Raw genomic sequence first — 72089 nt, forward strand, 5'->3', positions numbered from 1 at the left:
ATTTCAAGTTCCCATTAAATAAAAACAAACAAACAAAAACAAAATAAAACAAACCCACCCTGATTTAAAGTTTTCAGTGGAAATCACAAAACAGAAGTAATAGTATTAGACTGAGATTTACTTGAACTTTATTTTTATTTTTTGTAAAAAAGAATGAAATGTTATCCTTCAAAAAAGCCACTTCCTGCACATCCACAGAGATGTCCAGTTAGGGAGAGGCAAACATTGTGAATAAATAATTTTTTAAAAATAAATAAATGGAGATTGCCTATCTCCTAGAACTGGAAGGGACCTTGCAAGGTCACTGAGTCCAGTCCCCTGCTTTCACAGCAGGACCAAGTACCATCCCTGACAAATTTTTGCCCCAAATGGCCTCCACAAGGACCAAACTCACAACCCTGGGTTTAGCAGGCCAATGCTCAAACCACTGAGATATCCCTCCCCTGAATATGAATCAAAATATGGAAGTTTGATTCATATTGACACATGGAATTCCCCCCCCCCCCAAAAAAAAAAAAGTTGGGAAAAAATAAATTATTTAGAAAAATAAAAATCCAATTGACACATAGAAACTGAAATAAAAAGGCAGACAATGGGGAAGAGAAACAAAAATAAAATGAAGCACTTTATAGATAGCATCTCCTACTAGCCTTAGTTTTTAGGACAAAGTGACCTACTCTATCACTAGTACACAACAGACTTCTCTTGAGCTGAGAAACAATTAAGCCTCACTGAATCACCTATTCCAAAAATATAAGCTTATATTATCATTCTCAAACCTGAATTATGATACATTTTATAAACCTTCTCAAACTCCAAAAATATTTCAAGAAGTTGACAAAACCTACAGTTCCATGACATTCAGTTTGTCAAGTATTTTTACCCTTAGGGCAATATCTCTATTGCTATTTTGCAAACACAATATAGCACTACAGTTTTCTTGCTATTTGTGCATTTTCAGCACTTTTACATCAGCTCTCTCTCCCTCTCTTTGCTACTTATCATTTTTTTTCATTAGAGATACTCAGTCTTTCACATAATACAGATGTATTCATTAAAAATGTCCAGTCTGCTCTCTTCTAATTACTATTAGTGCTCAATCATTCCAGCATTATTTCTCAAATTGCATGGGTGTATGCTGACATCTGAAAAAGTGTCTCATTGAATACTGCTCATTAAGACACATATAACAGTGATAACTTGCTTTTCAATACCTCTTTACATCAGAGGATTTCCATTCATTTTATACACATTAATGAATCTAGCCTTATAACATCCAATCTAATGCAAATAGTAGCTGTGTTAAGAAAATGAGTCCCACAGAAATTTACAAGCCACCCAGGGCACATATACACAGCAAGGCTAAAGCCGAAATAAGCTATGCAACTTGAGCTATGTTAATTGTGTAATTTAAGTCAAAATAGCTTATTTCGATTTTTGGCGCTGTCTACACAGCAGGAAGTCTGAGTTAGAGCACTCTTCCTCCAACTCCCCTTATTCTCATAAAATGAGGGTTACAGGAGTCAGAGTAAGAAGTCCTCTAGCTTGACATTCGTTAAACATTACGTCAAAATAAATGCTAAGTAGACGCGGATTATGTTATTTTGGAATAATGTTAGTTATTCCGAAATAACACCACTATGTAGACATAGCACCAGGAAATGATTAGAACTCCTTTCTCCTGACTAATAATCTTGAGTTTAAAACATAAGACATTTTTTCTCACTTGGAATGCAATACTTGAAACTATTAAGTAAAAGCCAATAATAGTACCAGAATACCATGTTTATATTTTATTAATGAATACTACAATAATTAAATTCAAAGTCTTATTTACTGGTCTCAATGATCTATTAGTGTCCAAAAGCTTTGACCATAAATTCTCAAAAAAAAAATGGAAATATTAAAATATGACAAAAATTTTAAAAGACAGACCCTGGAATTGATCACCTGCCTCCTCCTATTGTGGCATGTTCATAAAATCAGAATCTGGCAAACTTCTAGCTCAGTGATGGGCAACCAAGAATAGTGGCCCTCCTTCCACTCAAAAGGCCACATGACCAGTGGTGGGCAGCTGAGAGTCATGACCTACTGGAATTCCATCTATGGCCCATGAACCCCCTCTCTGGTCTCTTTCCCCACACACCTCTCATGCATGGGGGCACCGGAGCCCTGCATTTACCTGCTCCTCTCCCCATCCTCCCAGTGTATCATAAATCTACTGATTTGTGTTCTGTTTCCAGTGCTTCCTCTCCCACCCAGAGCTTGAACAACTGTTAGCAGCTGATTCCTGGCATTCAAATTCTGGGCGGGAGTGGGAGGAGCAGGGATGGAATGTGAATCAGCTAATTTGTGGTACTCGGAAACTTCTGGGAGGGAGGGAGAGAAGTGGTAAGTATGAGGCTCAAATGTCCTCCCCTAACCCCATGAGTGATAGGTGGGGAGAGAGGAGGTCAGTTGGCCATACGTGGAACTGCAGTGTGCCTCATGTGGCCCATGGGTCTCAGGTTGGCTATCACTGCTCTAGCTGAACTACTGCTATTAGTATCTGTGTGTTTGTTCTGGTTGTGTTAGAATTCAGATGTTAGAATTTTGGAGCAAAACTGGAGTCAGAGCTTCTTTATCAGTAAAAGAGTTAGATATGCTAATGACTGAGCAATTTGATGTATTTTCAATAGCATTTACTGAACAATTTAAAGAAAGGGACAGATCCTGAAATGATATAAACCAGCATTTGTTCTACTTAGAGAGGGCCAAGATGTCAGAAAATGCTGCTTCAGTCACTGAATTTGAGGCTGCAGAGATATTTGTTTTAAAAACGTGAAGTAAATATACATGTATTAAAAAAACAAATATATTCAAGAAAACAAGAGTGTATGTACACAACCCATAAACTAAAGATCTTTTATCAAGGACTGCAATTGATTTATAGGTTAACTACAGTAATTAGGCAAATCTTCTAAGGAGCACAAATAATACTGCTAGTCCACAGTGATTCTGTAAGTACTGAACCTCTCTCTCATCTATGTATTGAGGACCCATTAAGATAGACTCTCATCTGATGTAAATTATAGATTCAACAAAATTATTGGTCACATGTGCTGAAAATCTGTCTCTCTTTCAAATCTATCCAGATTTCCAATCAGAAAAGCTGTTCTTACCTAAAATATAATGTGAATTGCTAATTGGCCTCATCTTGCAGACCCTTACCTGTGTGGCTAAGCCCCTCTGGCAACCTGTGTAACTTCCAGTATGTCACTTAGTCTCTCCATAACTCAACTACCCACTTGCAATATCAAATTATTGTACTTCCCCTCTCTCCCGGGGCTGTTGTGAACCTAAACACATTATAGATCATTAAGTAGTTTATTAATGATGATAATATACACACCTAAAAGAAACAGGAGGGGTACGTCTAAACTATATGGCTCCGTCGACGGATTGATGTGGATTAGTTTACTTGGAAAAGGGAAATGAAGCGGCGATTTCAATAATCGCCGCTTCATTTAAATCACAATGGCCGCCGCGCTGTGTCAATCAGTTGATTGTTGGCACAGCATGGCAGTCTAGACGGGGATCTGCCGACCCCAGAACCCATCGTCGGCAGATCCTGTAAGCCTCCTTTCATGAGGCATTTATTCATTTTCCTTTGCTGTCCTGCCTAATCTACATGGCTTCATTGACGGAGCCATGTAGTTTAGACACACCCGAGATGTTTACAGAACAAAGACTTTATTTTCTATGGCTACTTTGCTCCTTTTGCACCTCTCCCTCCTTATAAAGCTGTAGAGGAAGGTAGACAGGTTAATGCTTACACAAGTAAGCCTATTTTTATAACAAAAATATTTCAGTCTAATAGGGCAATCTTGTAACGTGTAGCCATTGGCCCTGTAATGGGTTTCATTCACCGTTGGAATATTTCCTTTGAGTTTGGAACAGCTCTAACCCTGTTTGGCATCTCCTTCCATCAGTTGCTCATACCATGATCTCTCTCTATCTCTCTTAAACTCAGGGTACATTCTTTTCCTGACTTGCCCTCCAGAAAGATCACTATTTAATCTCTCCTTTTGAGAGTGCCGAAGTCCCCCAGCTGTCATTGTGTGATTCATGTAATCTTCTGGGTCACATCCAGATTCAAAGATGGTTTGGGAAGAGAAGAAGTTGTATTTCATTACCTTGTGGTACCATAGGAATGTAGGAGGGACCTTGAAACGCTTACTTCCAGGCCTGACAGAGGCTGACAAAAGACTGTTTTAGGTACTGTGTTTAAGAACAGCTGCAATTCTAGTCAAGTACTGTAATTAATGCACATGTGGGAGGAGATCAAATACAGGAAAGGCAGACTTAGAAGAGAACAGTGAGTAAAAATATCCAGTTACTCAAGTTATAGCCCATGTTGTAGATTTAGGCTAAGCCTTGACAAATGATTGTCAGTATTTAACTTTCCAGAACTTTATTACATATTACCCAGTAATGTTTTGTCATTATCTAACAAAAAATATAAATGCCTCATTTTTAACACACTTCTACATTTCTCAATTTTTTTTTTTAAAAAAAAAAGTATACTATGGGGCTGTGTCTATACTGCACCCCTTTTCCGGAAAAGGGATGCAGATTAGACACATCAGAATAGCAAAATCCGTGGGGGATTTAAATATCCCCCGCGGTATTTGCATTTACATGGCTGCTGCTTTTTTCCGGCTTGGGGATAAGCTGGAGAAAAGTGCCAGTCTAGACGTGATTCTCTGGAAAATAAGCCTTTTTCCTTGACAGTAGGAATAAGAGATCCTCCGGAAAAGGGCTTATTTTCCGGAGAATCACGTCTAGACTGGCGCTTTTCTCCGTCTTATCCCCAAGCCGGAAAAAAGCGGCAGCCATGTAAATGCAAATACCGCGGGGGATATTTAAATCCCCCGCAGATTTTGCTATTCCGATGTGTCTAATCTGCATCCCTTTTCCGGAAGGCACTGCTCCTTCTTGCGCAAGAAAAATCCTCTTGCGCAATGCCGCTACGCCGATTATTTTCAGGAATTATGGCATTGCTCAAGAGGGTTTTTCTTGTCCAAGAAGGGGCAGTGTAGACAGCTCCTTCTGGCGCAAGAGTCTCTTCTGCAAAAAAGGCGGCTTATTAGATATGCAAATGAGGCTTGGTGATATTCCATGCTTAGCCTCATTTGCATATTTCTAACGCAAGAAGCTGCAAGTGTAGACATAGCCTATGTGTACTATATCCCAAACACAGTAGTTATGATTCCTGTTACATGCATCTGTATTAATCATGAGTAACTCTAATGTAATCTACATAGTTATACTGATAAAAAAGTAGTGAGAGAACATTATCAGATCTAAGTCTATTCTTCTTTGACTGGAATATGTTTTAACCTGTGAATAAGATGAGGACATCATAGAAAATTTACAGCACATAACATTTTTATGATGAATGTGCCCCTAGGAAACTCTTCCCATTTGTTCCTTTAATGTGAGGCAAGAACATATACAGAACATTCAAATGTGTTTGGACGCTTATATTGTCTTAAAAAGGATCTTCAAGAAAATAAAGCAAGACCTTTGAAGTATATGAGTTCAAATATCTGACATCTGAAAGGTAGGATAAAAAATGAAGTACAAGAAAATAAGATTTAAATATTAGCCAGTGTTCAATAATGACAAATGGATAAAAGGCACAAAGACAAATGGACAGAGCAATTGTTCAGAATGAAATCGCGTAATGCATGACAGTACCAAAGTAGCACACTGTGAGGCAATATATATAAAATCCACAGAGAGAGAGCGCACGCCTGAGCAAACGTTGTTGTAGGTTCATTGTTTGCTAGAAAAAAAATGTTTTGTTCAAATGTGAGATTTGATCCTCAATTAAAATATGTTTTCCTGGTATCATAGTAAAAATGAACATGAGCTGTGAATTCTAGCACAAATTCAGGCTGTCACTTCAGAAAATTGTACAGAAGGAAAATGTTAGCAACTGCTTTTGCGGAAAAACTTGCCAGCTGTCTACACTGGCCGCTTGAATTTCCGCAAGAACACTGATGATCTCATGTAAGAAATCAGTGCTTCATGCAGAAATACTATGCTGCTTCTACTCGGGCAAAAGTCCTTCTGCACAAAAGCTTTTGTGCAAAAGGGCCAGTGTAAACAGCTCAGATTTGTTTTGCGCAAAAAAGCCCTGATCGCAAAAATGGCGATTGGGGCTTTTTTGCGCAAAAGCGCGTCTAGATTGGCCACGGATGCTTTTGCGCAAAAGCATCCGTGCCAATCTAGACACGGTTCTCCGCAAATGCTTTTAACGGAAAACTTTTCCGTTAAAAGCATTTGCGGAAAATCATGCCAGTCTAGACAGAGCCCTCGTGTTTGTGTAAAAGACTATTTTCTACTTACTGGGCCAAGCACCTAGTTTTTCTTTCAGAGCCTACCTTAACCCTACTCAACAACAGTGTACCTACACCTGCTCATTCAAGAATATTTGTCCTATGTTTTGAATTTGTTTATGTATATAATATATTACAACTTGTTTGGTGAACAAACCTGGGGCCACGTACTGCTCTGAAGTTCATTCAGCTACATTATTAGTGTAGTGGCAGAATTTGCACAAGTGTAACCAGAAATTGGCTCCCTCTTATCTTTTGAAATGTTTTGGGCATGCTGACAGTGCTCTCTCCCTAATAGTCAGTAATAAAAATAAGTTGGAAACAATTTTTGAAATAGTAGCTGGAACCATTTCTGATGACAACTAGAGTCTTTCAAGAACTGAAATGGAAGGCAAATGCTTTAGTGAACAGATAGGTAGAGATATTTAGACTATACTTTGGAATGGATCTGATTTTATGTTTCTGTTTTCTTGTCTATTTCACAATTATATAGCTGTCATATTCCAAAACCTTGAAAGGCCTTTAGAACTCTTCCCAGCCTATCTACCACCTCTCTTTCCATTTTCTACATACATTTCTGCTTTAGAAAAATATTTTTTAATAATTAACAATAGGCAGCTTAGTCCTGAGTTATGCATTCTTGCTGGTATTACAACATCAGAGCAACGTCACTTTAGTGATGAACTGCTATGATAAATCATTAGAGTGATACTGTTGTGATGATGTATTGTGTTACACAAATACATCAGTATAGTCACACTTATGCTTTATTAGTATAATACATCATCCAAATGATATGACTTTGATGATGTACTACTACTCAATAATATAATGTTGGCAGAAAACCACATTACTCACTATTATACTCTGCAACTTATATTTTATATAGTTTAAAATTGTGCTACCCTTCCCCAGCTCTCTTCTCCATCCTCTCCCCCTTCACCTCCCAAAAAGAAAAAACAGCTGCATGGATATCTGTAACCCTTAGTAGTAGAAAACAGAAATTACAAATCTGGAATACTAATGTATAGTGATTAAACTAGTTATATTCAAAAAACAACTTTATTGTCATAACCAGCTTGGAAAAGTCCAGAGATTCCTTGGGACATTAGCTTACCTGCTCTCAACAGGCTAGATTCTACCAGGGCTATATCAATCTCATGCAAAGAATTTGTCTTAGAAACTCCCCCTCCCCCCCCGAAAAAACCCAAGAAAGAAACCCTGAAAAGTACTTGCACCAAAAATACATTTCCCCACAGAATAAGTATAGGAGCTTCCTTAGCAAAAGATATGTTCTTCACTTGTTCCTGGGGTGCAATCTGGAGTTCAGATCTGAGGGCTCTAAGGATTTAAACAATAGGCTGGTGGGAGGACATACTGTTATTTTTTTCCCTTTATTCTGTCAGACAGAGAGAGAGAGATTGATAGATATTTTCTTTGTAATTCCTAGAATCAGTAGAAGAGAATAATTTAAATGTTAAATTTAGTAAAACTTGAAATGGTTATTGCTTCACCATGCATTTACAGACCAATCCCATTAGTTACAGAACTATTTGGCATTTAGAACTGTTTGGTGACTAACAAGCCAACAGATGATAATACATATTTCTCTCCATCACCTCTCTAGATCCTATGGCAGATCCATGGAATCTGTACTGGGGAACCACCAGAAAGAAGGATGAGGAAGAAGTCAGTGAAGTGCTTTAACCCTTCTCCTATGGAATTTATGGTCATTCCAGTGTCTGTAGCATGGTGATGGCAAGGACTGGATCATGGGGAAGAATGTATGGGGTGAAGGGAGGCACACATCATTCACTCTAGCTCTGTGGAGTTTTTCCATAGATGGTGCCTGGAAGGCATTTCTTCCTGGCCAGGAAAAAGTTGTGCCCAGACAGAGTTGTTAGTAGCATGGCTTCAGTGAAGCAAATGAGATCACTAGGAAACAGAGCTGGTGCAGAATCACAGTTATGCTGCTTGGCTGGTTCTGTGTACCCATTCTAGGTTTTATTTTACTTAAAAATGAATTTTATAATGTGGTATTTCACTACTGTTGATTCGGCTCTGGTGTCTACAGTTTTAAACTGAAAGTTACCTCTGCTACTTACAAACTCTAAAGAAAGAATACATAAAGACCAAGGATAGTAACCACACAAACATTCACAAATACAAGGCCTAGTATCTTTTATATGTTTGAATAAAGTTACAACTAGAGTTATGATTATCTATGCATATAGAAATTTTATACAGACAAGTTACAAATATGCTCACATTCTTAACTATAGTATGAGGGTTTGATGATCTCTTATGCCTTCATCATTCGGAGAGATATGATCCTGCTTGAATCTTCCATAGAGATCTCAATATTCTCTTTCTGGGCATCCTATTTAATAATGTGAGTCCATCAATACCAATATTCTGTGCATGTTCATAAAAGTCTCAACTCTCTTTACTCTTCAGGTGGAAAATTAAGAGACTACAATTTTCTATAAAATACTTATGCTCCCTTTATTTTCATTAGTATTGACACAACTTGCATCCTGCGGTTAAGACATGTCAGACATATGCACCTTTCTAGTACTTTTTAAATTTAATATTAATCTTCTACGTGATTTTTCACAATCTGACCAGTTGGTATCTTTTTTCCCATAATCTGAAGACTTTGTGTTATTTTCTGATCACTTATTTGATCATTTCTTGTCTCCAAGGACTAAAATAGCTAAGCTGAAATCTTGCAGGTCTCAACCTATAGGTTGCTCCATTTTAGCGTGTCTTACTTATGTCTAATACTTTGTTCCTCTAAATACTGATCAATTTTATATTTTTAGAATACAACAAATAAACTCTAATTAATATGCAATGGATACATATCAAACAACATACTGATTAATCAAAACATCACATAATAAATGGATAATAAACTAAAATCATTGCCTATACGATCATTCTGTGGAGAGTTATCAGTCTTGAGTTTGGGACTCTCAATCTATTTAGGAGTTAATGGGAGAAGTGACATGAATGATCATGGAAGAGCTCCACAAGACCCTGATGTGATCCCCACTCTTGTCATCAGTTTGCTGGCAAGTTGCAGATATGAGAATGGAACATAATATATTGAAATTGCCAACAGGCCTCCTTTGAACTTTCCAAAGATCTCTGAAGAGACACTATGGTTACGTCTAGACTGGCATGATTTTCCGCAAATGCTTTTAATGGAAAAGTTTTCCGTTAAAAGCATTTGCGGAAAAGAGCGTCTAGATTGGCACAGACGCTTTTGCACAAAAGCACTTTTTGCGGAAAATCGTCCGTGCTAATCTAGATGCGCTTTTGCACAAAAAAAGCCCCGATCACCATTTTCGCAATCGGGGCTTTTTTGCGCAAAACAAATCTGAGCTGTCTACACTGGCCCTTTTGTGCAAAAGCCTTTGAGCAAAAAGACTTTTGCCCGAGTGGGAGCAGCATAGTATTTCCGCAAGAAGCACTGATTTCTTACATGAGATCGTCAGTGTTCTTGCGGAAATTCAAGTGGTCAGTGTAGACAGCTGGCATATTTTTCCACAAAAGCAAGTGCTTTTGCGGAAAAACTTGCCAGTCTAGATACAGCCATGGAGTTCCCATAAATTAGTGCAGTTCTGCATTGTCCCCAATACAGGGATGTGTCTATAAAAAAAATAAGCTCCACGCATATGAGAATATTTACCCACCATCATAATGCAACTTCACCTGAAGAGGAATGTGCTAATTGTTTAACAGCATGCAACAAAAATACTAACTAATGCTTTAGGACATGCAATTAAAACCAGTGAGCTATCAGTTTATTTATTTACTGCAGAAGCATTGCTCTCGTCTAAGACATAATGAAATGCAGACATATTAAACTACAATACTATTTTATGGCATGTATTCAAGATTCCGCAAAACTACTTACACAATTCTTATTTGTTATGGTTCCTGAAGACAAAAGAGGAGTCATGAAAGGAGAGGAGAAACATGTTAGGATTGCAATATAAACAATGTTATATCCATGATATATTGTATTCAAAGTTTGTGTGGGCTTCACTTCGATTGGCCAAAAGAAGGACAATGTAGCATTTGAATGACAAACATCAAATGATGCATGTGTTTTGAAAAGGTGCAAGCCTCAGAAAGTGAAAGTGATTATTTAACATGAAAAAGGAGGCTACATTTAGGCATAATGGCATGAGTTGAAACAAGGGAAAATTCAGGCTTAATAGCAAAAAAATCATCCTGACAGTACGAAGGAATAGACTGTAGAATCCCCTCCAACAAACAAAATACCCTAGATAGATATAAAAATTACACAGACATACAAAAGTATTGTTCCTTTTAAGATCACCTGAACATAAAGGTGAGAGCCAAAAGACCAAAATCATAAGGAAAATGCTCTTTTGCTGTGCCTCAGTGAAAATGGTTCTGCTGATCCCGGCTGCACAAAATCTAGTCCTAGCCTACCTAATGGTAGAAGAGTTAAGAAGGATAAAGAAACTAAAAAGAAATAATCTCCCTCTGCCAACTCTCCTTCTACTAGTCTATTAATCTTCTTCACTACCTATTTTTATTAAAGGTACACAGAAGTGTAGGCAGTCCAAGCTATTTTCTCATATAAGCAGCAAAAGGAACATGTCAGCTATATACTAGATACTGCAATGCAGCAGAGTCAGGGCAGCCAAGATTATGGGTTACAGTATGTGCATAGTGCTATTATAGACATTTTTTAATTAGACAATTCCACTTGGTCCACCTTTCCTCAAATATTTCAGTTTGTTAATCTAACACAGGGAGTACATTTATTTATTTATTTTAATGCTTTAATTCTCCTCACCCTCATTTTTATGCCACCCATGCAATTAAGTGCATTTATTAGCAGTATTTACAAGGATCCTAAACTGTTGTTCTTCTTTGTTTAATTTAAGTACCATAGAAATAAATATTGAAGAGTTTTCCTTGAAATAATATTTTTTTTCTGATTTTCTAACACATGCATTTTTTTTTGAATTTCCGATAATCCCAAATGTTACAGATTTGTTTCCCCAAAATATGACATTCCCTCCTACATTTTGCTGTGCATTTGTTGTCTATGTTGCAAGTCTGGCATGCGAAACTATCAACTCATAATTCTCCACTGGTATTCTCTCTATGAGATTGAACTTGTAATGCTCATAGTGGTTAGCACTGCAACCCTCATATTCTCTGGAGAGATTCATTGATTTACTTTCTTTTCCCAGTCTAGTCTCATGTTATCTATATTGTTTCTTAGTCTCTTTCACAAGGGCAGTGAAAATCTGTGGTTTAGTTTACTTGCATAAAGATATATATAGTCAATCAATTTTTAATCCAAAGACAATCATTAGTCCAATATATAAATCCTCGAATATACAGAGATCCTGGCACAACATTTACCTACATTATTGAATCATGGACTTGACACTAATATTTTTTAATCAAAAACAATGTATCCTTTATTAACAAATGCAATTTATAAGCATTTTTCCTCGCAAGTCAGTTTTTTTAGATCCGCCAGTGCTGTAACAGTTAATTATGTTTTAATGGTACATTAAAACATCTATATAGCAGCATGAATAACATCTAAGGCTGTTCAATGAGATTTTTTGTCCTTAAATAGTCTATAGCCTAATTATACAATAAAAATTTACATAAATTTGCATTCAGCTACTATTTCAGAACATTGTTATACTTTATTGTTAGGAATTGAGATGAACCTGTATAACACCTTATACTCATTTAGACTTTCTCTATTTAGTCAGACTCCCCAAAAAATATTTACACCTACTCTGTAGATGCTGATTGAATCTAGGTTTGTCTAATTTACACACTGCAGAGCCCAGAGGAGGTGAAAAGCAGTATTTTAAAATCTCTCATTTTTAAACTTCCATTTGGTGGGTATGCAAGACCTCCTTGTACTATTACACATTAGGATAATTAATGTAATAATATCTGAATGTGATGAGTGTAATTGAGACTAAGGGGGGTTGCATTAGAAATATAATTCTGGATTTGACCCCTACTCTAAATTAACAGAAGGTGGGACTTCAACATCAAAATATTAATGTATTTCTCCTCAGCTATTTAACTCATATGTTGAAACCTCCTTTGTTACACCAACATGTTTGTGTCTATTTTATTTTAAAGGAATGTGAGGTAGAAACTATATTTAGGAAAGGACATTTTCTTCAATGAAATTCACATCAAAGTTCTTTAAAGTTAATATTGACAAGGAAATTACCACAGTTGCAGCAGGATGAACATTTGACCTTGCAATATGTGGGTTGTGGGCTATCATATGGGATTATTCTTTAAAACATAAGAATGGCCATACTGAGTCAGACCATTGGTCCATCTAGCCAAGTATCCTGTCCGCCAACAGTGGTTAATACCAGATGCCCCTGAGGGAGGCAACACAACAGGTAATCCTCACATGATCCGTCCCGTCACCTTGTACAGACAGAGGCTAGGGATGCCATTCCTACCCATCTTGGCTATTAGCCATTGATGGACCTCATCTCTATGAATTTAACAGGGTTCAAACAAGAGCTTGATAAAGTCCTAGCCTTCACCAATCTTCTTTGCAAGGAGTTCCAGGGGTTGACTGTTCATTGAGTGAAGAAAAACTTCCTTTTGTTTGTTTTAAACCTTCTGTCTATTATTTTATTTGGTGACCCATAGTTCTTATATTGTGGGAATAAATAAATAATTTTCCTTATTCACTTTTTCTACAACAGTCTCTATCGCATCTCCCCCTCCCTCTTCGTCTCTTCTTTTCTAAGTTGAAAAGTCCAAGTCTTTTTAATCTCTCTTCATATGGGACCTGTTCCAAACCCCTAATAATTTTTGTTGACCTTTTCTGAACCTTTTCCAATGCCAATATATCTTTTTTGAGATGAGGTGACCACATCAGTACACAGTACTCAAGATGTTGGTGTGACATGGTTTTATAGAGAGGCAATAAAATATTCTCAGTAGTAGCTTGCCAAGGAGTCCAAAATGACAAACTTATAGGAAAATGAGAGCTCAACAAACACTGCTCCCATAATCAATTTTTCTTTCACATCCATCTTCTACATGTTATGTCAAATCCAAAGCTGTCCAATATATGACCAACACAGGTGAAAGCCACACTGTTTATTAATAAGTACTACTACCTCGTGCACTGATGGTTAATGTGATGTAGTATGGTTTATACTCTAGTTTGCAGAAACAGAAAATATGACTGTTTTTTTCATATCTTATCAGAGATAAATACACATTATCTATGTTTATAGCATTTGCATACATACTTTAAAAGCTGTTTTTCCAACATCAAAGGCTGAAAATGATCTGGGTTGATAACATTTGTCTCTTGAAGTAATTCAAATGCTGCTGAACAAAGAATCAATTTGACCGATTCTTTCACACTCCTGTGATTGTTCATCTATTGATGGATTTCAACTAGTTATAGCAACTCAATCACTTAATACAAACAACAAGTAACATGTCCACCAATGTGTGTGGGAGGAGAGGGGCAATGGGATCTCGTGATGCAGAAAGGGTCCAGGGTTCCCAGTCATTGCTGCCACCTTTGTAGCATCAGTGGCCAGAACCCTGGGCCCTTTAATTCACTGCCAGAGCCCCACACAGCATGCTTCAGAGCCCCAGGAAAGACGTTCCATGTGACACTGAAGGGCAAGGTGGGGGGAGGCTAGCCCAAGTCCTACTCTTTCTGTCTAAGGCCTCACCCCTTCCAGAAGTTCAGAGCCAACCGCCCCACCTTGCCCAGGAGCCCAGCAATTCTGTTAACCCCTGAATGGTCATGTAATTAAAAACCATATCATATTACATATTGGTTCCCATACAATCAAATTTTTGCTTTGCTTTACTTTTGAGCTCTTGGCTTTGCAACCTACATATAATTATTTTTAAAAAGGGAGCAGGATAGGATGGAGTTTTCATGTTTACTTTCTATGTTAAATAGCACAGATCCATCAAAATAAGTTTCTCTTTTCCCACTATTCTACACAATACTTAATTTCCATTCCCAAAGTTTATCCGTGGAAGTTGATTGCATAAAAGTAGAAAAAGAGTATCCCTCTCTCGCTCTCCAAACATATTTCTAGATCAGCTGCACTAAATATCTGATCGCTAACTAAGTATACTGTGTGTAATATTATTGCCACTCTGAACAGCAGGGAATCTGAAGGGATATTAAAATTATCCTGAGTGAATCAAAGTGTCCCAGTCCCAAAAGCTTGATAAATTTCTATATTTGAAGAAATGCAGCAATATTTGCTGCTTACCTGTGATAAAAAATTGTATATGTAATCAGTCCCAGAAAATCATGCAGTTTCTTGGTTTCAAAAGGTTTGATTCCTAAACACTAAAAATCAAAATGACTGTGAGTTAGGTTGATATTTGATAACACTGTCGGTTATCCCATTTCATTTCCTAGAACCAGGCCAGCTAAACTCCATCTGGCCATCTCTGGATTGACATTGTGCTCATCCATTATAATTATAATTGAACTTAAGAACAGATTACTCAAATCACAAGCCACATGTTGAGGTATGCACCTTGTATATAGCTTACCCAGGGCCTTGGATCTTTTTCCACTTCAGCTAGCTGGTATAGCATAATAAGTATAATTGCCAAAACAGCAGGAAAAGAAGCTTTTCTCATGCTATTACCAGCTTTTCTCACAACACGGCAGGATCACATATGCCATTGTTTTTATTTCTATACAGTATGTTACATTGTCCAATGTCTTATATTATAATGCAATACCCCATGTAAAAATCAATGGAGCAATTAATGCAATAATAAGACTCAGAAATCAGATGTCAGGAAATGCAGGCATAAGGCTGAAAGTTCTGCCCTCTTGTAGAACAAGTTCGCTCTTTACTATTTTAAATGATTTATCACTTAATGTGAAACATAGCCTAGTGCACAAGAAATTACTTATGTAACCATACATGCAATATATATTGTTGAATACAATTTTTAATCTTGACTTCATTTTAAAGTCTCATTTGGAGCTCCAGAACAATTCTGAAGAATAGTTATTCATCCTTTACAAAATGGCTAAGGATGACCTTATTGCCATTGAAAGCAGGGAAAAGCTCTGTTTTTAAGATTTTAGACCTGATTCTGCTCCCACTGAAACCAATGGGGAAATTATAATTGATTTCAGTGGGAGTAGAAACAGGATGTCTGTCCTGACTAGCATCTATGCAAAAAGTCATAAAAGATATATTTGATATACCACATCACCATAGCTTACTACTACAATAGTGTGTAGATACCAATGCATCCTTTGTGAATCACAGTAACACACAAAGAGCACGACAACAATTGTCTATAGCAGAACAAACTGCTAAATAAATAAATAATAAACACACAAAAAATCAAATAGTAATTTGAAGTGTTGGACCCTGACTGTTTGCTTATTTCATATGTAAATTTTTCTGAATCTAAGTAGAAATATTGTCAGATTTTAAAGACATCCACCTACTCTTCTGAAGCAAAAACATAATGATCCTGGACATATGAAAAAGGGTGATAATTAAACAAAAGGGAAAACACTGTTTAATAACAGGGGGAAAAATCAGATTGATGTCCTAAAGTGCTAGAAGCCCTTTCCCTTAGATCATTTAATACAAGCGATTACTGGTGAATATATTATAAGGAATGTTCCAATAGAGTATTACAGACATTAAGGTGGATGGGAAGAAAGAGGGAGAGAAACCCTTACAATTCTAGATCATGTAGGATGCATCAGAATCTGGACGTTATCTAATGTACCTAAACTAGGTATGACTGTGATTCAATAATCTACACAGCACTGGGAATTTTAAGGGGAAAAAACGAGAGGTTAACACATTCTTTTAAATTGGTGAAAATTCATTTAAATCTATTCTAAAACATTAGATTCCAGAAAAATCTGATACTGGCAAACTATAAGAATTTTCTTTTCTAGTACAGGTCAGAACATATACAAGACTTACAGTAATGACTGACCCACACATGAAATGGAACAGAGGGAAGAGCTTTGTCCAGGCTTTCAGAGGAAGGGTAGCAGTACTTTACTGGGGTAGGAAGGATTGAGGGAGATAGAAAGATGTTCGAAGATGCTGTAGAAGGATTCATCATGGTGTTTGCAGCACTGACTCATCCCCTGGGAATGTAACTGCTGAAGCCTTTACAAAAGAGACAGGTTTGGGTATTAAAAGCCCCTTTTCCAGGAAGCAAGCAAAACAGTGCCAACCCTCCCTTCTTTGTAAGTGACAAATATCAGAGTGGTTAGGACCTGCTCTGGGCATTGCACTAGTCACTTTTTTTCTAGGGGTGTTAAAAGAAATTTTTTCCTTACCACAAGATTGATTTAGATAGAGTGGGTTTTTATTTTTCACCTTTCCCACAGCATGTTTCAGAGAGTGCTTATTATGGGAGACCACCCAGGGTTACACTAGTATGGATTTATTGTTTGAGGAATTAATACTCCTCTATTAATTATATTGTTAAACTCAAGAGGATAGAGCTGCCACTAAAGGTTTAAATTAAAGGGAATCAGCTCTCTCTCTCTCATACACACACACACACACACACATACACACCTTCATTCATTCACTCACACATATTCAGTCCTGCCCTCAGGCACTCACACAGGCATATGGGTTGCAGAAGGAACCAAGGCATGTTGATTTTAGAGGATTTGTCTGCTGATCATGGCTAGGGAGTTGATCAGGAAAGAAACTGGCTGCAGAAAGAGGAGCTTCTCAGAGAGAAAAAGTTTCTGTCATGCACTCTCTCCTTTTATTGCCTTTGTACAACCCCCATGATTCATCTACATTTACAAAAGCAGCTTCTCCTCTCTTGGAATTCACACCTCCAGATCAGCTACTAGAAGTGGGCCTCGTCCTCCCTGATTGGATCCACCTAGTCTTCTCTAGCCTGATTCTGGCCTGCATATTTATACCTGCCTCTGGAAATTTCCACTACATGCATCTGATGAAGTGGGTCTTTGCCCATGAAAGCTTATGCTCCAACACTTTGGTTAGTCTATAAGGTGCCACAGTACTCCTCGCTGCTTGTGTAAAATCAAATAATAGCTCGGGCGGTGGCTTTTATGCAACAGTTAGGTTTTATGTTGCAACTCATTTTATAAGTGTGGGGTGAATACTCTATAGGGAAGACACCCAGGCTATGTCTACACTCGTGGCTTCTTGCTCCAGAAATATGCAAATGAGGCTAAGCATGGAATATTGCCCACCCTCATTTGCATACCTATTGAGCCGCCACTTTTACAGAAGAGGCTCTTATGCCAGAAGGAGCTGTCTACATTGCCCCTTCTTGTGCAAGAAAACCCCTCTTGAGCAATGCCGTTATTCCAGTTATTTTCAGGAATAAAAGCATTGCACAAGAGGGGTTTTCTTGTGCAAGAACGGGCAGTATAGACAGCTCCTTATGGTGCAAGAACCTCTTCTGCAAAAATGGAGGCTCATTAGGTATGCAAATGAGGCTCTGCGATATTCCACACTTAGCCTCATTTGCAAATTTCTGGCGCAAGAAGCGGCGAATGTAGACATAGCCCCAGTGACCAGATAAATTGCCGGTTAAAGGACTTAAAAAAGGAGGTGCTAGCTAAAGGAATGGATTAGGAGGAGGAATTAATGGCTCCTATGTTTGTTACAGCACAGAGCCAATCCCCCTTTTTTATTACCTACATTAAACCACCAATAAAGGGCAGAGGGACTGGTCTGTTCCCCCTAAGCAAGACCTTGATTGCCTTGAGAGTCCTCTGGTTTACAAAAGTGACGAGGAGTCCTGTGGCACTTTATAGACTAACAAATTTATAGGAACATAAGCTTTCATAGGCAAAGACTCACTTCATCAGATGCAGCAGGACCCCTCGTCATTTTTGCAGATTCAGATTAACATGGCTACCCCTCTGATACTCTGGTTTACAGTCCCATAAGTCCCCAGGGCTGAGAGTCACTGACTTCTTCAAATGTTTAACTTCAGGAATCCCCACCACCAGGAGACTTATTTATTTGATTATTTATTCTTGCGCAACCTTCCTCACAAAGGAATCACATCTTAAAAACCTGCCCCGTGGGTGTATAGTTACTATTTTTAGAAGGGGCTAACAGGGTGGATACCCAAAATCATCCCCTATCCATGAAATCATCAATCATTCACTCTGGTTTATGCCTGCTGCTAGGTTATGATGACATGCCAGCTTATGTTCATGCTGGAACTTTATATTGCCCGTACAGTCTGCAGTCTTTGCCAGGTTTTCTAATAAAGTTTGTTCCAATTCACTTCTGTTTCATTCTTTCAGTATAGTTATACCAATTTGGCACCATCCCAGAAGACAATACATGAAGAGAGCAAACAATTATCTAATTTATAGGTTGTACTTCCTTTACCAGGAATCTGTGGTCTGGCAACATCCATGGACCACCTATGTTCCTGGACAACAGAGCCCAGGTATAGGGAGGTCAGGCCATGGGCAAGAGCAGCAGAGTGGGTGTGGAGAGTCATCCAGGAGTCAAGGGGCAGAGCACGGAAGGGCAGGTGGCACAGCAGCTATAGTCATGGAACAATGGCCCTGGCCACGGAGCTTGGGGACTGCAGAGCCAACCATGGGCTCAGGGATGGCAACAGCAGCCACGGAGCTCTGGCCCCGGTCACAGAGCTCCAGCAGTGGGGGCCTCAGAGGTCCAGCACTGGCAGCAGCCATGGCTTGGCAGACAGCATCAGGGTTAGGTTGGAGCCCTAGCTTGGGGCAGAAGGACAGCATATGCCATACTGGGAAGGACCTCCTCTAGTCTGGCAAATTCCCTCGTTCAGGATCACTCAGGTCCCAGGGTGCCGGACAAAGGAGGTCCAGCCTGTATTTATCTGAGATCTGTTTTGATTACATTCATCATAGTAATGCTTAAATGTCATATATACCTATGATTTTTGTCCTATTTGCATGGAAGTACTTGATACATACATATTTTTCATTATTTTAACTTCCGTTAAGATAAAAAGAAACAGCTCCAAATAGACCGCTTTGTACTCTGCAAACTATATTTCATATGCAAATATTTTAATCCTAACCCTCATCTCTTTAAATCAAACTTTAATCTATATCAAATTAGATTTCAAGCTTAATTTGCTTTTAATGTTTCACTGTTAAAACAAAGGAATGAGTTCAAAGGGGGAAAATATAGATATTTTGTGGCTTTGAATTTTAATGAGTAAATGACTTCCATAGTTAATGCAATTGAAAACCAGGTAAATAATAATGATTTGTTTTTATGTAAGTCTAGTACCCAGTTTCAATAATTATATATACAAATATTTCCTAACACCGAGCTGAGTTAGTATCTGCAACTATGATAATTCTCTATTAATTTTGAAAACTGTTGAACAATCACTTTGGGTGCATCTACACATCAGGGCTTAACTTGAAGTAAGCTATGCAAATATAGCTATGTCAGTTACGTAGCTTATTTTGAAAAAGATTATTTCGAGATTGGGAGCATCAACACAGCACTTATTTCGAAATAGATCACTCTTCCTCTGACTTCCCTTACTCCTCATACAATGAGGGTTACAGGAGTCAGAGAAAGAAGTCCTCCAGCTTGACAGTATTTTGACATTATTTTGATATAACTGCCTGCTGTGTAGATGTGGAGTAAGTTATTTCAAAATAATGTTGCTGTACAGATGTAGGCTTAGTGCTCTTACTTATCTATTAATGTAGAAATTTGTCAAAATTCCAATTACATTGTAAAATTCAAGGAAGGAAAGTGTGTGTGTGTGTGTGTGTGTGTGTGTGTGTGTGTGTGTGTGTGTGTGTGTGTGTGTGTGTGCAAGTCCCTTTCCTTCTTTGTATTTAACCACTCTAATGGGGTGTGATCTGCAATGAGGAAGAAAATATTGCCAGTAATTAGTAGTCTATGGGCTTTTATGGCCCATTTAACTAACTGTCAGAGGTCTTTTTTTTCCTCCTCCAACCACCCAGTAGGCCTTTTCCATAGGGAACAGATTTTAACTTAGAAAAAGGACTGAGTTTCCTCAAAGTTCACTTACTGTGAATGTGCCAAACCCCATGAATATATTGGAGGATTTCATCTGTGAAACAAACTCTTCTGAAAAATTTGTATTGAAAAGAAAAGGAACCTGTGGTTGCCAATTTTGGTTGAATGTATTCCTGGAGATTTAATTACATTACATAATCTTTAATTAAAGATTAATCTTTAATTCCTGGTGACTCTAGAGAGACCTGGAATGTTGGCAACCATGCAGGAACCTGACAGAACCAGTTTTTCAAAAGTGTTAGAGGCTTTGTCCCAATCCTTGTCTCAATGGACCTTCTTCACATACTCATCTTTTATAAGGTCACCAAAGGGTCTGGAATGGTCTGAAAAAAGGGAACAAATCTCCTAAAGTAACAAACTAGTGCAAGGAAGTGACTAATCTGCCTTTTTGTCTAAGGAATGAACATACTGACAATACCCAGACTTTACTGACCAATAGCTGATGTTGGCCTGCTTCCATGGTACAAGAAAGTTAAGTTATTTCCTGATTCCCCCGCTTGCATTTTATGTGATTGGTTGTCAGGAAATTGTAGGACAGTTCATACCTATCATAAATGACCCACCAGTCTTTGTTATATATAACACTCATTTTAAATATTATGAACATTCTGAGGGTGAGATCTGAGCTCTCTATTAACTCTTGAAATTTTACTTTTGTTCCATGTAGAATCATACAATCATAGAACACTAGAACCGGAAGGGTCCTTGAAAGGTCATCGAGTCCAGTCCTCTGACTTCACGGCAGGACCAAGTACTGTCTAGATCATCTCTGATAGATGTCTATCCAGCCTGCTCTTAAATATCTCCAGTGATGGAGATTATACAACCTCCCTAGGCAATTTATTCCAGTGTTTAATCACCCTGACAGTTATCAAGTTTTTCCTAATGTCCAACCTAAACCTCCCTTGCTGCAGTTTAAGCCCATTGCTTCTTGTCCTATCATCAGATGCCAAGGAAAACATTTTTTCTCCCTCCTCTTTGTAACACCCTTTTAGATACCTGAAAATTGCTATCGTGTCTCCTCTCAGTCGTCTCTTTTCTATACTTAACAAGCCTAATTCTTTTACTCTTCCATGTCTCATAGAACATGTTCTAGACCTTTAATCTCTTTTTGTTGTTCTTTTCTGGACTTTCTCCAATTACTCCATGTCTTTCTTGAAATGTGGTGCCCAGAATTAGACACAATACTCCAACTGATGGCCTAATTAGCACAGAGTAGAGCAGAAGAATGACTTTTCATGTCTTGCCTCACAACACTCCTCTTAATGCATCCCAGAATCCTGTTTGCTTTTTTTGCAAGTATCATACTGTTGACTCATGTTTAACTTGTGGTCCACTATACCCCTTTAATCCCTTTCAGCAGTATTCTTTTCTAGACAATCACTTCTCATTCTATACGTATAAAACTGATCGTTCTTTCCCAAGTAGAGCACTTTGTATTTATACTTATTAAACTTCATCCTATTTACCTCAGACCATTTCTGTAGTTTGTCCAGATCATTTTGAATTTTGACCCTATCCTTCCATCTCGGAATCATCTGCAAACTTAATAATCGTACTCTCTATGCCATCATCTAAATCGCTGATGAAGATATTGAATAGAACCGGTCCCAAAACACACCCCTGCGGAACTGAAAGGACATTACCTTGAATCAAAACAGCTAGAAATATATTGAGGATTTTGCTCTTTATTGAAATGGCAAAAGCAGGGCAGCCAGAAGAGGAACAAATGGATCTTTTTTATGATGTAAAGTATTGATATATCAGGCCATACCTAAATATTCCAATAGCTTACCATATCAAGTACTCATAAAACGTCAAAACTTCATTACTTTTTGGAAGTCTGTGCAGAAATATGTTGAGCCATTTTGTTTGGGAAAGTGAATGATGGGAATTCACCCTCTCTTTGGTACTCCTGTCCTACCCCTACATTCAGCATAGCCTGTGACTTCTTCTAGACAATCTCCTATGTCTTCTGAGGTAAGGGTTGATTCAATGAGGTATGTTATAAGTAAAGGTGCAGAAGAAAATATACTCTATAAGGAGAGGCATGAATGAGATGTAAAATCTGAGCTTTTTGCTCTGATTGGAATTTGGTGTCCACCTTCACTTGTTCTGGCTCTTGGTGAATGGATGTTTAAGGCACCAGTTTTGACTTAGATAGGTAAGGAGTTATTGATATCCCTTTTGTGGTTTTCCAAAGACTTCAGACAGTCACATAATAAAGCCTAATTTATTTCCACTTCCCAGGCAGGTGGACTAAGACCATTGTGCAAGACCAATCTGAGGAATCACTTAAAAAGCTCCTGGCCACATAGTTAGGAACTTTGATTCCATGCTGGAAAGCAATACCAGTACTTGATCCCCTGTTGCAAAGTTTGCAGGTTATCCTGATACCTGTTAGTATGTTTACTCTTGTGCTTACTGGCTCACCACCAGATTTTCTTAAGCAAACTCCCCCGCATCTTGAGGCTCTCCCTGATATGTCAGTCATACTGGACTAAGCTAGATGTCTTTGAGTCTTCCTCTTCACAGTCTTCAAGTAGGAGGTCTAATGTTCCTCAGTCCTGGGGTCTGTACAAAATTTGAAGGGAGAAAAAACAGTGGAGGTTTGTGGTATTTCTCTTACAGGGAATAAAAGAGGAAGAAGTAACAGGATCCAGTGCTTGGGGTCAGTGGCACAATTAATTTTGGAATTATCTTCAGGGTTCCAATCAGTCTCTGGATGTTAGACAGATGTCCTCAGCAACTTAATCTTCAGTAGATGGGATAGTTCCTGTATTATCTGGAATGTAAAGTTTGTCTCGTGATTTGTGAATACTTGTTGGGAAATCCCTACTTGACAAAAGAGTTTTCAAGAGCTCTGGAGCAACTTTGCAGTGTACAGAGGGGTGAGAAGCATGGTCTCAGGAATGTACTGATATCCTGCCATTAATTTTTATGCTAGCCTACAATATTCATATCAATTTGTTAAAAGGGAGTGGGATCGTAAAGTCCTTTGAGATTGTTAATTGGCACTCAGGACAAGAGTCACAGTATTTCTTCATCCTGGTAGAAATGAGACAACACTGAGGAAAGGATCTTCTCTTAAACTAAATTTCCAGCACAAGGGATATAATGTGCTAAGCACAGGTGTGCCTCAGTATAAGTAATGAGTCTTTATGTCTCTTGTATATCACTCTGGACAAAGTATAGGAATTTTCCCCAGGAAAAAAAAAAGATCCTAACATCTCATCATCCAGAGCATTAATTTTATTGTAGGACTTACAGAGCATAGCATTTATCCTTTGTTCACAGACAAAATGTGTTTCACAAGTTAGAGATTCTAAATCTATCAACAGCTCATGTCTGTGATTGGGTGGGTGATTTGTGGGTTTCAAACTCTCTTTAAGAGGGTCCTCTGGATCTCTTTATCTAGCTAATCCTGTCATTCCCAGAGCCTGTGTTCAAATCTCTATAGAAGAATCAAACATACCCTTAGCCTTAACTCCATAAGCACAACTTAGCTGTTGCCTGCAATATGCAGGAACCCAGACTAGATGATCATGATGATCCCTTCTGACCTTAAAGTTTATGAGACATGGGCCAGCCATGCCTGTTTAATTGCAATGTAGACATACACTTTAGGCCAGAATTTTAGATGGTGTTAATTGGCATTGCTCCATTGATTTCATATTATAACAGCTAAGAATTTGGCCCTCAAATTTTTAAAAAAGTGATGTGGTTATATAGAACTTTAAAGTTAGTAGTGTCTAAAATGTTAATAAAATGCAAAAGATAGGACTTTTTGATAAAAAGAAGAAATACACATACATAATGTTGCTTAACATTTCCCCAGAATGTAAACCTTTCACTTGCAATGTTCCAGCATGCCTTCGTTTTTAGTAAAATATCAATAGACTGAAACAAATGGAGTGTAGAACAATTTACACAGTAAGTACTTTTTAAAATATTTAATCACATTTACTAGGCAAAGAAAAGTTCTTGAAATATAAGAAATTCTTTGGAAAACCTTTGCTAAACTGATGAAACCTGAATTAAAGATGCATAGCAAACTGCTGCTAAGTTGCTGGCAATGGACTGAAGAATCCTATTTTAAAGATAATAGAAGTGAGTCACAATTGGAGTTTAATATTAACTATGCCAAATAATATGTTACAGAAATTGAAGCCTATGATCACCCCTGTTACCCTTTTCTATTTGTAATGCTCTTAGACACTCACAAAATTATTTTTCCCTTCAAAAATTTCAGAATCAGCTCCAGTGAAAATGTTTTCATTGGGAGGATAAAATGAACAGGAGAGGAACTAATTAAAAACATTCTTTGAAAGGTGTGATTTGGGAATTCATAGATACATATTGATTTTGAAATAATGAGTTGTAGTATAATTTACCATATTTTATACAAGGATCATTAACATGATTTGTCACTTAAGTGTCATTGCATACACTTCCAGCTATTAGATTTAAGTTCTTGCAATACTCTTCAAAACCACTCTTCAAAACCACTATCATTCATCTAATTATTATCAGTCCTGCCACCTTCCATTTCATACACCCAATTAAAGGTAGAGATACATAGTACATTTTCAGATTCTGAATGGAAAAGAGGTTTTACAATGTGGCTTTGTCTACACGGCAGGGTTTTTGCACAAGAAGCTTTTTGTGGAAGAGATATTTCTCAAAAACTTCTTGCACCATAGTGCATCCATACCTCAAAAGCGCATCACAAAAGTGATGTGCTTTTGTGCAAGAGAGCATCCATACTACATGGATACTCTTGCACAAGAAAGCTCTGAATGCCATTAACAGAATAACCATCAGAGTACCTGTGCTTTTTTTGATAGGCTCTTTTTGCACAAGAAACCCCTTCGGAGCTTCTACACATGCTTTTTTGCACAAGAGCTATTGTGCAAAAAGGAATTATTCCTTGTGGGGAGAAGAATAACTTTATCAGTCAATGCCCTCTGTCCTATTGATTTACTGTTTTTTGTGTGTGTGTGTGTGTGTGTGTGCAAAAATGCGCTTGAGGTATGAATGCTCTGCTGGTTTTTGCACAAAAACAACTGTTTTTGTGCAAAAAACATGTAGAGTAGACATGGCCTATGAGTGTAAATCCATTGGCTGGGGACATTGCCATTGTCAATTTACCCATAGAGCAATTTGTTCAGTGTGGGCAAGCAACGTATTGACCAAATAAGGCTTTGCTGAAGCTAATCATGGTAAATCAATTATGCATTCTTTTTTAACTCCTTTTTTTAAAAAAAATCCCAGCTTGACAAAGCCTTGGGATGATTTAGTTAGGGTTGATCTTGCTTTGAGCCAGGGGTTGGAATTGATGACCTCCGGAGGTCACTTCTAACCCTATGATTCTATGATTCTATTATGTACAGCTGCTTCTGTCCTGAAAGTATTTTTCTCTCCTTAATTCAGAATAAAGGTTGCATCTCTCTAAATCTGGATTTTCTGGTCCAAGCAAATCCATTGTTCAGCAGGACCACAGATATTCCAGGACTAGAGTCTGGGTAGAGAGTAACTGGCAGCTGGGAGCCCTAAGGGCCAGCAGAGCAGTAGGCTGCTGGCAGTGAGCTGTCTGTGGGCCAGGAGCCCAGCACACGGTAGCGGTGCTGACTGGAAAGACTGGGAGTCTGGAACACAGTAAAGTGGGGCTGCCTGGAGAGGCCAGGGACCAGTAACCCAGTGCACAGCCCACTGGAGCTGATGGGGGTGGGGGCCAAAAATGCCTGAGGTGAGGGGGCAGTGGTATAGGAGGAGGGTAAAGGGTAACAAGAAATATTAAGGGTGAAGGGTAACAAGAAAGGTCTCTACAGGCATGTTAGCAATAAGAGGGTGATCAGAGAGGGTGTGGGGCCCTTACTGGATGAGGGAGATAACCTAGTAACAGATGATGTGGGAAAAGCTGAAGTACTCAATGTTTTCTTTGCCTCTGTCTTCACAGACAAGGTCAGATCTCAGACTACTGCACTAGGCAACACAGTATGGGAAGGAGGTGTGCAGCCCTTAGTGGAAAAAGAACAGGTTAAGAACCATTTAGAAAAGCTAGTCATACACAAATCCGTTGGTCCAGATTTCATGGAGTTGGCAAATGTCATTGCAAAGCCTTTGCCTTTTACCTTTAAAAAACTCATGGAGAACAGGAGAGATCCTGGATGATTGAAAAAAGGCAAATGAAGTGCCCATCTTTAAAAAACAGAAGGAGGACAATCCAGGGAACTACAGAACAGTTGGCTTCACCTCAGTCCCCGGAAAAATAATGGAAGGGATCCTCAAGGAATCCATCAGTTTCTAGCAGAGTGCCCCCAGGATCAGTTTTAGGGCCATTTTTATGCAACATCTTAATTAATGACCTGGATGAGTAGATGGATTGCACCCTCAGCAAGTCTGAGGATGACACTAAGCTAGGGGGAGAAGTAGATACACTGGAGGGCAGGGATAGGGTCCAGCGTGACCTAGACAGATTAGAGGATTTGGCCAAAAGTAATCTGATGAGGTTCAATAAGGACAAGTGTAGAGTCCTGCACTTGGGACGGAAAAATCCCAGACATTGTTACAGGCTGGGGACCAAATGGCTAAGTAGCAGTTCTGCAGAAAAGGACCTTGGGATTACAGTCGATGAGAAACTGAATGAGAGTCAACAGTGTGCTCTTGTAGCCAAGAAGGCTAATGGCATATTAGGTTGCATTAGGAGGAGCATGGCCAGCAGATCTAGAGATGTGATTATTCGCCTTTATTTGGCTCTGCTGAGGCCACATCTGGAGTATTGTGTCCAGTTCTGGGCCCCACTATAGAAAGGATGTAGACGCATTGAAGAGGGTCCAGTGGAGGGCAACCAAAATGATTAGGGGACTGGAGCACATGACCTATGAGGAGAGACTGAGGGATCTGTGTTTGTTTAGTCTGTAGAAGAGAAGAGTGAGGGGGGATTTGATAGCAGCCTTCAATTTCCTGACGGGAGGTTCCAAAGAAGATGGAGAAAGGCTGTTCTCAGTAGTGACGGATGGCAGAACAAGGAGCAATGGGCTCAAGTTACAGTGAAGGAGATCTAGGTTGGATATTAGGAAAAACTATTTCACTAGGAGGGTGGTGAAGTACTTAAATGGGTTACCTAGGGAAGTGGTAGAATCTCCATCCCTAGAGGTTTTTAAGTTTTGGCTTGACAAAGCCCTGGCTGGGTTGATTTAGTTGGGATTGATCCTGCTTTGGGAAGGGGGCTGGTCTGGATGACCTCCTGAGGTCTCTTCCAGCCCTATGATTCTATGAGCTGGCCAGGAGGCCAGTGGCTGGAGGCTGGGAGAGCCAGTGGTGGGGGGCCAGAAATGACCTCTTTATTGCTAGGCTACAACAACATGTATTACATGTAGAACAGGGTTTCACTGCATCTGGTACTACCTAAGCATGCTGAAGGAGCTAAAAGTCAAAATTACAGATACTGCAGAGTCCCATGTGTAATAATATTTACAAATAATATTTCTAATTTTACTAAATGAAACAATCTACAGGTAATTAGGTTTATATACCATTGCCTTCAGAATAGTATTTAATTGACACAATAGTATGGCATTCCTGTATTGTGTATCTTTCTTGACATTTTATCAGCTGGTGCTTATGTGTCAAGATAACACAATTGCATAACAATAGTATCCATATCAATAACAAAACAATGTAACTGATGAATCCTGTTACAGCATCTTTAAGTTTACCTTCTATGCCTCTGCATAGACGTTGATTGTAGTTTAGTATACATTTGTTATGTTATGTTATGTTTAATCAATGTGTTATACTAGAAGATTTACTCAATATTGCTTGAGTCCTTAACTCAATGAATTGTTTATCTTCGTTTAAACCATTACTATGGACTGGGGCTGGGGAGGAGGAGTTCAGTACTGTAGGGAATAATTCCGGGCACACTGGGTGCAGGTGAAAACAGAGGATTCATTGAACACGCAACGCTGGTGGAGTGCAGACCAGGTGTTTAGCCCAGACAGCACTAACTTAACCAAAACATAAATTCGATTATAGGTAGCAGATGGATGGAGGAGAAGTGATCTGATAGGTCTAGCAGTAGAAGTGAGATATGCACATAAGCCAATAAGCTACAAAAGTTACACAGTATCTCTGCCCATTGCCAATTAAACATGTTATCACTAATAGAGGTAGTTATTCCTAACAAGCTAAATGAGCCAACATAAACAGGATAGCAGCCCCCAGAATGGATATATTGCTGAAAGCTTGTTAGCTGAAATTGTGATGTCTACTGCAAGATGACTCCATCCTTATGTTGGCACAGTCCTTGGGATCCAAGCTCATTAATCTGAAATCCCAGTAGACAGCAAGGACCCACGCAGCCTGGCTGATACCAGCCAGGCCTTATCAGAGTGAGGCTCCTTTGGAATGTAGTTGCCAGGGGAACCAGGGTCACGGTGACTGCTGTCTGTGTGCTTCCCAGGCCTGGCCTAATAATTTCAGATTTGAGTTGTCAGTTCTCAGCAAGATACCATGGACTGCCTCAGTTTACCCTACAGTACACAAGCTGCCCTGGGAAGAAAGGACTACTCCAGCTCTCACTCCCTCAGTAACTTGGGCTTAGGTGACAAGAGCTTCTTCATGGCTGCTGCAGGTTCAGCTGATAGAGGGTGCATGTCTCCCACCTGGGGCAGGTCTAGGATCATCTACCCCCCCCTGAGCTCCACAGCCAGAGCAAGGATTGGAGCAAATTAAAGGGTGTCTAGGAGTTGGGAGGCTTGGGGTTAGGGCAGTCCCAGCTGGGGAAGGGCACACCCCCAGCCAGTCCCTTGAACCTGCTTGGTGATTCTGTCTCTTTTCTGTATGCTTTTATGAGAAACAATCCGATTCTAGGCACATCCCATTTTCCAGGAGCAACCAAATTTTTACCTTGCTTTAAATTATGTATTTATTTAAATATTTTATTTAAATATTTTTACCCCACCTTTCTATTTAAAATATTCAAGGCGGCTGTTAAGAGGAAGATGTACTCCAAATTTGGTGGTCCAAGCTCTTACTGAGATGTTCTTGAAGAAATAGATAGATACACAGACAAATACGCACAGACAGACAAACTTTCTCAGATATATAGTCAATTACATATATTTATTATATGTTAATTAGCAGGGCTTGCTGAGCCACAGCAAGCCCCACTCGCCAGCTGCGCTGTCCGGCGTTCTGCGCATGCCCAGATCGCCCGAACCCGGCTCTTCCGGGGTGTAATCTACTAGCCATGAGCGAGTAGATTACATAGAATGTTGAGCTCTGTTAATTAGAGTGACTCTTTAGGAGTCGAAAGGTGTAAGATTGACTAGAGGAACTAAGTATTAGACATGAGTAAAACACGCTGAAATGGAAAAACCCATAGGTGGAGGCCTGCAAAACTTTAGCTTAGCTATTTTAGCCCTTGGAGACAAGAAATGATTAAATTAAATAAAGTAACTGTATGCCCTAAGTTTTTGGGACAAGAGGAACCAACTGGCAAAATTATGAAAAATTATCCATTAGATTACTATAAGATCATAACATTACTGTAAAGACACATTTGTTTTTGTCATCTGTCTTAATTATGAGATACAGATTGTGCATCAGTGCTAATGATAATAAGTTAAATTTGCTGAAGCTATAGAAAATGAGAGTCCCTTAAGCTTCCAGGGAACACAGACCAATAAAGAGGGCTGACACTTTTACAGAGATGTGCAGGTTGTTGGTATAGACAGAATCATATTATGAGTAATACAAATCTCCAGGTTAGAAGGATTTCTTCCACTCTCTTCTATAAAGTGGGAAGCTTGACTAAACTACTTCTTAATCCAGCATCATAGGAGAAGTCATATATAACAGATTTGTTAATCCTTTGACAAAAAGGATAGTAAATTTAAAAGAATGTTACTTAAGTTGCAAATATACATACTCAAAAATTAAGAAATACTAGCTGCACAGACAATTGTGCATTGTTAATTCAACACCTTTTATGTATTCTTTATGATACTATACTTAATACCTTCTCAGATACTATTTTTTCCACAGGACCTCTGCTTAATTTAGTGCTCAGAGTAGATACACAAGGGAGACAAATTAAGGTCGTATATCTTGCTACCTGCATAAAGTTTTAAAGAATAAATACAACCCTCCTGCTTCTGTACATAATATACAGTTATAGGAAAAACTCCATTAAAAGTTTGATATATAGAATTATCTGATATGGCCTTTTATTTCTTCCTTTGCAGCTTACTATTTGCATTATATTTAAGGGTATGTCTACACTACAATGTTAGTTCGAACTAACGGACGTTAGTTCGAACTAACATTCATAGGCGCTACACTAGCGCTCCGCTAGTTCGAATTTAAATCGAACTAGCGGAGCGCTTAGTTCGAACTAGGAAAACCTCATTTTACGAGGATTAAGCCTAGTTCGAACTTACTAGTTCGAATTAAGGGCTGTGTAGCCCCTTAATTCGAACTAATGGGAGCCTAGCCCTCCCCAGCTTTCCCTGGTGGCCACTCTGGCCAACACCAGGGAAACTCGTCTGCCCCCCTTCCAGCCCTGGACCCCTTAAAGGGGCACGGGCTGGCTACGGTGCCCATGCCAGGTGCAAGCCTGCCAGCACCCAGCCAGCAGACCCTGCACCTAGCATGGCACAGAGCCACCCACCCGATGTCCCCCAGCCCACCCCCTCTTCCCGGGACCAGGCTGGCGGCTCCCGGGAGCTTGCCCGGGACCGCAAGAGGCGGGCACCTTCCTGGGCTAGTGCAGACATCGTGGACCTCGTCCACGATCTCCGCACTAGGCACAGGAAAGTGGCCGTCTAGGGCAGGAGAGCTGCCAGCCTGGCCACCCAGGAGCAGGTGTGCATGAAAATCAAGGGGGTCCACTGAGACCCCCGATCCTGAGCCCTGAGCTTACAATGGCCGTCCTGGGTCAGACCAAAGGTCCATCTAGCCCAGTAGCCTGTCTGCCGACAGCGGCCAACCCTAGGGAGCCTGGAGGGGATGGACCGAAGACAGTGACCAAGTCATTTGTCTCATGCCATCCCTCTCCAGCCTTCCACAAACTTTGGGCAGGGACACCACTCCTACCCCCTGGCTAAGACTACTCCATGGACCCAACTTCCATGACTTGATCTCACTTCCCTTTAAACTCTGTTCTAGTTGTAGCCTTCACAGCCTCCTGCAGCAAGGAATTCCACAGGTTAACTATTTGCTTTGTCAAGAAGAACAACTTTCTCTTACTAGTTTCAAGCCTGCTACCCATTCCTTTCCTTTGGTGTCCTCTAGTCCTTCTTTATGGGAACTCATGAAGAACTTTTCTGAATGCACCCTCTCCACCCAACCCCTGCTTTTAGAGACCTCTATCCTGTCCCCGCTCCATCTCCTCTTTTCTAAGCTGAACAGTCCCAGTCTCTGTAGCCTCTCTTCATCTGGGACCTGTTCCCAACCCCTGATCATGTTAGTTGCCCTTCCCTCTCCCAGCCTTTCTCTTCCCCTCTCCCACCTCCTTTTCCCAATCTCCCCCAGTTTTGTTCAATAAATACAGAGTCAATGTTGGAAGAAACGTTATCTTTATTTTGTACATCAGGAAGGGGGGCTAGGGAAGGGTAAGTGGAAGGAGGTGAGGGAGGAATGGGGCACGAGCCCCCGATGGGGAGGACTGGGCTGGCTCTGTGGACTTCTGGGGGGGTGAAGCTCTCCTGCAGCCCCCCAATTACCCCCTCTCCCCAGATGGCAGCCTGTAGCAAGTGCAGCCGGGCTGATGGCCAAGTGGTGTGATGTGCCCAGTGTGGGTACTCTGGGAAATCCAAGCCAGGACTGCTTTGCAAGCAGGGCACCCTGAGAACTGTCTGTCCTGGGTGGGGGTCGGGACCCTTTAAGCGCAGCCCTCGGCTAGCCTGAGACAGCATCTCCACGCTCTAAGTCCTCCTCTGATGCCCTGCCGGCACTGCTTCCGGCCATCCTTAACCCCGGTTCAGAGTCCACTTAATGTGGACATGCTAGTTCGAATTAGCAAAATGCTAATTCGAACTAGTTTTTAGTTCTAGATGCGTTAGTTCGAATTAGCTTAGTTCAAATTAACTAATTCGAACTAAGTTAGTTCGAATTAGCGCTGTAGTGTAGACATACCCTAACTGTGGTGGTCTGCTCTCTACATCTTTGATGCAATCAGAGAAAAAGTAAACTTGAATCAGTTTCTCTCATTGCAGAGTCATTTTTAAGGGATCTTTATTGCATTACTAATCCTAAACAAAACATCTTGGCAATAAACAGAATTCTGATATAGTTAAATACATTTACTAAACAGTAAATTGTTTGAATGTAGTTTACCATAGAATCAGAAAAAAGAATCAATGTGAAAAACATATTCAGTGTGCAGTAACAAAATAAAGGAAACTGTAGGTTTCACTATTGATCTTATCAAAGGGCATATGAGGTACATTTAATACACTAACAGAAATTCTTCAACTTCCTTACCCTGGCATTCTTTATTCTTAAACATAAAGAAGCTTATACAAGTCTTCCTTGTCCCACATTTGCATGGCACTTTCTCATAGAAATTAGATTATGTACTAGTTTGAAGTAAATTCATGAAGTTAATACATTTATCTTTAAAAGACCAGATGGACAATTTAGTGGTTAAAATGTGGTTTTAAAATTTAAACCTTAAAAGCAGTTTCAATCACCACTATTTGTATTTCTTCATGCTATATAAATACAATTTTTGTCCTAAACTATGTGATATTTATGTTCACAATATATATTTGCAAAGAAGAGTTTTACATTGTGCCTTTTTCCTTCATGGTCACTTTCTCTTTTCTAAACAATATGCCTTGGAACTTATTTTGTAATAATAGATTGATAGCATTTAAGTTTGCATCATTATTTATTGTCTATAAAACAGACTGTCAGTTTTCATCTCTGAATTATTATTATTGTGTTTATTAGTAGTAATACATGTGCAGGAATGAAAGGAACAGAAAATGATCTTTCTCTTGGAATTATTGTCCTCTTGGTCTAATGCATTTACCTGGCTGAGTATCCCTTTAAACCCTCAGCTATTTCTTTGATATTCTTCTGTATAGTTATATAGAAATTTTAAAGTTTGCATGAACAAATGGACAGGATTAGAAATAGTCCAGGGAATTGGATTTGTGTTGTTTGAGGAAGCCAGATAAAAATACAAGCCCATTCAATTAGTATCAATTTGGGTGGTCTTAGTTCAACTTCTTTGATTAGAAGTTATTCAAATCATTAAGAGCACAACATTGCTATTTATTCGTGTTTGATTTTCTCTTACCTTGCAAGACCAGACATCAGCCATTTTCATTAGGTTGTGTTCCAAGAGCTGGTGATGGAATCAAGCTTTGATTGGTCTACAGTCACTTGAGGGGAGACATAGAACTGTGCTCCGACTGGATCATTATGTCTATGTGGACTGAAAAGTGTGAGTGATAGGAAGAAAACCAGAAAACAGAAATTGTTTAGAAATACATTTAAAGAAATGTCGATTTTTCCTATTCTCTTTATCTCATAATCTCCTCCCTCCTTTCCCTAAAAAGACTACAAACATCAATTTTGAAGCTCTGTGGAACTCTTCATTTTCCTGGGCTTTTTATATCTGTCTTCCCTCAAGGCCCCATATCACAGCCATCCTCCCTCAGGACAGCAAGACAAGATGAGATTCCCACTGGAGTGCCTCGGCACATCATGCAGCTCCATAATTAGCCAGAGGAGCCTTTCCCCCAGGGCTAAGATGCTTCTGAAATATTCCTAGCTAGGCATTTTGGCAGAACTCCCAAAAAGTTTGGATAATTCAAAGAGGCTACTGATGCAAATCCAAACTTTTCATTGCTTATTTCAGCTATACTCAAACAAAACTCAAATATTGTTAAAAAGACAAAGGTAAAGGCAATGCTAACTGTGCATGAAATCCCTTTCAGGTGTAGGTCTCTGTCCCTAATATGCAGAAGAACACAGGTTGAACCTCTCTGGTCTGGCAACATCTGTGGTCTGGCAGGACCATGGATATTGCAGAATCAGAGAGCCCTGGCAGTCAGGAGCCCAGCTGGGGTCAGTGGGTGGGAGCATGGCCAGGCCAGCTACCTGTGTAATGCTGACCTCTGGAGCTTTATTGCATAAGCCCCTATAGCAACCAGTGGGCAAGATATGGCCCAGGAGCTGGAGCTGGCCGGCCAAGCCTTTCAATCCAGACTTTGGCCCATCCCACTGGATCCACAGGCAGGGTGTAGCCCCAGGGCTCAGAGCAGCGGGCTGCTCTATCCGCCTTTCTGCACCGGGGGGAAGGGAAAAGCTTTGCACACTGCAAACCCCCTCCTTCACCCAAACTCTTTCTTAGACCCCACACACTTGCCTGCATCCCTATCCTCTATCCCAAGCTCCGTTCTGCACACAACCTGTCCCAGATCCTGCAATCCTTCCTTAGAAAAGTGCAGCCCTTGATGACTTACCAAAATCTTGGTGTGCCCCCCTCCCTCCCCCACATCAAAAATTATTGCCCACCCCTGTTCTACAGCTTGGGCTAAAAGCTGGCTCTCAGCTAATGCAGCACACACATTCTTTCTTTTTTTCTGTAAATGGTCTAAGTGCCACTACATAGGACAGTACACAGCATCAAGGTGTCTGGGTTACACCAGGGGCAAAGAATCCAGCCAGAGCTGGATGCAGAGGCCAGTGGCTGGAGCCAGCAGTGGTGTTGACAGCCATGAGGAGAGCCTGAAGACCAGAGCCAGTGACCTGTAGGGGAGGCAAGCTGGGAGGCTGGAAGCAGTCTGGGGGAGCCTGGAGGCCAGCAGCAGAGGGACCAGAATTGACCTCCCCTAGTCTGGCAAACTCCTTTATTAGGAACCGATCCGGTCCCAAGAGTGTCAAACCAGGGAGGCCCAGCCTGTATAAGACAATAAAAGCTTAAAAACACTTTGAAATCCTTTTCTTCACAAACAAAATTAAATGTGGGGTAGTGAGTTGTTTGAAATCTCTCAATTTCTCTCTCAACACACTCATACTCCACAGCAACTTGTTATTCTTTTTGTGCATTTTTCCTCTCAGTATATATACTAAATTGCTAATAGTTTTTATTTTAACAGTGCGACTTTCTACTCTGTGGAGGTTAATGTTTGTGGGTTTTAGTGCATTCATTCCTTCCCAAATTCTTTAGTTCACAATCTGGCTTTCTTTGCAACTTCAAAATACCCCATTTAACTATAGTAGCCATCATGGGAATATCAGCATGAAATTCAGGGGTTCTCCTTCAGTCCCTCAGGACCCCATTATCCAGTGCTTGAAATCTGGGTGTTCAGGTATGCACTCAAGTACTTTCAATGGAATTTCTTGAGTAGCTGTTTAAGGCTGTGTAAAGGTTAGATAATTTATCACATGCTAGCATCTGACAGTTATCATTGTAAGGTACAGTTCACCATTTGCTGGATAGCAGTGTTATTTTTTATACGTTTCTTTGGAGTGCACCTGGTGCCATGCCCAACAAATGGACTATAAACATAGATTTTACTTTATTTTGCTTTTCTGTGAGGAATTTTCCTTAGAAAGACTTTATGTTAATGTTGTACTTGTCAAAATTCTTTTTGCGCCTATGTAGGCATATAGAAAAAAAAGAGGTAAAAGTGGAGAGAAAAATAAAAATGTTGGGGACCAAAGAACAACAGGAAATGGATGAATGAGAACAAAGTCAGATTTTAATGTACTATCCACAAAGAAAAAAATTAAGAAGGAAAGATAGAGTGTTAGTTAGGAATCTGAAAGAAAAAATGAAATGGAATTGGGCTGAAAGAGCCCACATGTGGGGCTATTATAGGCTTATTGATATGAGCACAATCCTGTAAATGTATGTGGATTTCCAGTGACTACAGTTGGATTCTTTCCCTACGTTAGTGTGGGCTGCATGGATATGAACGCTGGACAGATGCCTTTCAGCCTGACCCAAAGCCTAGTGAAGCAAATTTGAGTCTATGCAATACTACCACCATGTTTTGTGAAGACCCAGGAGGGTCAGCAGATTTTCCCTCAGCACTGCCTGGACAATGCCATATTTCCCCTCACCAGCCCTTGCCTCTGGTGGGGATTTCATGGGTCTGGAGTTCCAGAAACTGCCATAGTAGCAGCTGCAGGAGCTGGGAGCCCCAGGCCCTTTTGAATCATCAGGCCCCATGGCAACTGTCCCCTCTGACCCTCACTCTTCCTACTCTCCTCCCCTATGCAGGGCCAGCTCTAGGCACCAGCAAAACAAGCAGGTGCTTGGGGTAGCACATTGCCAGGGGTGGCATTCTGGCTGAGGAGGAGCAGGCGGGGAGCCCTGCGGATGCCGCCCCAAGTTGGGAGCCCCACACCCGGCTGCTCCGAGCCAGCACCTGGCCCCGGGGTGCTGGGAGCTCTGCACAGGCAGCCCCAAAGCATGGTCCCTGCTGGGGCGCTTCCTGGAGGGTGGCGAGGGGCAGCCAAGGCTGCTGCTGGTGACTCTGAGACCAGCGAGGCAGGTTGCCACCATGGTGGCTGCTCCTGGCAGCCAGCTCCCGGCTCACTGGAGCAGAGTTCAAGGGCTGGGCGGGCGCTGGGGCTTAGCCATGGTGGGGCCCCATCCCCCAAGCACCAGGGACAAGTGAGACTCTTCTCCGGCTGCAAACGCACCCAAGGGGCACCCATGGTCCGGCTCTGTCACCGCATGGGCCCCCCCGCCATGGGTGCTACCTGCCCGAGCTCTGGCTCGGGCAGGCAGCAGACACATTCCCCCCGGCCGCCTCTCATCAGCCATCTCCCATTGCTGCCACCACTGCTACAACCTCCTCCTGCCCGGGCCTGCTACCCGCCAAGTGCTTGAGCAATCAGCATCTGGAGACAGCACTTTCTGCTGAGGCAGGAGAGCTACGATCGCAGCCGCTCCACCATGCCACCCTCTGCCGCGATTTCCTCCAGCCAGGAGAGCAGCAGCAGAGAAAAATGGAGGGGGGAGGGATAAGAAAGGCATGGTGCTATTTCTGGGGAGGGAGAATTGCTAGTTTCTAACAGGTCCCCATGCAGTGGCAGCCGCCTCTGCTCCCTGCTGGGGATCCCTGATTGCAATGCGCGGTGTGTCCTCCACAAACTCTCTGCTCTGGCTGGAGGGAGGGTGAGGCAGCCGACTAATCCCAGGCGCTACCAAAGCCCCAGCGGTGGCTGGGTCTTACTTCCTCTCTCCCATGCACGTCCGAGCCCCTTTTCCCCTCACACACACACACCCACATGTGGTCCCAAGCTGGCTGGCTGGAGCCGGGAGCCGCGGCTCCCCCACTCTGCCCGCCCGCTCAAAGTTGCAGGGATCTCCCTTCTGTGGGCAAGCTTATCATTTTTCAGTGGTGACACTGTGAGGGTGGGAGAGCCAGAGGAGGGGAAAGTGAAAGAACGTGCGATAAAAGGACCACTTCACCTCTCACCGCCGCGCAGGCACAGTGTGAATGTGATAATTCGGAGGGAAGCCCCAGCGAGCGGAGCAGTAATGACAGCCATTCCTGCCACTGCAAAGCAGCTAGGGAACAGGGTGACAGCGAATAGCGGCCAGGCACGCACGCAATCCCGACCTCCTACTTCCCCGGTCGTTCTTCAGCAGCCTAGCCAAAGGCAAGGAAGTTGGGGTAGGATGCAAGAGAACGAAAGAGAAGTCAGAGCCCCGTGTAAATACAGGGCACTCAGCCTCAGCAGTAACATTACCTTCCTCCCCAGCCCTTCCTTCTGTATAGGACACATAGCTGCTTTGGGTGAAAGTGAATCCTCAGCCTCGTAGGGAGCGAAGGAGGGAGAGAGGAGCTTTCTGCTCTGGTGCACACAGATTTATGGTTCCCAGGACACACCTGGGTCATAGGACCTCTGAGTTCCTTTTTCTCTCACTACTCGGAGTTCGGAAATAAAAGCCTAAATATTCTCCAGATTTACACAACCTAGAAAAGGTTGCTAGGTGAGCCGATTCCCTCCATTAAAAAAAATCACTCTTCCTGTGAATGATTAAGAGCTGGTTAGAAGGAAACACACCTACGCAGTCTAGGGAACATTCCAGCTAAAACCGATACTCACTCTTTTAAATGAGAAGATAAACCAGATAATCTACAGAACTTTATAACCACTGAATGCATCCTGAGCTGCGCCTACAAACATCTCTACGTGAGCAGTAGATTTACTGATTGCCCCCTAATGGGCAATTTTGGATTGCTGTTATTGTTGTGTTTGATAAACTATGGATGTGTTCTTTACTGGGCACTGTATGTACCAGGTATAGAAAATCAGGGTAGCCCTGTTAATCTGAATCTGATTAAACAAGCAGAAATCCTGTGGCACCTTATATACTAACAGATTTATTGGAGCACAAGCTTTCGTGGGCAAAATTGGGCCTTTTGCCCATGAAAGCTTGTGCTCCAATAAATCAGTTAGTCTATAAGATGCCACAGGACTTCTCCTTATTAGCCCATTTTCTATAAGCATGGCTTTTGGACCTTTCTCTCCGGTCTATCAATTTGGTTTTGGTAATTGTGATTTTATTAAAATTAAATGAGTAAACTAATAGGAAATTGTTTTATTTCACTAACTACACATTTTCTGTTGTTTTTTTTTAATTTTAAACAGTAAAAAAAAAAAACATTGGAAAGTGCAAACATGTGAAAAAGCCAACAAAAAAGGGGGACAGCCAAAACATTTTTTGCTTGGAGCAGCAAAAAACCTAAAGCCGGTCATGCCCCTATCCAGCCCCTATCACCAAGCCTATTGAAGACATTCCATTACTTGGTATGAAACATTCCAACAGGAGGAGAAATAATTAGTCCTGAGACAGCAACTCCACTTAGCATGGAAATTTTTAGTCCAAATGATTTCAGCTTGATGTCTGAAAACAGGGCCTTTTAAAGGAAAGCTTGGGACATCCTTAACAAGAGGAATCGCTGCCTATCCTGCTTATAATAGCCAGTGTACATTGTTATGCATCGTGTATTTTTCAGAGTATATCTATGATATAAAAAAAATATGGCTAGATGGAATAACTGTATTTTCTAATTAGAACAGTAATTCTCAGCCTCTCTCAGATCAGAGCTGCTTTTCTCATGCTGCCTCCTTTTCTCTCTTCGTGCTCACCACTACCCCCAATCTTCCTCACATATAGCAGGATTCTTGGTCACTAGAACTGTGTGAATAAGAGATCTTCTGTTTCTTTGTTTCTTCCAAAACAAAAATATTTCAGGTTAAATAAAACATTGTTTGACACAAAACAAGCTGTTTAATTTAGATTTTGATCATTTAATTGATCTTAATTTTATTGTTCAATTTTTCAGTTTGAAATGTTTTGGGGGGTTTTAAATGTGACTAAGAGGCTGTGCTCTGTGCTCACTACTCTCACGAACACTCATCTCTCTGGCAACTTTCATGGACAGAGAGCCTGTTGATGTTGCACTGATTATATAGAAAAATGAACAAACAAAGCTGTATAGAAAAAAACTATTAATTGCTCTATTGCTCCCATAGTGCATGTTACAGACGGATCTACAGACAGATCTCAGTTTCACAGTTGGTTCTGATTGAAGTTCAAGTAAACGAGATGCTGAGACTCCACTTTCAAGTAGGCTGATGACATTCTGTTGCATGGCAGGAAAAACCTTTTATATATGGAGAGAGAAAATAAGACATATGGATTGTTTCCAATTTTTTCCCCAACATAAAAATCATCAGCCAAAGAGCCAAATCTGCATTTGTCACCCAAAAATTTTGAATGAAAAATTTTACCCAGATCCAGTGGTCACAATATATAATACATCTATGCAATCTTAGACTTACACAGTTAGCTGTTACATATGTAGAATAATAGTTTTATGTTTTTATGTATTAACATAAACTATCTTTAATTTTCTCTTTTTAGTATTTGCATAATTTTAATTTAACCATAACAGAAAGAAATATAACTGAACTTGAAAGCATTATCTTTGTAATTTGAGGTTCAACAGGGAACCAAACTAAGAAAGAACAATTGAAAGAGCACTGCTCAGCAACCAAACACATTCTTTTTTGAAGGTTATTTCACTTGTGTATAGACAATCTAAAACATCTATATGGTCTTGATGGCCAAGTATAAACAACAAATTGTGAAAAGAGGAAGACAGAGAAAACAGTTTGCAAGCACCTCAAAGAGTGAAATATAACCACAAAGTTTTCAAACAATTTCAAATAATTATTTCACAATAATTCATATAAATCACCTGCTTGCAGAGAACAAAAAAAGGTCTACCATGGTGTCCAACATGCCTGCCTCTAGCCACATGTAGCTATTTGGCCGGTTGATTGTGGCTAGTTGCCTTGAACAATAAAAACTCAAAAATTGTTGCATTCAGGCGTCCCACTGATTGAATTTCTGCTAAATGGGATGATTTCTGTTGATTAAAACCAATGCTGAAGCATTCTGCTGACATTAAAAGACAAGAATTGGTATGTTCAGAGAGTCTCACAAAATTATTTACATTTTCAGAATAATGTGGCTAATTCACTATAGCAGTTGCCACTATAGCCCTGGTCTACACTAGGGAGTTACTGTATTTTGAAATAACTCCCCTTATTGGAGTGTCCACACTACCAAGCCCATTATTTTAAAACTAGGGGCTGGTTATTTCAAAATAATAATTTTGAAATCATTATTTCGAAATAGCAGTAGTGTGGATTCTCCACTACTGCTATTTTGAAATAACTACTTTCCAGAGTCATTCAGAAAAATTACTCCTCTGTGTTTCCTGGAGCTCTAAGTCAAGGTAGCACATCCACATTAAGGGACCATGCTTTGGACTAATTTTGAAGCTTCTCTAAAGTGTGGCCATGCTATTTCAAAATAGTTATTTTGGGAATTATTATTTCTAAATAACTTAATTTGAAATAATTTCCTAGTGTAGACATGCCCATAATAGCTACTGCTTCAGAATTAGTTGGACACCACGGGCATATCCACACTAGAAAATTATTTTGAAATAACTAAATTTTAAATAACTCCCAAAATAGCTATTTTGCAATAAGCTTATTTCCCTAGGAAAGCAGGAGTAGAGATTTTGAAATAATTAGCTCATTATTTCAAAATAACAGTCTTGGTAGTGTGGACACTCTGCTTATTTTGAAATAAGGGGGATTATTTCAAAATAACTCTCTCGTGTAGACCTGGGTCACAGGTCTTCACTGTAAATTACGTTAGAAATCAGTCATCCAGCTAGTTGCTAAACATGCTCCTTTTGCACTTGGAGAGATTTGTTATTAACATCAATGGAAGAAACATTGGCCTTTATATCATAAGTAGGAGGGGTCAGCACCAGGTTGTGGGCAGACTAATCTAGTCATCAGACTAGGAGCCCAAAGCCAGGCTGGATCAGATACTAAGAGTTCAGAATCTGAGCCAGGCAGAGAGCAAACCAGAAGGCTTATGTTAGAAGGTAGACAGTAGGCACACTTAGGGAAGAGAAGCAGTCTTAAAGCCAAAATAGCCCAGTTGCATGAACAACTTCCAGTTCCTGTGCTTGGTTTAAATAAGAGCTAGGTACCAATAAGGACCCAGTGTTCCATGAATCTAATCAAAGAACTTGAGTCCTGTCAGAATTTAGATTCTATATTAACACAAGTTAGTAGGTGGCAATGTCTAAAGGGCCCTGTAAATGAGGCTTTAAGACCTATCATGCCTGACAGAGGGAGGCAATAGCAAGTTGTTGCTATGGCTTTTCAAGAAGGGGGGGGAGGAGGGGCAATGTGTTAACTGTGAACTCAGTGTTTCTTCCAGCTCTCTTGTAGAGCCACTTGTGTGTCAGCCCAGTAATCTTGTCACCTGCCACTGCTTCCTACCATGTTGGCCCTTTGAACTTCTGTTGGAAGGAGCTGATTGCCTGTTTATATGTCTCCTCAAGCTCCTCTCGACCGCTCAAAAGGCTTGGGAATGCATCAACATCTATCTCTAAAGGGCATTCGAAATAAAGGGGCTTAGAAAGGTGAGAACAATGGAATGGAAGGAAAGGGTAGGGAAAATGAATATGAAATGCAGAGTTGTGAGATCCTACAAATAGTAAGCCAGTGTAGCCTCTTCCTGGTGCTGTCAAGTCATGCTGCATGGGACCACTGAGCTTAGGGAGTGAGGTATTAAGCACCTACAACTTGTGCTACTCTGAGCAGTGACAATAAAAAACATCTTTGAAAACAAAAAAGAAGAGGGAGATAATGAGCTGAGTACATTCATTTGTGAAAAATTACAAAAACAAAACCAGGATGTGAAATGTCTTTTATGTAATTTATGTATCTGTATTCATGAATGAAAATGATGTCAGGTGCCCTTAAAATGGTTGCTGTAAACCTTTAGAGCCTTTATACCTAAAATAGTTGGCTTCAACTCAGAAATTTTAGAATAGATTTCAAATTGGATTGTGTATAAAAGTTTCATTGCAATGTGAGTATTAGTATTCACAGGAGACTCCAATAATTGCTACCAGGCTCTTCCAAGCCCAAGAAAGAATTTATTAGGCTCAGCATAGCCCGAAGGTTGGAAACCATTGCTCTAGGCAACAGACATTATGGATATTAATCTATTAGCTTAGCCTATATTTTCTTATATGTAGAAGGCTGCACCATTTTTAGCTGTAAAAAGAGGAAAAATAAAAATTTCAGAAATGTTATTTTTAGTTTAATGCTAGAGAGTTTGTTTCTAGGCTAAAATAATTTAAAATAGTACTTCTTTGTCAAATGGGAGGAAGTTGGACAACACGTGTTTATATTTATCATCTGATGAATTCTGGATTGCTGCAAACATTTAGCAGCACACATAAATAATTATTTAGAGCAAACTTATTTAACTGAAGTGTTAAGAACTAATTCTCTTCCCTTGCAAGTGATCCTCTCGTAACTTTCTAAATTGTATTATTCAGCTTTCTCAGTGAATCTAAAAGAAGTTATTCAAAAGCTATGGAAGATTGAACATTACCAAGTAGTTCCTACTTTCTGAAGTCTGAAAAACAAGTGTTGTTTTAATAGCTTCAAAGGGGTAGCCGAGAGGCATTCAGAGATGAACTGTGAACTGACTGCCACAGAATTTGATGCCTTTTCACCTGCAGCCCAAAATTTATCAGCATTTATTTTGTTTGAATTGTCAAATTTAAATTCTGCTATCACTTCTAAGTCTCTTTCCAGCATCACTACTCCACCAGTTTTCTCCGAGTAAATTTTTTTTGTTAATCAATTAGTTTACATTTTCCAGGTTTTGAACTTTAGGATAATTTTTAATTCAGTTATCATAGTAGCAGAGAACAAAGCATGAAAAGGGTAATGTGATGGGGCAATTGGTTATTATTAATGTTGCCTTCATGGGACTCCAAACTCCTGGCAAAGTGGCAGGGCCCGTTTGACGTCCGTAGGAGGGTAGGGGCAGTCGACTACGAGATACAGCTAGCAGCGGATCGACAGGGTACCCAAATTTATCATGTAAATTTGTTAAAAAACTTGAATCCACGGGAGGGGTTACTGATCGATCCTTGGCCTCTCCCCCTTGAATTAGGGCCATGGGGAGGAGCTAGCGGAGAGGGAACCCCAGTACAGGTAGGAGAGGAGCTGACATCGGACAAAAGGAAAAAGTTCAGCAAGTGCTTCGGAACTTTAAAAAGGTGCTGACTACCCATCCAGGATGCACAAACTTAGTTCAGTGTGAGATATCCACTGAAGCCGGTAAGCAGGTGTGTGACCCCTTCCCAGGAAGATGTGGAACACACTATATTGGAGTGGGGGGTTGTTGAGAACTTGACTAGTGAATGGCAAAGCCCCATTGTTTTGGTCCCTAAACCTGATGGATCCATGCAATTTTGTATCAATTTTAGAAAAATTAACGCGGCATCTTGTTTTGACGCCTACCCTATGCTGAGGATGGACAAATTGTTAGATTACTTAGGGAATGCTCGATACCTGTCCACCTTAGATTTCACCAAGGGGTATTGGCAGGTCCCCTTGTCCCCAGAGGCCTGAGAAAAGACCGCCTTCTCAATCCCTTAGGGGTTGTATCAGTTCATAACAATGCCTTTTGGCTTGCACGGGTTGACAGCGACATTCCAATGATTAGTGGATAAGATTTTACACAATACATCATCAATATGCTGCCACCTATATTGACAACATCATTGTCTTTAGCACTACCTGGGAAGAACACCTACAACACTTAGTGCTGACTGAAGTAGAGAGGGCAGGGTTGATAGCCAATCCTGGTAAATGTAAGGTGGGGCAGAAGGAAGTGTCCTATTTATGGTATACAGTGGGATGGGGAGAATTAAAACCCCTGTTAGATAAAATAAGAATAAGAGACTACTCCGTACCGTCAGCTAAATAACAAGTACGCCAATTCTTGGGCATAGCTAGTTTATGCCAAATTTTGCTACGATAGCCACACCCCTAACAAACTTGACAAAAAATGCACAACCCAAAAGGGTGAACTGGTCAGACCAAAGTACACAAGCATTTCAGAGCCTAGAGGACTGACTAACCCAATCCCCTGTCTTGGCCCAGCCGGATTTTTCGAGAACTTTTATATTTCAAATGGACACATCAGAAGTAGGTCTAGGGGCAGTATTAGCCCGAAAAGGGAAGGAAGGAGAACACCCAATTTTGTACACGAGCCATAAATTGCTTCCGCATGAACAGAATTACTCAACAATTGAGAAAGAGGCCCTGGCAATAAAGTAGGCTGTCGACCTCATACGTTATTATCTTTTAGGAAATATGTTCATATTGATGATGGACCATGCCCTGCTCCGCTGGCTTCAGACAATGAAGGACACTAACCAGAGAATCCTCAGACTGTACTTGACTCTACAACCATACAAGTTTGAGGTAATCTATCGGCCGGGGAAAAAGCATCAAAATACAGACTTTCTTTCAAAGATTGAGGAGGAATAAAGGCAGAAAGATGAAACCCCAAGTATGGAACCGATGGGTGGGGTGTGTGATGGGGCAGCACAGCCCCGCACTCCCACGGCGAGCAGCAAAGAGCCGGCACCATGGTCCCAATGACCTGATTGGTGGCCGGTGCCGGATGGCACTTTTGATTTACAGCTGACGCTGCATAGCGTGTCTGATCAGCGGTGGCCCAAAGAGGACCACAGGGAGGTGGGCCTATGGGAAGTGACATACCCCTACGTCACCCCAAGGGGAGGGGAGACATGGTGGCAGCAGGTATAAAAGAGGGAGGGCCCCTCCGGAAGGGAGGTTGGCAGGAGGATGCTGAGAGACCCCATGGGCGTGAGTAACACATCAGGGATACCCAGAGAACACCAGGACCTGGGAACAGGGTGATTAAGGGAATGGGGGAAGGAAAGGGCACAGGGTGGGTATAGGAACCCAAGGACTGGCGAGTTACAGGCAATGGCCCCCCAGACTAGACAGGGACAAGTGGATCCTTTGTCTTAGGGCCCTGGGCTGGGGCTCAGAGAGTGGGTGAGCCTGGGTCCTCTTTTCCCCCACCCTGGGGTGATTACTAAAACCGAGGAGTAGGCCAGAATTTTTCAGTTTGGAAAAGAGGAGACTGAGGGGGGATATGATAGAGGTATATAAAATCATGAGTGGTGTGGAGATGGTGAATAAAGAAAAGCTATTCTTTAGTTCCCATAATATAAGGATTAGAGGACGCCAAATGAAATTAATGGGTAGCAGGTTTAAAAGTATTAAGCAAAAGTTCTTCTTCACACAGTGCATAGTCAACCTGTGGAACTCCTTGCCACAGGAGGCTGTGAAGGCTAGGACTACTACAGAGTTTAAAGAGAAGCTAGATAAATTCATGGAGGTTAGGTCCATAAAAGGCTATTAGCCAGGGGGTAGGAATGGTGTCCCTGGCCTCTGTTTGTCAGAGGCTGGAGAAGGATGGCATGAGACAAATCGCTTGATCATTATCTTTGGTCCACCCCCTCTGGGGCACTTGGTGCTGGCCACTGTCGGCAGACAGGATACTGGGCTAGATGGACCTTTGGTCTGACTCAGTATGGTCATTCTTATGTTTTTATGTAATTAGAAAGTGATAACGGGAGGTCCCCAAAGGGCGGCCTGAAGTGGGATCCATGATGGAACCAGAGGAATCCGGGGATTACCCCAGAAATAAGGCACCCTGGCATAAAGTGGGGTGGTCCAAAGGGGCAACTCGGGACAGGTACTAACAAGTAATATCCACCAAACCATTTGAGTAGTTCCAGATACAATGACATGGAAGTGGCCCAGGAGACACAGGGCATCCTCTCACCTGCTAGCCAGAAGTCACACATCACACAATTGGACACCTTAGAACCATTTTATACTCCAGTGGCACAAAGGTACCCTAAATGGCAATGATCTCATTTCCCTATCTGAGTCTTATCCCAGTGTAGATAGGGAACTCTCTAGCTTGTTTAGAGCCAATGAAATGACTCTGAGGTGCCCCTCCCCTTCAAAGTTCATGGCATAGGGGTATTCTGGAGAAAAACTAGATCAGTGCTGCCCTGTGCTCGTTTTTGGCCTCCTATGACTTGGACTGAACTGTGGGCAGAGCAGACTTTGACCAGCCTTGAGGCTAATCTAACATGCAACAGCAACTGGATTTGCTTCTGGCAAGATGGAAAGTACAGAAGGCTCAAAGGGGTCTTAGTTACATCTTTCGCTCTTTCAGCATTCCTGCACTGATGCACTGTAGTCATGGCTGGGTATCCTAATAAAAGCTGAGATGCTGTAGTTCAAACTGTTCTGCTGGATTTCATACTCTTGATATTGCTTGCAACCCCTCCAACATCCTTTTGGTGTTTTGAATTCCGACAGTAATCATAGGGCTGGAAGGGAGACCAAGAGATCGTCTAGTCCACCTGTAGGAGGGTCTGGGAGAGGGTTATAAACAGAGGAAGTTGGCTACTTAAAATTTTGCGGTATTTAATTTTCTTTTTATTTGACTTCAAATTAAATAAACACTATACAAAGTGTACCAACACGGACTTGGATAGTGAAGTAGAATGAAGCATCCAAAGCTTAGAAATAGCAAATCAGAAGCTGTTTCTAAGGGGAAGATGTCATAATTTAAGAGTTAGTAACCAAGCCTAGTAATTTAGAAGCCACTAGAAAGTGCCAAAGTACCCAAGTTTTCCCTTATCCTCCCCTCTGTAGGTAGCCTGTGTAAGGCCATGGAAGAAAGAGGGGAGAGGAGAATAACAGTAAGATCTTAGAAATATATTTAATTAATAATAAACTGAGTCTGAAATTTTCAAAATCAGGAAAGGAGTTGGACACACAATGCCCATTAAGCATATGAGACCAGAAGTGGAATGTGGAACTGTTATTTCTAGACATTTTCAGTAGCAACCAAAATCATGTAACATGTACTGGCTATCTAATGGTCCATGTAAATGTTGATGGTTTCATTCAATTTCAGTGGCATGAAATTAAATAGAAATTGGATGTTAATAAAGCAGGTCAAGATGTGTTGTTAGCTTCCTTTAAAAACTGATACAAACTTTTAAAAAATTGTAAACATTTTCTTCCAAAACTTTCTAGTTTTTATCAAAAATTTAACAAATTAAACATTTTCAATGGTCAGTTTTTGGTAGCTACAACTCCAACATTATTCAGATATTTTATGATTCAACCTACTCCTACAAAATTGCAAGAAAAATATGTTTTGCTGAAAAAACCACAGTTATCTCAATTACAAAATAATGTGACCACCTCTTACATTGAAATCCCTACGGCAGCTTTGAAACTCTCAGCCTAGGTGTTTACTTAAGAAAAAAAGAGAATATCACAGCTGCAGTTCCCAATGGTATGCTGGGAGAGCTGCTCACTGTGACTACCGTCTGGTGAGGCAACAAAACTATTCTGAGAAGTGAAGATCCAGTCCAACAAAGCACTAATCAGGATGTTCAACTGTAACAATGTAGATAGTCCCAAATCAAAGGGACTATTAGTGTGCTTAATGTTGTACAAATTATTGTATGTTATATATTCAGCCAAGAGCCATAAAATCCCACCTTATCACGTATCATGGTTAGTTTTGGATTGGATGTTTTAAGGAGTTTGGATGCTTATCTTTTTTATGCATACCAGATTTAGTACTAGAAACCAAAGCCTTGTAACAGCTGATGGATCTGTGATGGTCTGTGTAAAAGGTTGTGGCCTCATTTCATTTCCTAGCAGGCATCACAAAACTCAATATCAGTTTGTTAGCACTCTTGTGGCAGTTTCATCAGTAAGGTTACATATGTAATGATGAAAACTGAAAAGTCGCCTATTCCTGAGAGCTGATCCTTCCAGGCCACCACTCAAGTAAAGTGGGGTGGAAAAACTATACTGTTGTTAGTTACTATGAATAAACAGAGAACTTAAATCTCTAGTACTCTCAGATCTGGATTTTAATAACTGCTAAAATAAATATAATACATAAAACAATTTTGTTTCAAATGTGAATTAAAATAAACGGATCTACTTTTAGAACCAGAAACTTTGCAAAAAGTAGCCATTTCATTTATAGTTTTAAAACTCACAGGCATATATCTAATTATTAGCACTAATCGTCAATTTATGAAGTTTCTTTCCTTCCTATTTCAGCCTTTTGGCTTTTAACATTATCTTGTACATGAGTACAGTTATTTCTGTTTACTTGTCTATTAGTGAAAAGTCTCTTTTTTATTAGTAACATTTTACAAATTTAAGACTAATGGATTCCTGGAAGAAAGGTCACTTTAAGTTTACAGAATGATCTTTAATTTCAGGTCATAAAGATTTCATCCTGATTGTTACATTTGGTCTATCTTCTGGAAAGAAAGCTAAATAATGTCAGCAGCCTGCTGGCAGGTCCGTCTCATAACCAAATCTCCTGTGATTAGAAGCATTGGAATGATAAATGATATTCAATACCCTAACACTTCAAATTACTACACAAAATCTCAAAGACATAACTTATTTAAATATTAAGATTGGAAAATGATATTTTGGCCTTTGAAGCAGAATTTATGTAAAATTAGAGAAGAAAGATACTTGCAATACTCAATTCATTATGGACTTTAGTCAGTATAGACCAGTGTCTTTATAGGCATTCTCCCTCCCCCCACTCCGCAAAGCTCTATCAAACACCAGGATTTCATAAGCCTACAGAAAACCCAATTCAGGGTTGAGTGTTAGTCAATGCAGCCCTGAGCTTGATCTTCTCTCCTTGAGTTTTGTTTGCAGTTTTGAAAACATTAAAAAAACAAAAATAAGACCAAAAAAACCTCTAAAGGAATTGGGTGCACAGTAGTGAAATCCATGAGTTTCATGATAAAAGGAACAAGTTTCATGACTCCTTCTTTTCATATTTTTTTTTCTGAAGTGAACCCCTCACTCTCATTCTCTCAAAAACCCTGGAACTTCCATCTGAGACCACAGCTGATGTTTTCAGAGGAGGGCACATCCTGAATGCTTTTCATTCCTCAGCTCGGAGAAAAGGAAATGCTGTTTCAGACCTACTTCTTCCATTTTGAAGTTTCTTTCATAGATCTGGGAAAGTGATACATTTTTTGGTTTGGTGGCAATTCCAAAACTCTGTTTTTGTTTTGGGAGATTTCTAAAATTGTTTTGATGTATCACAAAGGTTAATTTGAGTCCCATTCCAGAATGATATTAACACCTGGGTCTGCAACATCTCAAGGGAATATCATAACCACTAACCTACAAGTTATGGAGCAAGAGAGAAAATGGAAAGGTGACAGCATTATTACTTCCTTCTCCAGCTATTGTGTGAATGGAAAAAAGACTTATTTCTAACTCACTAAAGATACCTCTACAGTGCACTATTATTTCAAAATAAGCTATTGTGGAATAGTTATTCCAAAATAGCTTATTTCAAAATAGCATGTCTGTACTGCAGGGAAGCATCAAAGTTAGTCTGAGGCAGGCTCCCCTAATGTAGACGTGCTCTCTTGATTTAGAGCCCTAGGAGGCATTGAGGAGAAATAACTTAGAATGGCCTGGTGAGGGGCTATTTTGAAATAGCAGAAGTGGAGCATCTACACACGCTTTATTTTGAAATAGCTATTTTGGAATAGGCATCATTCATCATAGAATAAAGTTAACAGATTTTGGAGTAAGCCATCCATTATTTCAAAATAATTTTGAAATAACATAATGGTTGTGTAGGCGCTCGCATCATTCTTTTGAAATAATACTAGCTATCTCAAAATAACAGTGCAGTGTAGACCCCCTCTAATAGATTTCTGTTGACCAAAATGGTATTTTGTCAAACAAATCATATAACTTTACTTGTCACCTTATTTTGAGGCCTGATAAGCTCCTGAACATACATGCTAGATGGGGGGAAACAGATCAACTTCTGGTCTTCATGAAAATCCAGAAAAGGGAGCGCTTTATTTGACAGTTCTCTGAATGATTGTGAAGATCCACCTTAACTTTAAATGTGGAACCAGGTAAGCTGTATCAGTGCAAGTCTCTTATTATGCTACCACGGAATGACTACACCATTGGTTTGCATGACTACAGTTACATTTGTGCAATCCATTAAGGCAGAAAAGAAAAAAAAAAAAAGATAAAAAGCCAACCCTTCACCGCACTCTGAGTACACCTGACTTACCATTGCCCTAGCAATTGCCACACCATAATGGAAAAATAAAACCTGTTTATACATTACACGGCTGCCAAAAATGACCCCTCTAAAAGAAATTGATTTGCTGTGAGGAGAAAGAGGTTTAAAATACCTCATTGTACAGCAATAGATGTAAACAAATTGTTTCAAGAGCTCTTCTTCAGTAAGCATCTCCGCAGAACCACAACTTTTAGACATTTCGAAAATTTGTTGTTCAATTTAATAGTTACACACTGTGTCTTCCTTGGTTTGGGGCAGATCCAAGGCCTTGTTGGCATGAATCACTTTGCATCAACATAGTTGTACATGTGTCTACACTCATATTTTTTTCCTGCTGATGTAAACACCACTTTATGGCAACACAGTTCCATATGGTGTTCCCCATCTATGTTATTGAGCCATGATTGATATACTGATGTTTGTAGCCACCTGGACACATCCTCCATTCCCCATATTGGGGTGTGTCTGGCTGTACACAAACACCTGTTCCTCCCCTTTCTCTTGTATTTTATCTCTCTTTGATCTCTCTCAGACAGATGTTTGCTTGCACAGTTTAGACCATTTCAAATGCAGTTTAAGAAGCTTTCTCTTACTTCAAAATCAGTAAGAACAGGTGCTTGCTTGGGAGCTATATTTTGAAAATAGAATTCCTACGAATATGGATGTAATCTACTAAAGAGTGTGGAAGTGTGAATGAGAATACTCAATGATAAGACAGTACACCTTTTCGTGACCTTGTAAAGCAAGGAAGGACCCTGCAAGTATAAAAATTAATGTGACAAGCGGCCAAGTAGAAGTCTCTTTCTCAGAGAAGATGTAACAACACAGCAGAAACCTGGGACCGACCCAGAGAAAGTGAAACCTCCCATAGAGCCGAAGGAATCTCACAAAGAACCTCATGGCCAAGTCTCCAGGAAACAGATGCCTGGACAGCAGCTCTCCAGCCACCTGAGGAATCTAAAGAAATCTACACCACACTTGCAACTTGCCTCCAAAGTGCCAGCATGAACGTGATGTATGTGTGTGATTATCACCTTACCCTTAAGAATCTGTACCAATAAACAACCCCAAAAGCATAGTGCTTCAGACCACTCTCTGTCCGGATTTGTTCCTCAGCAGGTCTAAGGAAGTATAACAAAGTTGATGTGAGGTCAGTGTAGTCAATCTGTGTTCTATATCATCCCTAACAGTCTTCCAGCAGCTGTTCCATAATCCCCAACACTAAACTACTCTTCTAACAATTGTAAATTCTACCGCTGGTGTTGAATGCAACTGCCCATGTTATGTGCAAATACCAAACTAACCATGCCAGTTACAAGTTCCAGAAATACTCCTTCCTAGAATACATGGGAGATATTGGATCTCCTGGGTCTCTGAGAGAAGAGGCTGTGCAGGCACAGTTAGGCTGTATCTAGACTACATGCCTCTGTCGTGATGCCTGTGGGATGAGGTTTACCGGGGCTGCCAACAAAGGGCTGCGTCCAGACTAGCATCCAGCATCCAACAGGGGAGCGTCCAGACTAGCGCACTGAGCGGACAAACAGCTGATCAGCTGTTTGTCGGCTCAGCGCGGCAGCCATGTAAATGTAAATGAAGCCGCGATCATTTAAATCGCGGCTTCATTTGCCTTTGCCTATGTGTCTAATCTACATGCCTCTGACGACAGAGGCATGTAGTCTAGACACACCCTTATGGAGTTGTTCTAAGAAATGAGAAGTACTACACGCAGATCACAGGAGATGCAGGTGAAGGGGATGCAGTTAGGACAAGGATCAGCAGCGGTGCCAGATGAAAGCAAGAGAACTGAGGCAGGCATACCAGAAGGCCAGAGAACCAATAGCTAATCTCTCTGGAGATGCAGCACAGAAGGCACAGCTTAGAGGAAAGGAAAAAATATGGCTTTACACCAGGGGTGGCAGGTAATGTAGGCAGTTGGGGAGGGCTGGGGTCACAGTGTGTGGCAGCCTGGCTCCCTGGCAGCTCAGGAAGGTTGGGCCATGTTGTGCAGAAGACTAGCTTCCCAGCAGCCAGAAAGTGCTGAGTCCATTGCACACAGTTTTACAGTGGCTCCCCAGCAGCTGCGGAAGGCTGGAGCTACGCTGCATGGCAGCCCTGGCCCTCAGCTGAGGTTGTGTGGGGCTTGGCTGCAGTGCGGGGTGGAGTTGTTGAAGGAACATAGTCTCTGGGAAAGGAGTGTGGCTCTGGGGGAAAGGGGCGGGGATTTGGCTTGCTTTTCCCAGTTTGGTCTTCACCTGCCATTTATGCTTCACAGCAAGGCTACATCTAGATTACAATGTTTTATCGGAAAAAGATACACGATTTGGGAACTGCATTTTGCGTATCTTTTTCTGATAGTTTTGTTAGAAGAGGCTTTTCTGAAATTTGGCCCGCCTACACAGGGCCAAATTTTGGAAAACCCTCTTCTTTTGGAAGAGCCCTTCTTTCTCATGGCACGAAGAAGACAGGGCTTCCGAAAGGGTGCGTCTGCTCTTCTGCAAAAAAAAGTGGAAGAGCAGACGTGTTTCCCCGTAGTCTAGATGTAGCCCCAGATTCTGGGCAACTGTATAGAGTAAAATGGCATCTATCTTATATAATCTTGTTGCAGGCTGCTTGTCTGTTGTGCTTCAGCTCAAAAATCTCTGTAGTCCCAATCACTACAGCTAATTCTCCTCTTAACGTGGTTCCTTTCAGCCCTGTCACTCATTACTGGTCTTATTCATGTTTATGCCAGCCAAGTTTTCCCCAGCCCCTTATGTATCTTCTGCAGCCTTGTATGTTTTCAGAGAGTATATAATGGTGAGAACAGGGGCTAAAATTGATACTTCTACATCATGTATAGGTCTGTTCATATGTATCAAAGAGAGGCCTTATCCTATTGCCTTTATACATGTGTATGTGTCTATTTCAACTAAACATAATATGCTCATTTTCTACATTTGCAAACTTATGTCCAAATATCAATTAATATTCAGAGTGTCTTAAACTGTAAAGCCTTCTATAATAGAACACAATATATCCTTGACACTGTAGATTAAGAACATTTCTAGCAGTTCTTTTTCAAAGCAGCATGGCAAGGGTAACTGTTCTTCCTATTTTTCATCTTTTGTACAGAAGACTATTATGCATTTTCAGATACAAGAATGATGAAATGGTTTGGCTTCAGATATTTCAGCATGAACCATTTTTGTCTTTTTTTAGAAGGTTTCATTTTTCACCCTTTATTGAACAATGATTTTAATTTCCTATTTGTAAAAACACAACATTTCCCTTTTCTTTCTTAATGCAATTATCTGGTTTTCATCCAAGATAAGAAGCATAAACTTTTTGAAGGCCCCATTATTTACTTTCATATATTCCTAAAATGTACTAAATACAATGGTCAAGATTTGCAACAGTGGCTGCTCAGATATATCTAACTTCCAATGGTAGAATGATTAAAAATGTAAGAAAACAACAATTTCATCTAAAAAAACCTTACTACATTCTTATATCTGATTTAAATATCAGAAACAAAATATAATACCACCATGCTATGAATTGCTGTTTCACTACTGTATATCTTATTTTTTTCTGTACTGAGAAATGATAGTTGAAATAGACAGCATTATAGTACTCAAAGTATCAATCCATGTCATCTATCCCTGCTACAAGGTAGCAAAAATTTAGACTTTTCAAGTGCACATGTAACCCACACATGGGCTACATCTACACAGCTTCCCTCTTCTGCAAAAGCCTATGCAAATGAAGCACAGATTAGCATATTGCCACATTTCATTTGCATAATTAATTAGAAGCCGATTTTGCACAAGAGGTTTTTGCACAAAAAGGCGCCGTCTGCAAAGCGCCTTTTTGTGCAAAAAAACCCTTCTTGCGCAAGAGCCGTTCTTCCTGAAAAAATGAGGAAGAATGGCTCTTGTACAAGAGGGGGGTTTTGTACAAAAAGGTACTTTGTAGATGACACCTTTTGTGCAAAAACCTCTTGCACAAAAACGGCTCCTAATTACTTATGCAAATGAAGTGCGGTAATATGCTAATCCATGCTTCATTTGCATAGGATTTTGTGGAAGAGGGAAGCTGTGTAGACATAGCCCCAGTGTGATTCACTGTCCCATATAGTGGCACTTAGACCACTTACAATGAGAATTAAAAATGAGGGAGCTCTACAGCCTAAGCTGAAAGGCAGCTGGCTTTTAGCTCAAGCAGTAGAGGCTCCTACACTAAGCTCCAGAGGTCTACACTAAGCTCCAGAGATCCGAAGTTAGCTTCAGAGGTTTACATTAAGTTCCAGAAGTCCCAAGTTCAAAATGTGCTCAGTGGTGGTTACACAAGCAATGTCCTTTATATATGAAAAAAAAAATTAAGGTTCAAATTAGTTAACAGAGAAGTATTTCAGTAAACAAAAGGCTAAACTAGGTTTCTTTTTAGTTGTTAAACATTTATTTTGTAATACAGTGTTTTAAGATAATATTTTGTTTCACTGCATTAAAAAAACCTGTTGAAGTGCTTTGTAAAAAAATCATATTGCTTACTCCAAATGTTGCTTGGAAGATAGCTATATGGAATAGTCTGAAGTATCATTAGTCTTGTGGAGCATGTAAAATAGGTACTGTAGTTCCAGCAGAAAAGCCTTTCTAAGACAAGAGGGACCTGATGAATTCAAGGAAATGATTCCTGGTTAATAATTAATGAGAAAGGAAGCTGACAAATGAAATTAATTTTAAATATTTTATGGGATCATTCAACATCATGACCTTGTGGTCACATTCTCTAAAATTATTTGTAAAAAGAGTGGAAACTTCTTGTTCTGATTCCACAAATCTTGGTTATTTTTAAAACAATGGTGGAGCTTGAGTAGTAGCAATTTTTTCCCCATCTTGGTCTTTTATATTTCTGGAACATTCATTACACTTGTGTAACTTGCATTGTGCTAGTAGAATGGCTTTATGTCAAATAGCATACTATTCTGTTCTTTACCAATATAACAGTAGATTCTTTGATATTCTTTGTGAACTGCAAACTCAAAAACAGTGGTTTAGTTTTCCATTGCTTTGTTTAATCTAAGTCAGGGACTGGAATTCTCTTAGTCTTATACACAATTTAGAATGTATACACCTTAACCGTAAAGGTCTTTCATTAAAATTTGTTAATTATATGCTAGAGATTAAGTTTAATATTCTAAATTCCATATCTGAGGAAGACATTTATTCTTTACTTAACTGATTATTTGCTGGACAGAAAATTGTTGAGTTAAACAACTCTGGAGTTAGGAGATCAGTAAAACCACTTGCAGTATTTGTGTCAAAAGGTTCTAGTTAAAATCTGTAGAGATTTTATATTGTTAGGTCTAAATTATGTCCCTTTGAAGATAAAATAGTACAACTTTCACTAAATGTTATTAATCTTTTGTTACAACCAATGCAGAATTTGAGATTCTGCCATTGGATAACTGTGAAATGGAAAATTTATGTTTGAGCTTATGACTATGCACACATTTTCCAGATTTTTATTTTTGCCAAATATTATATCAATATATTAATTTCTGGTTAAAAATTGTTATCTACCATGTCTCACTTAAGCTATGTAATTCTATTCACATTGTGTATGGCAAGTAGGATAGAAAATCACAAGTAATAGCAGTGAGTGTTATACAGGAACTATATAAATTCCTCTGAATTCACAGAGTCCAAAATGTTTATTGAATAGATGATGATAAATGGAGGAAATAAACTTAATCTGCTAGAATAATGTCATAAAATAGATGGAATCTAGCAAACAACCTTCAGTGCTAATTTTTGTTCCATCTTTTGTATAAGCCATTTCCATCCTTTTATTTTATGTATACAAGGTATACAAGGTATACAAGGTATTCTGAAGCAAGAAAAGTGAAGACAATTTGTACATTAGCAAATTGCATTACATTCTCTGTGGATTAATTATTAAAAAGAAGATATAAATATTATATATGTCAGAAAATACATACATTCTCCATAAAAATAATGTAATAATTGATATTTAATATTAAATTATAATTAGTTCCTACTTGGTTTCTTATGCCGTTCTCCTCCGCACTACATGGTTTTTTTTTCTAAAAGATATGCACTCCAGAGTGTTTCAAAACTGTATGGAGGCAACACGTGTTCAATATTTTGTATTTGAGACTGCTGAATTATCTGAAATATAGGTTTGGTTGCAGATAGAACTATTAGCCATCTAAAAACCAAAAGAATCAAAGATAGGAAACAGAAGAAGGCATGGAATAGTATGAGTGTGCAGGGACAAAATCAGGAAAGCAAAGACAAAGAATCAGCTATAGTTGGCAAGAAATGTCCGAGACAATAAAAAAGGGTTCTTCAAATATGTCAGACAAATCTTGAGAATGTGACCTGCTAATGGCAATTGTTAAGAAGACAGAGCTGATAAATCTCTAATTTGCTTCAGTTTTTCCTCACAAAAAAAATGTGACCAGGCAATTAGTGATATTGCCATACACTATAAAGGGGGAAGGATGTAAAACAGGATAAATAAAAAATGCACAGAATCTTTTGACCAGTGTCAGTGAATTCAGGTCAATAGGGCCTGATTCTATTTGCCTAATAGTAATAAAGAAATTAGCTAAAGAAATGTTAGAGTCACTAGCAATAATAGCTAAAAACTCGTGGATGATGAGAATGGTCCTGGAAGATCGCGAAGGACTAACATTGTACGCATTTTTTAAAATGCAGAAAAGGGGTAGTTGTGGAAATATAGACCAGTCAGCTTTACTTCAATATCTGAGAAGCTATTACTGCAATGTATAAAATATTCAGTTTGTGAATACCTGGGAATTAAGGGGTAATCATTAGCAGCAAGCATGGATTTACCAAGAACAAATTGTTTTAAATTAGCTTGATTTTCTTCTTTGACAGGGTAACTGGTTTGGTGGATAGAAGAATATAGTGTAGGGGTGGCCAAGCCCCTGCTTGCGAGCCACATGCGGCTCCTCTCCCCCAAAAGTGCGGCTCGTGAAGCTGCTCCTGCGCCCCCCCAATGGTCCCCACACCTCCCGCCCCCGGTTCTCCTGTGCTCACCTGGGCGGCAATTCAAAATGGTGCCATTGGTGGGAGCCTGATATGGCCAAAAAGCCTAAGCTTGTCTCTTAAAGGGGCAGCCTCCCTTTTTTTTCTGGGGTGGGGCTTTCCTTATTTTATTTTATTTTTTTGGCTTGACAATTCTGGTGTGGCTCTTCACATTTTTTCTGCCACGGGTTTGGCTCTCTTTGTTAAATAGGTTGGCCACCCCTGATAGAGTGGTTATTCTTTGACGGGGTGGATAGGGAAATGTGGTGGATATTATACACCTGGACTTCAGCAAGGCTTTTGACACAGTAAGCTGCAGAAATGCAGGCTCATGGAACTACCATGAAGTGGCTACATAATTCATTAAACAACCAGCAAGAAAGAGTAACTATTAATGTCAGTCTGGAGAAAGGTGTCAGATGGCATTTTGTTCTGGGTCTGGTGTTGTTTAACATCTTTATTAATGACATGGATATAAGTATAGAGAGCACAGTGATCAAGTTCACAAATGACAAACCCAGGGGGATGCCAATACTTTATGAAAGATTTATACTAGAATTCAGAAGGACCATTGTTAAATTGGAGAGCTTGGTTATTGAAAACAAAATTAAATTCAGCAGACAAATATAAGGTGCTAAATTTAGGGAGGAAAAATGAATGCACAAATACAGAATGGGGACAACTGGATTAGCAAAAGCACTGCTGAGAAGGATCTGAGAACTGTGGATAATCACAATATCAATGTGATGCAGTTGCAAAAAAAGTTAATTCAATTTTAGATTTCATTAAGAGAGTAATAGCCTGAAAGTTATAAAAAGTAATAGCATTGCTCTACTCAACACTGCTCAGGCCCCAGGTGGAGTACAGCATCTAATTTTGGTCACCAATGTATAGAAAGGCAGAGGACAAACTGGAAAGGACTCAGAGGTGAGCAACAAAAATTATCAAGAAGATGGATTGTATGACATATGAGTAAAGGCTGAAGGAAAAGGCATGTTGAGTTTGGAAAAGAGGAGATTAAAGTGTCAGTTGATAACAGTCTTCAGAGACTTTAAAGGCTGCCATAAAAAGATGAAGCAAAATTATTCTTTTGCCACATAGGGCAGGACAAGTGCCACTGGGTTCAAACTGCAGTATAGATTTAGATTAAATGTTAGGGGAAAACTTTCTAACTGTAAGAACAGTAGAACAATGAAACAGAACAAGGGATGGGAACCTTTTATGTGTGGGGGTCACTGATGCACAGAAAAATAATTCAGGAGCCACACAAGTGAAAAGAAAAAAAAACAACAACAACAAAAAAACAACAACAAAAAAACCAACCAAAACAAAACAACCCCCCCAAAAGTATAATCCACAATGAGAACCCCCTCAAGCTCAAGCTCTATGAGTGGATTAACTCTTCTGAGAAGTACAGGTCTAGTGGATTTTGTGCCCACCTTAAGGTCGGGAGTGCAGCAAAAATGAGGGGTTCAGTGTGCGAGGGAGCAGGCTGAGGGTGCAAGGTCTGAGCAAGAGGTAGGATGCAGAATCAGTTGGGAGTGAGGGTGTGGAGCCCGAGTCAGAAGTAGGGTATAGAAGCAGGTTGGGTGTCTGGGCAAGAGGGGGGAAGACGATAAGGGCACCTACCTGGTGCAGTTCCCTGCAGGAAGCACCCTCCGTAGCTCCCATTAGCCAATGGGAGCAACAGAGGGTGCTTTCTGCAGGGAAGGTAAGGGAGGGAAACAAGACCTGAGCCCTGCAGGCTGAGGAGGGCATAGGTTCCCTACCCTTGTGTAGAAGCTTCTTTCGAGGACTTTTCAAAAGGAGGCAGAGTAGACCTCTGTCTTAGTTGGTTTACCCACAACATATCATGGACCTTTTCAGGGGATTAGGTTAGATGACCATTGAGGTCCCTTCTAACCTTATGATTCTATGTTATATGAAAGTGCATGGTGCTGAAATATCTGTTAGCCGTTCACAGGAGGAAGCACCAAGGAAGTAAGTGGCACACATTGTATCTTGCAGACACAAGGTATAATATGAATAAAGTACACAACAGGAGGAAAAAAGACCCTGCTGGGAATAGACATATTACATACATATACCATTTTCTGATGTTCAGACACAGCTGGTTAAGCAACCATGAGTTTTCAGTTTCCATCACAATGAAATTTAGACCAGAACAATCCTGAAGCATACTTTTCAATTGCCAATTGGCTCTAGATAAATTGGATGGGGGCGGAGAGGAAAACCAAACAAACATTCATGGTCCTAGCTAACCAGACAATCAATCTCTGCGTTGTTTGCAGAGTGGAGTTGAGAGGGATTGTTCTAAATCAGGGCAACTATTTCAGTCTTTCAAACTGTGTTTTTGCATTTGTAACTCTGAACACACATAGCTTTAGCTAAAGCACTTTATCATGTAAACAATTATTTGTACTCAAAAAAATAACAGTTCAGCTGTTGTTTCATTACTTCTTTCCTAAAAGTGCAAAGCTAGCATTGTAAACAGAATTAGAAGGAGCATATGATATAAGTTGACCATAAATTTTAATTTTAAATGTATGAAATATAAGCAGATTAAATATACCATTGTTTGTGAAAATGTTCAATATACTGTTGTCCACTACAATACATCTATAATTAGTTAAGTTGCGAGAGAAAGGCAAAAAAAGTAACTATACTCTTTAAATATTTAAACTATATTTACAATAAACAAAGAACTTGAATATTAGTTTATATATATATATATATATATATATATATATATATATATATATATATATATATATATATATATTTGTTATTTAGAAATACCTCATCACGTCTCTGAGTCAAGTATAAAATGGTTATCTCTCAGAGCCAAAGATTTTCCACTTTCATTCAAAACACCATCATTATTATAGTCCTGGGATTCCTAGATCCATGGTGTTCAACCAGTTCTGAAGCAGTAGACACTATAGTGGCTACTTCTATAGTGAACTATCCACCCTCAACTGGCCAAATAGCCACATGTAGGTTGTGGCTAGAGTGTTGGATTCCATGGCTTTACAGCACTATTTATTCCCTGAACAGTGGAGATATGAGATCTATGGGTATGTCTACACTACAAAGTTAGTTCGAACTAACGGACGTTAGTTCGAACTAACTTTCCTAGGCGCTACACTAGCGCTCCGTTAGTTCGAACTTAATTCGAACTAACGGAGCGCTTAGTTCGAACTAGGTAAACCTCATTTTACGAGGACTAACGCCTAGTTCGAACTAGCTAGTTCGAACTAAGGGCTGTGTAGCCCTTTAGTTCGAACTAGTGGGAGGCTAAGGCTTCCCAGGTTTCCCTGGTGGCCACTCTGGCCAACACCAGGGAAACTCTATTGCCCCCCTCCCGGCCCCGGAGCCCTTAAAGGGCCACGGGCTGGCTACTCACTTTGTGCCAGTTGCAAGGCTGCAAGCACCCGTGCCTGCACAGCCTGCACCTGCCACACTATGAGCCAGCCATCCGAGGGTTCCCAGCCCTCCACTGCTCCCCACGACCAGCCTGGCGGCTCCCGGGAGCCTGCCCGGGGGCGCAAAAGGCGGGCGCCCGCCTGGTCAAGTGCGGAGATCGTGGACCTCATCGAGGTTTGGGGGGAAGCCTCCAATGTCCACGATCTCCGCACTAGCCACCGGAACGCGGCCGTCTATGGACGCATGGCTGCCAGTCTGGCCGCCAGGGGCCACCAGCGCAGCCGGGAGCAGGTGCGCTGCAAAATTAAGGACTTGCGGCAGTCCTACTCCCGGGCCTGCCTGCCAGGGGCTGACCCGGAGGCCTGCCCCCACTTCCATGCCCTGGACCGCATCCTGGGGCCTCATGCCGTCCCTGCCCCCCGGGACGTGATTGACCCCGGGGCAGAGGGACCGCTCCTGGAGACGGAGGAGGAGGAGGAGGGCTCTGAGAGCCAGGAGCCTGCCGCCAGCCTTCCCAGGACCCGGGACCCCCGAGGCACCCCACAGAGCCGCTCGCCTGCATCATCAGAGGCCGGGGAGGCGTCCACCTGTGAGTACCCTCGTGTTCCCCTTATGTGTACGGGGGGCTGAGGCGAGAGGGAGCCCCGGGACCGTGCGCCTGGGCCTTGCCCACCACGGAGCAGCAGCTGGGGATCCTGCAGGGGCCCTGGCCTTGCAGAGGGGAGCTGGGTTTCACACACCTGGGCCCCTGGGGTAATTGACCGCTGGTCTTCTTGCACCACAGCTGCAGCACCGGGGCCTGCAGGGCGCACCACACCGCCTGCAGCAGCCGCCCGCGCCCGGGCAAGCAGGACAGCCAGGAACCAGGAGGACTACCAGAGGCGGCATCTCCGGTTCCTGGACCGACAGCTCCGTCTCCAGGACCACTGGGTCCAGGAGGACCTCAGGCTGCGCCAGAGGAGTCTGGAGGCCCTGGAGGAGCAGGGCCGTGCCCTGCGAGGCCACCTCCAGAGCCTGCTGGACCGCTTTCCATTTCCTCCTCCCCCTGCTCCCCCTCTTGCTCCCCCTCTTGCTCCCCCTGCTCCCCCTCTTTCTCCCCCTCTTGCTCCCCCTGCTCCCCCTGCTCCTCCTGCTTCCGCTCCTGCTTCCTCCACACCCCCTGTCCTCTCTGCCCCCCCCTCCACAACCATTCCCCACCGACGCCCCCGGACCCGCAGTGTGGCGAGACGGGAGAGGCAGCCGGACTCCCACCCCTGAGCTTTCCTTTCCCTTCCTCCCTTCCCTCCCCTCCCCTTCCAGCTCCCTTGTCCCAGGTTTCCCCCTCCCTTCTCCCACCTTCATTCCTCCCTCCCCCACCCCAGTTCTCTGAAATAAACAGACGTTTTTGTTTGAAAACCAGGTGTCTTTATTGTACAGTAGATAGGGAGGGGAAAGGGGAAGGGGGGGGTAGGGTGGAAGAAGGCCCCGGTGGGGCATGCAGGGAGAGGTCAGTCCTCCTCCTCCTCCACCTGGAAGCTCTCCCGCAGGGCTTCCCGGATCCGGATGGCCCCCCGCTGGGCTTCCCGGACGGCGGCGGTGCGGGGCTGACCGTAGTGTCCAGCCATGCGGTCAGCCTCAGCCATCCAGGCTGGCAAGAAAGCCTCCCCCTTCCGCTCACACAAATTGTGGAGCACACAACATGCCGCCACCACGGGAGGGATGTTGTGCTCGGCCAGGTCCAGACGGGTGAGGAGGCATCGAAAGCGGGCTTTCAGTCGCCCGAAGGCCCCCTCCACCACGATGCGGGCCCTGCTCAGCCTGTTATTGAAGGCCTGGCGGGAGGGATTGAGGTGCCCCGTGTAGGGCTTCATGAGCCACGGCTGCAGTGGGTAGGCGGCATCCCCCACCAGGCAGACGGGCATGTCCACGTCCCCGACCCTGATGTGGCGGTCGGGGAAGAAGGTCCCGTCCTGCAGCCGCTGGCACACGGAGGAGTTCCGGTACACCCGTGCGTCGTGTGCTTTGCCGGACCAGCCCACATTGATGTCCGTGAACTGTCCCCGGTGGTCACACACGGCCTGCAGGATGACGGAGAAGTACCCCTTTCTGTTGACGTACCGGGACGCCTGGTGTTCCGGGGCACGGATGGGGATGTGCGTCCCGTCGATGGCCCCCCCGCAGTTGGGGAAGCCGAGGGCGCCGAATCCCCGGATGACGGCGTCCGGGTCGGCGAGGCGGACCACCCTGCGGAGCAGCACCCGGTTGATGGCCTTGACCACCTGCGGAGAGAGACACAGCAAAGCGTCAATCAGTGGGGCGCCCGGGTGGCTGGGAGCGTGCGTGCCCTGGCAGTGCCCCGCGCCCCACTCCCGGAAGCAACCCCCCTGGCGGCGTGTAGTACGGCCGGGACAGCCCGACCTCTCCGGTGCGGGGCGCCTTCGCCTCCTCCCGCCCCCCCCTTTGTCCCTGGGGTGGCCCATCCCCTCCTCGCAGCCCCCCTCCCCCCCGGCTCGGTGGCCGACGAGCGCCGTACCTGCATGAGCACTGCTCCGACAGTGGATCTCCCCACGCCGAACTGGTTCCCGACGGATCGGTAGCTGTCCGGCGTGGAGAGCTTCCAGAGGGCGATGGCCACCCGCTTCTGGAGGGGGATGGCGGGCCTCATGCGAGTGTCCCTTCTTTGCAGGGCAGGGGCGAGCCACTCGCAGAGCTCCAGGAAGGTGTCCCTCCTCATCCTAAAGTTCTGGGTCCACTGTCGGTCGTCCCAGTGCTCCAGGACGATGCGGTCCCACCAGTCGCTGCTGGTGTCCAGACGCCAGATGCGGCGGGGCACGCCGGTGCCGGGGCGCCGCCGCGGCTCCTCCACGGCCCCCAGGACGGCCAGGTGGAGAGGCAGGGGGCTGACGTTCCCCAGGTGGTGCCAGGCAGCCTCGAGCCATTGGTGGCAGGCTTGCAGCAGCAAGTCCAGAACGTGCACCAGAAGGTGCAGGGCGAGCCGTGGCTCCATGTTGCCACCTGCGGCGGTCCCCCCCGAAGGGAAGCACCGACACAGACGGGCACAGAGACCGATGCTTTGCTGTCCCTCGGCGAGGTTGGCAAGCAAGCAGGGAAAGCTGAGAACCGGCTGTCCGGGGGGGGGTCCCTTTAAGCACGAGCCTCAGATAGCCTCAGACAGCAGCCACACAAAGCAACTGCTGACCTGATGCCCTGCCAGAACCGGTTTCAGCTGCCCTTAAATGCCCCCCTGCGTCCAATCAGTGTGGACGCGCTAGTTCGAACTAGCAAAACGCTAGTTCGAACTAGTTTTTAGTTCTAGATGCGCTAGTTCGAACTAGCTTAGTTCGAATTAACTAATTCGAACTAAGTTAGTTCGAACTAGCGCTGTAGTGTAGACGTACCCTATGAGAACACATAGGACCTTCTCTCCGAGAGGTCATATGATATACAATATTCATACACATTACCCACCACTCAAAGTCCCAGCTGTTTCTAACAGTGTTATGGGAGAGACTGACAGCCTGTTTTCTTCTCACTTTGATTTTGCACTGGTGTAACTCAGCTGTCTTCAGTGGAATTACTTTTGATTTCTATTAGTGTACATGAGAAGAAAGTAAGATTTGGAATGTCCAAATTATCTCCTGAACCTTATGGGGGTAAACACCTCAAGGCTTGGAGGAGGGGCTCCCAAGATATGTCTTGCATTAAAAAGTTTGTCCACTTTATTAAACGTGGACAAATTTAGTCATGGTATAAAACTACTCATTAAATTAACATTCGACAACTACTCTTTATTATAGTTTAATTCTACCCTCACCCCCACCCAAAAGCCATTGTTTACAGCCCTTTCATCTTGCAAAATTGTGTGCAGTTGCATTTTCTGAACCTCTGATTACTGTATTGGAGAGTGAACATTGAGGTGGCAAAAGTTGGATTAGCATAGGCTACAGAACTTGACAAACTGACAGTAAAGGGAAAATTTTGACAGAGCCTGAGGAAGCACTCTCTGGCAGTTAAGTCATAAACAGAGATGGGAGAGTGTTCTGGATATGCAAAAATATAGAGGTCAGTCATAAAAAGGAGGGAGCTACATTCATTTATCTTTCTTTCCCTTGCAAACATTATCTTTGTAACAAACATAATTTGAGTTTTGAAAGAGCAAAATTTTGCAAATGTCATTTAGATTGTTCTTCTGTGAGTAGAATTGTTGTACTTGGCAAGAAGGCATTGCATTTGAAGTAATTATGCTTAAGGTTTAAAAGATCAGCCAAAGTGAACATCAGGAAATATTGACAGCTGTGCTTCACAGAAGGACAAATCATCCTAAACTTCAGAGTTAGCATCAATAAAGCTGGAGGTAATTATTCAAGTGTTATAGCAGTAATCCCACTGAAGTAACTGTGCTATTGTAGCAGCATCCTTTAAAATAATAACAAAGTACTTCTGATTCAGCAATCTTGACTTTTACAGAGATATGGTTCTAGAAATATAGTGCCATTATATGAATTTAATGAATAATTTACAGCTTCCTTGAAGGAACCATTCATTCCAGTGCTTGATTTTCAGAAGTTTTCTTGAAAGCTGTTAATTGCTTGACCAAGTAGAAATATACCGTATAGTATGTTGCTCTGATAATGCAGTATTTCATTTTCTATACACAGGCCATGTGAAAGATGTCAAATACAAATATTTCTCTGTTATAACTGTTATAATGATAAATTGCATGTGCTGTCAGGCCTACCAATGGGATGGCAAAGGGAACAATTGCCCCAGGGGCCAGCAATTCAAAGGGGCGTGAGGCCCCTTCTAGAAGTGCAAAGCCAGTGTTCCCCACAGCTTGCCCAGGGGCCCATGAAGGCTGTCATCTTCCCTGGGCACTGTTATATCACTAAGTTAATGATGACATAAGATTGCTAAATAACAGGCTCAATTGGAATTATTTAATCAAATATTATCAATCAGAGATTAGTACATTGTTATACAAAATACAGAAAGAATAGATACATGCGATGTGATATGATAAAGAGCTGGTTTTGTATCTCTCCTTCACAGTATCTGGAAGGACATGGCAGATTCATTCCTCAAGTAAGTTCCCATACTAGTGTCAGTATACAGGGTTTTCAACAAATAAAACCTCTTTTGCCAAAATATGTTTGATGTTGTTTCTATACATTATGAGCTTACCTGATTTATGTGTGAAGGCATGATCATTTACAGCTGAGAGGTTGAGTAATTTTTCAATATAATATATTTCAGTAGGTCCTTCTCCCATAATTATTCCTTCCTGTTCAATCCCCGGCAAAAGCATCTGCAACAACAATAATTTCTTATTCATTTCTCAGATTTACATGTGCTTATGTAATCATTATATGTATGAAGGGAATGGTTTCCCAGACTGTGCAGAGTTCTGTGGACATAGAGATGTTCAGGATTATTAGACTAACACGGGGGTGAGAAAAATATAGTGTTAGGTCTAACACAGGGGTGAGCAAAATACAGTCCATGCGCTAGTTCTTCCATGCTAAAGATTTCGGTCTGGCACACCGCAACCCAGTGGAACCCTCAGGCAGGTTCCTACACACTGCTCACTAAGGCCAGATGCTCAATTTCACTGGTCTTTGTCATAGTTAGAACTATTTGAAAATGTGATGAAACAGCTTGTCAAAAAATGCTGATTCTTTGAAATGGAATTTGTTTTGCTGGAAATCTTCAGTTTTGATTAAAGTTGGGCATTCTTTCTGGAGAGGAACTATGCAGTCGGGGATGTTCAGATGCCTACATGCATCCTGACCAACGCGGCATACCCCCTTATGCCCTGGATCATGAAGCCCTACACCGGTCACCTGGATGCGAGCAGGGAACTGTTTAACTTCCACCTGAATCAGGCTCGCTTCCAGGTGGAGTGCACCTTTGGCCGTCTGAAGGGCAGATTTAGATGCCTGCTCACTCGGCTAGACATGGTGGAACACAACATCCCCGTTGTGGTTACAGCATGCTGTGTGCTGCACAACCTATTGGAGAAGAAAGGAAAGGCCATCCTCCCTGCATGGGGACATGGGCTGATGTGGAGGGGAGGCACTATGAGCAGCCCCAGACAGCTGCCATCCGGCAAGCCCACCAGCTGGGCTCACACATTCAAGAAGCCCTGAGGGAGCAATTCTCCCAAGGAGGCTAATGATTTTCCCCAGGGCCTTCCAAATGTGGGATTACCCCATGCCCCTGGTGCCTTCCTCCCCAAAACCTGTCCCAGCCCCACATTCACACATTGTTCTCATTCATCACACACTGAGAGTATGTCTACACTAGCCCCCTGGTTCGAACTAGGGAAGCTAACGAGGGCAACCAAAATTGCAAATGAAGCGCGGGATTTAAATATCCCACACTTCATTAGCATGTTCCCGGGCAGTCGCCATTTTGGCACGTGGCAGAGAAGCGTGATTCTCTCGTGGTTTATCTAGGAATCATGCTTCTCTGCTGCGTGCAGACGTGGGCAGTTACTTCGGGCTAGTCAGTTTCCAAAATGGCGACCGCCTGGGAACATGCTAAGGATTTAAATATCCTGCGCTTCATTTAAATTTTTGGTTGCCCTCATTAGCCTCCCTAGTTTGAACAAGGAGGATAGTGTAGACGTACCCTGAGAGCAGAGACAGGTGTTGGTGAAAAAATGTTTACAGTTTATTTCACTGTTGTTTTTTTAAAAAACTAAAATGATCTTTTGTTCAGAAAAACAAATCATAAAAAACAAAGTAAAACAAAAACAAAGTAAAGTGCTTCCCTCAGTGACTCTCACAGGTGGGAAGGGGGAATGTCAACCTGCAAGGGGGGAGGCAGGCTCAGGGCTGAGGGTGCGGCTTTGATGAAGAGTCCTTGTCACATTGGCTGCAGAGGCCTTCTCGCACTGGGCCACACATGCAGGCTAGGGCAGTAGATGGCCTGGCAGAAGGTGGGGCTGTGTGTTGGTCTGGGATGGCAGGGGCTATGGGGGGAGCAGGGACTGAGAGGGGAGCAGGCTGAGCAGGAGGAGCAGGACCAGGACCAGGCACAGGACTGGGGAAGGCCATGGCCTCCCAGATAGCAGCGCAAATCTCAATGTGCTGCTGGACAAACTCGACCAGCAAGCACCTGCGCCACTTCGCCTCTGCCTTCATCCTCCGGTTCATTTTGTCCTGCATCCCTTGCAGTACCGAGATGTGCTGGTGCACCAGGTCCAAATACGTGTGCCAGTGCTGATGGGTTCCCTGCAGCCATCTGGGTGGTGGGGCAGGTGTGGCACCCCCCTCCTGGTCAGCTGGTCCAGCCCTGACGTACCCCTGCTGCAACTCCTTGACCGTGGCTCTGACCTGGGCTAAGGTGCGGAGGTGGTGGCCTTTCCTTGCCAGGCCATCAGCCATTCTGGTGTAAAAGTCAGTATTCCTCTGCTTGGACTATGGGGCCTGAAGAGCCTCCTCCTCAGACCAGAGCTCCAAGAGGGCTTTTACTTTGGGCCCAGACCAGGAGGGTGCCTGGTATTTGGTGCCCCTGGCTTCCTGTGGGGATGTGTCAATGGAAGGGCCAGGGGGGGTTTGGGGAGCTTGTCCCTGGGACATGGCTCTGAGTTGCCTGACCGGAAAGAGCCGCACAGTCTCAGGGTCCTGGCTGGAGCTGGGTTGCTGCCAGAATGGTAAAGATGGCTGCAGGCAGGAACAATAGAGTTGAAAGCTGTGGCAGGAGTGTCCACCAGGACTTCTTCCTGGAGGTCTTTATTGTTGACATAAATTCTTCCCCGTGTTCACACTTACCTTTTGTCAACAGAACTCTGTCGACAAAGGCCTTATTCCTCATAGAATGAGGTTTACTGTCATCCACAGAAGTTCACTTTTGTCGACAAAACCCTGTAGACTAGACACACCCTGGATGTCCACTCCTCCCAAGATACTGACCCTCAAGGTTTCTTCCCTGGATATTCTGTTACCACAGGATATCTGTAGGGCTCTTCTTCTCCCTAAAGCAGGTCTATCCTTTCAAGGACAGTCTCACAGTAGAATATCCTTCCTTCATACCTCCCTATGTTGCCTTTTCCAGAGAGAGAAACTTAACTCTCTCTCTCCTTGGCCTCCTCTCCCTCTTGTCCTGCAGTTCTTTTTAAGAAGTATGCAGTCTGATACTTTCAGCTGGGTCTAATCCTTAAATACCTATTTCCCATACACATTTCACAGAATGAGGTAAGTGGGTTCTCCAGTTCCCATTAACCTATCACTGCCAGTGTAGGGTATTTATCCCATCAAGAGGATAACAATTGGACACAGCAGCTTAGGTCTTTCCAATGTTCCAGAATAATGATATTTGAGATATAAGTAGGCCCTTTTTGACTTGAAGGATGTATCTTCAGTTTTGCTGCGTGATGTCTGAAGCCATTTACATCCTCAGTTGCCTATGTAACAGTATGTGTAAATAATATGTTAGCCCACTCTAAATACACTAAAGCAGGGGCAAGTTGAGAAAAAATATTTTATTTTTCTTAGATAATAAAACAAAACCCACATGCAGATCTGTATCATGCAGATAAGTTTGCAATTTATATCCTGATACTATGTGGCTCTTAAAAGAAAATGCAAAATTTAGCTTGTGTGAGTAATCTGACTGGGTATGTCTATACTACCCCGCTAATTCGAACTAGCGGGGTAATATAGGCATACTGCACTTGCAAATGAAGCCCGGGATTTGAATTTCCCGGGCTTCATTTGCATAAGCTGGGTGCCGCCATTTTTAAATCCCGGCTAGTTCGAACCCTGTGCCGCGCGGCACGGAGTAGCTAGTTTGAATTAGGCTTTAATACAATCAACATAGTAAATGTAAAGCACACCAAGAAAAGCAGCACATTCAGGCCCTGTTGTTACAATGAACCATGGAGTTACAGAGGTTCACCTGCACATACTTTATTATTGGAGGAAGTCTGTAAATTATATAATGTATCAGTGATACCACATTTAAGTTAAAACTTTTATGAAGGTGTATTCAAATTAATTTTAAATTAAGAACTGAAAAAAAGGAAGTTAGTGACAGTGAAGCAGGTATAAAGTTAATGGTTACTCCTTTTGACTTAGGTGATTAGTGATTACTTAGGTCACTGCACCTTATTTCCATTATGAGAAGAAATTGATGACACAATTGGGTGTTTCTTTGATTCATTTCTGTTTATTTGCAATGGATGTATAGAAAGTCCTGTTTCTCTCTTCACAGTAGGATCAAATGGCTGAAAACACTTCTCTTACTCACAGTTTTAAGCCTGCCTTTCCATCCAGTACTCTGTCCCGAAAGCCCCTTTTCTTGCCTCTCTCAGGGTACATCTTGGCTACAAGACTCTTTCGAAAAAGAGAGTCTAGACAACAAGAAGATTTTTTGAAAAAGCAGCTCGCTTTTTTGAAAGGGAGACTAGATGACTTCCGAAAAAAGGCGTTATTCCTCGTAGAATGTTTACCGCGGTCGACAAAACCGCCACATTCGTTTGATTTACTGTTAACAGAATGCAGCAGTAGTCTAGACACAGGTACAGTTTTTTTCAAAAAAAGGCCACTTTTTTCGAAAAAACCCTGTAGTCTAGACACACCCTCGTAGCGTCATGCTACTAACATGTTTTTGGTGTATACTGCTTTTTTGCTTTCTTCCTGGCTGCTTCTGACAAACAGATAAACACAGCCTCTTCTAGTCCTCAGTACCTATGTTTGCTTTCTGTTGGTGCTGGCTTCCATTGTGACAGCTATCACTAAAAAAAGGGGCATTAAAGTGTTTCTTCATTTGGCCTCAGAGGAAGGCAAGGAGCACGCTCATCAATTTCAGCAGCCTGTGACTGCCCATAAGCAAAGAAACAATTGCTTAGAATCACAGCTTCCAGTGCAAGAGCAGTTACCACTGACAGTCTTGAGTTGAATGAAGGGAACATACATGTTTCTAAATCATTTAAGATATAGGGAAAGAAAGGTATAATAAAATACTAATTTTTCTGAATACCTTATTTTGATATAAACATGCAGGTGGTGCTATTGCTGCAAGACAACAAAGGGAATAGAACGCATATTTTCCTAGCAATCCTGTTAATTTTTTAAAAATGAGATAAAGATTAAAAAACACTTATTGAGAGAGATGTCTTTTAGACATCTGTGTACCTTGTGTCGTTTCCCCATAAATTGGATCTAACGCTTCGAAAATAACATCACAAGACCCATAGTCTTGCATGAAAACTGTCTTTTACATATTTATTGAATGACACAGTTGGTGTCCTTTCTAACACTGTCTATAGGGAAACACAAATCTTATTAGTGTACTACTCCTCTCATTATAACAACATATGCATCTGGATGTCCTTTTAACATTCAAAGACATTGAAACAGTTGGACCTAGGTTATTTCTGTGTGTTGTGACTGTGTGATATTCTACTTGACTTCACATTTTTCATGCCAGCAATAAATTTTCATGGCAGTTCAGAAGCTTTCTTTCCAACAGGAGTTAGAAATTTCCTGGAATGCCCAAAAAA

The sequence above is a fragment of the Pelodiscus sinensis genome, chromosome 5, assembly GCF_049634645.1.
Source record: "Pelodiscus sinensis isolate JC-2024 chromosome 5, ASM4963464v1, whole genome shotgun sequence".
Lineage (NCBI taxonomy): Eukaryota > Metazoa > Chordata > Testudines > Trionychidae > Pelodiscus > Pelodiscus sinensis.